General features: G+C 44.3%; 1 protein-coding gene across 1 annotated transcript; it reads left to right on the top strand.

The window, feature by feature from the left end:
• Positions 1-11,033: 11,033 nt before the first annotated feature.
• Positions 11,034-48,483, top strand: ldlrap1b (low density lipoprotein receptor adaptor protein 1b). Its single transcript, XM_056295963.1, has 9 exons — positions 11,034-11,442; positions 30,581-30,723; positions 32,138-32,250; positions 34,854-34,968; positions 35,697-35,769; positions 39,359-39,454; positions 42,675-42,808; positions 43,315-43,349; positions 47,187-48,483. The coding sequence occupies exons 1-9, from the start codon at positions 11,358-11,360 to the stop codon at positions 47,329-47,331; spliced, it is 939 nt and encodes a 312-aa protein (XP_056151938.1). The 5' UTR covers positions 11,034-11,357; the 3' UTR covers positions 47,332-48,483.
• The last annotated feature ends 23,606 nt before the right edge of the window (positions 48,484-72,089 follow it).

Genomic DNA, 72,089 nt, shown 5'->3' on the forward strand with positions numbered 1-72,089 from the left:
AGCTCCCCCCCCTATTTTCTCCCCAGTTGTACTTGTCCAATTACCCCACTCTTTCGAGCCGTCCCGGTCGCTGCTCCACCCCTCTGCCGATCCGGGGAGGGCTACAGACTACCACAGGCCGCCTTCGATATATGTGGAGTCGCCAGCCGCTTCTTTTCACCTGACAGTGAAGAGTTTCGCCGGGGGGACGTAGCGCGTGGGGAGGATCCCGTTATTCCCCCACCCCCCGAACAGGCAGACCAGAGGAGGCGCTAGTGCAGCGACCAGGACACACCCACATCCGGCTTCCTACCCGCAGGCACGGCCAATTATGTCTGTAGGGACGCCCTATCAAGCTGGAGGTAACACTGGGATTCGAACCGGGATCGGGCTATAGAAATAAAATTGACTCGACTGGGGAGGCAACGGAATAGACCGCTTCCCTACACAGACGCACCGTTCAGGGTTTTCCTTTAATTTGTCTCCGGTCTGTGCGTGTAGAAACTTGAAAACAACTGGGGTTTTTAAGTTCAGTATTGCCGTCACCGTCTGGCAACTTGCTGACGTTTCAGTGTATCTGTCGTGAGTCCGGGGATCGCTGATGAAACACCACAGTTTCCCGCCCCACCGTTGACAAGACGTGACATTTCATTGCAGACGTTATTTCTCAATCAGCACTTACTTTAGACACGAGGCCTGACGGTCTCGTAAGAGCTAAACATAGTCACGTGCTGTGCTGGAAAACATTATTATAATGGTACCGTTTAGTTAGAATGGAAAACTTTACAAACTGGAGCTTCGATCGCAACCTCAACACCAGACATGAAACCATTTTCTATTGGGTGCAATGAGGTTTTCCTTGCAGGCATTCGCTGCATTGGATAATTCCACTCATTATCCCACGTTCAACCAAACTAGACAACATAGCGCGGGGGATAATAAAATGCAGCGACTGGCATGAATAGGAAACCTGACGACTCCTGGCACTCCATAGCACATTAGTTGCATATGCCTGCTTTAAACTGTATCAGACACCATTTCTCCCACTGCATTATCATCTTGCTGACACTAGGTGGCAGCGTTTATCTAATTAGGGCTGAAGAACGGTGTCCTTAAAGATTTTCTGTTCAGGTGATTAATTCACCGAAGAACCTTTGGAAATATATATATATAAATTCCATTTAGTAAAAAAACAAAACAAAAAAACAAAACAAAAGTCCTGTGCCAACCGTTCTTATCATAGCTCCCACCCCACTACCCCACCCTCACAGTCCTTATCCCCTGGCCCCATTGCTCCCAGGCAGCCTGGACACTCCAGACCCTCAACCCCTCCCCTTTACATATCTCAGTCCTCCAAGCCCAGCCTATCTGACCCTCATGTCCCCCTCCCCTCCCCTGTGGATTCAACCACCTCCACCCTGGTCATTGGCAGCTCCATGGTTTGCGACGTCCACCTTCACCCCTCATCTGGCCTCTCTTCCCTAGTGTCCGCAACCTGAATATTCAGTGCAGACTCCCCACCATCCTAACCAACTACTCCAACATCAGCACCATAATCATCCACATCAGAACAAATGACATCAGAGCTAGACAATCAGAGGTTTTAAAACAAGACTTTCAGTCACTCCTCAATTCACTGCTGGACACTGGTAACAAGGTGATCATCTCAGGCTGCATTCCCACCCCCACCAGAGGAACCGAGAGGTGATCCAGACTGTTTGCCCTACACACCTGGCTGAAAGACTACTGCGCCACCACTGGAATCCCCTACATCAGCAATTTTGACCTGTTCTGGGTGAGACCCATCCTTCTGAAGCGCAATGGCCTCCACTCAAACAGGAGGGGATCCCAGACGCTGTCTGAGAACATGGACTCTATCTAGTCTGAGAGAATGACACGGTGGCACGGTAGGAAATGCTAATTCACCACCTTCATCCCCTACTTCCGCACCCCACTCAGCTCTGCTAGACCGGACTGGTATGCCTTCTTTTATATCCACCATAGATCCACTGCCATGCGCTCAATATCACATCCGTCTGCTGCTAATCATAACAATATTATTGAAGTCCCATGCCAACCTCTGTTACCCTCTGCTCTTAACTGTAATCCTGTAAAATTTGGTCTATTAAATATCAGCTAAAATCGTTTTTAGACTTTTTTTTACCATCACAGAGACATGGTTATCTAACAGAGACCGCAGTCCTCTTATTGAAGCAAGCCCCCCCAACTTTACACACCTCCATCAACCTTGGCTGTCAGGCAGGGGAGGGGGGGTTTGCTGTTATTTACTCCCATTTTACATAGTAGTTTTACATCATTTGATCATCTTGGTTTTATGATAAATTCCTTAGATCCAGTGATAATCCTGATGATCTAAAGACCGCCCAGGCCAAACAATGGGCCTCATTCATCAATCATCTGTACGTATAAATTTGTTCTTACACACCCATGAAATTTTTAGTCCTGAAGTTTATCTCAGAGAACTGTGTAGAATCTGGGTAACTCCTGAATTTAGACACCAATTGGCTAACACTGATGTATTTTTAAGCCTGGGTGATTGGTTGTTGCAAGAGGTAGACAACAGATGCTAGGGGGAAGGTATTACAAATAACCATCAAGCTTTACTTCTGCCTGTCAGACAATTTTTAGAGCTAAAAGAATTCCATGGGCGTGTATGAACAAATTTGTTTGTGCGAATGACTCATGACTGAGGCCAATTGTTTTTATCCAAGAGTTTGCTGAGTTGTTATCCCATTTTATATCTAAGTATGGCAAAATTCTAATTTTAGGAACTTTTAACATACATGTCTGCTGCCCTTATCAGACTTTTGTCACCAATTTTATGGACACTTTGGAATCTTTTAACCTCACTCAGGCAATATAAGAACCCACACGTTCGAAGGGCCACACCCTTGAATTAGTTTTCTAAAGTGGTCTCAGCCCTGACAACTTTGAGACTAAGGATCTATGTGTCTGATCACAGAATGGTTTTATTCATTGTGATTTTATCCCTACTACCTACTTATTCATCACAGTGCACCTGTCCGCTACCGTGTTTTTAACTCTATGTCTGCTAGTAAGTTTTCTGAGCTTTTTACTGCTGCTTCTTTAACTGCCTTCAACCCACATTTTAACACAGAGGAGCTGGTCTCCCTTTTTAATCACACATGTCAAACTGTCCTGGACTCTCAGAGAGAGAAAAGTACAGAGACAGGGAGTATAGAGACAACATTTCAAAAAGAACACTGCAGCCCTGGTTAAACGAATCCATCCAGGAATTAAAAGGAGACTGTAGGAGAAAGGAATGCAAATGGGGGGTGGACAGGTTTACATGTCTTTCATGACATCCTGAAAGACGCAATGAAGAATTATCAAAAGGCAGCTAAAGAAGCAAGAGCATCCTACTTCTCTAATTTAATTTTAGCAAATTACTTTAACCTCAGCATTTTATACAAGGTAATACACTTAGTCATCACCCCTGCCCACTGTCATTTTACTGACGCCTCATTAGAGATGTGTGAGATGTTAAAAAAAAAAGGGTCAAGGATGCAGGGTAACAAATTACCCCCAGATCATGTTTTACATGCCAGTAGGGACATTCATGGTTATCTTAGCAATTTTGAACGTGTATCATTGTCCTTTTTATCTGAAATCATATCCCATATGAAATCAACCACCTTGATATTATCCCCTCTAAATTTCTTAAAGAGGTTATTGACATAGTTGGGTCCAGTATTTAATAGCGCCTTAGCAACAGGCATTTTTCCATCTATTTTTAAACATGCTGTTGTCCAAGCGCTTTTAAAGAACCCTAATCTTGATCTTTCAGTTCTTGACAATTTTAGGCCAATCTCTCAACGTCCATTTTTATCTTAAGTTTTAGAAAAAGTGGTTTCAACCCAACTTTGTCTTTTATGTGTCATAACAACATCTTTGAGAAGTTTCAGTCAGGTTTTAGAGCTTTACACTGCACAGAAACTGCCCCCTCAAGGTAACCAACAATCTCCTTTTAGCAGCCAACAGGGGGGAGAGCACAGTATAAATTCTTCTAGACTTAAATGTACCTTTTGACAGCTTTTGAGTAGATCATGCCATTATAACTGTGTGTCTCAAAACCTGGGTTGGCATTAAGGACACTGCACTTATCTGGTTTATTCTTATATTTTAGAAAGAACCTAGTCAGTCACCATAGGTAATTACTCATCTTCTACAACTTGCATTATCTGTGGTGTACCACAGGGTTCAGTTTTAGGTCCAATTTTATTTTCTATCTGCATGTTTCCACTTGGCCAACTCATCCGATGTCATAATGTCTCTTTTCATTGCTACACAGACGATACACAGATATACCTTCCCCTGAGACCCGGTGACCCATAAGCCTAGCTGCTGTTCTAGATTGTCTCAGTGATATCAACTGCTGAATGGAATAAAATTATCAACTCGATAACTCAAAATCAGAAATCATATTGTTCAGTCCCCTCAAACCCTATCAGTCTCGTTGAGAGTGGCCTTGGTCCCTTGACTGTTAATGTGAAGCCCATTGCCAGAAATTTGGGAGCACTATTTGATTTAGATTTAAGGTTTGAACCACAGGTTAAAAAATTGTCCCATCCTGCTTCCTTCAAATAAGAACCATCTCCAGAATTAAGCCGATGCTCTCACACTCTGACCTGGAGAAAGCCATTTGTGCTCTTATTTTTTCTAGACTTGACTACTGTAACTCTCTCCTTTCTGACATTAACTAAGTCTCTTGCTTGCCTCCAACTGGTTCAGAATGTAGCAGCTCAGCTTCTTACTGGTTTTAACAGATGACATCACATCACCCAATGCTGATCTCTCTCCATTGGCTCCCTGTTGGTTTTAGAATTGATTTTAAGATTTTACTGATTACTTTTAAAGTAGTCTGGGCCTAGTCCCAAGCTATATATTAAAAATACTGACCCCATATGAGCCAGCTTGCAGCCTTAGTCAAGGCTTAAATCTAAAAGTAACCCTGCTTTTGCTGTCAGGGCCCCTCAGCTTTGGAACGACCTGCCTGAGGAGATAAGACTTGCACAATCAGTAATATTTAAATCACCTCTTAAAACCTATTTATATAGACTTGCTTTTATGTGATGTCTTGTTTTTATTGCTTTTATTCTTTCAATTGTATTTATTTATGTTTTCATTTTTATTGTTTCCCTGCCTTTTTTTAATCTCTTTTACCATCTATATATCTTTCAATGCCTTGCTGTTTTCTCTCTACTGTGTTTTTGCTTCTTTTGTCTTCCTGTTTTAACTTTATCTTTATTTTCCATTAAGTTTGTCTTGCTTTTGTTTTGCCTTGTTTTATATTTATTCAATTTGTTTTATGTATTTACTCGTATTTTCTTATTGCATGTAAAGCACTTTGTAACTGTGTCTTTAAAAGTGCTATATGAATAAAATTTTACTTACTTACTTACTTACTGTTTTGCTTTCTGTTGTTATATTGCTTTCTGAGTATTCTGCTTTGCTGTGTCTGTCAAGCCCTTTGTAAACTCTTTTTTTAAGGTGCTATATATACACTACCGTTCAAAAGTTTGGGATCACCCAAACAATTTTGTGTTTTCCATGAAAAGTCACACTTATTCAGCACCATATGTTGTGAAATGAATAGAAAATAGAGTCAAGACATTGACAAGGTTAGAAATAATGATTTGTATTTGAAATAAGATTTTTTTACATCAAACTTTGCTTTCGTCAAAGAATCCTCCATTTGCAGCAATTACAGCATTGCAGACCTTTGGCATTCTAGCTGTTAATTTGTTGAGGTAATCTGGAGAAATTGCACCCCACGCTTCCAGAAGCAGCTCCCACAAGTTGGATTGGTTGGATGGGCACTTCTTTGAGCAGACTGAGTTTCTGGAGCATCACATTTGTGGGGTCAATTAAACGCTCAAAATGGCCAGAAAAAGAGACCTTTCATCTGAAACTCGACAGTCTATTCTTGTTCTTAGAAATGAAGGCTATTCCATGCGAGAAATTGCTAAGAAATTGAAGATTTCCTACACCGGTGTGTACTACTCCCTTCAGAGGACAGCACAAACAGGCTCTAACCAGAGTAGAAAAAGAAGTGGGAGGCCGTGTTGCACAACTGAGCAAGAAGATAAGTACATTAGAGTCTCTAGTTTGAGAAACAGACGCCTCACAGGTCCCCAACTGGCATCTTCATTAAATAGTACCTGTTAGAGCCTGTTTGTGCTGTCCTCTGAAGGGAGTAGTACACACCGGTGTAGGAAATCTTCAATTTCTTAGCAATTTCTCGCATGGAATAGCCTTCATTTCTAAGAACAAGAATAGACTGTCGAGTTTCAGATGAAAGTTCTCTTTTTCTGGCCATTTTGAGCATTTAATTGACCCCACAAATGTGATGCTCCAGAAACTCAATCTGCTCAAAGAAGTGCCCATCCAACCAATCCAACTTGTGGGAGCTGCTTCTGGAAGCGTGGGGTGCAATTTCTCCAGATTACCTCAACAAATTAACAGCTAGAATGCCAAAGGTCTGCAATGCTGTAATTGCTGCAAATGGAGGATTCTTTAACGAAAGCAAAGTTTGATGTAAAAAAAATCTTATTTCAAATAAAAATCATTATTTCTAACCTTGTCAATGTCTTGACTCTATTTTCTTTAAATTTATTTCTGATTTTTCCCTTTTTTTCTCCCAATTTAGTGGCCAATTGATCCCTATTTTAATTCAAACACCCACCCTCGTATTGCATGCGTTCGCCAACTGCATCTCTCCGGCCGGCAGTCTCGAAGGAAAGCGCCTCCCCACTTTCGTGACAAGGCGAATCCAAGCCGAACCACTGTTTTTCCGACACACACAGAGACGCATTCACATGACGAACACAAGCCGACTCCGCCCCCCTCCCGAAGACAGCGTTGCCAATGATTGCTGCTTCATCGAGTCCGGCCATAGTCGGATCTGACGAGACCGGGGCGCGAACCCCAGTCCCCAGTGGGCAACTGCATCGACACCAAGCCGATGCTTAGACCGCTACGCCACCGCGGACCTGACTCTATTTTCTATTCATTTCACAACATATGGTGGTGAATAAGTGTGACTTTTCATGGAAAACACGAAATTGTTTGGGTGATCCCAAACTTTTGAACGGTAGTGTATAAAGTTTATTATTATTTCTATTATAGCAAGTCATAACACCAACGGTGCTCTCAAATAGCTGTCTGCCTTTGCAGAACAGCAGCTGATGAGGAGACAAATTATGTTGGGGCTGTGGGCCAATTACATGATAACAGTATCCCAACAGAGATCTACAGCACGTCTATGCTTTTTGTTTTCTTGATAAATCTCTGCTCCTAACCCCATCCTGGCCTTGGCCTGCCTTTCAGCCTCAAAGAAGTAATCTGAATAGCTGCGCTTACCTCTGGGCTTGAGATTTCCCCCTGTGATGGATCTATAAAAGGAAACAAATTATGGACTGCCCACGTTTTGATTTGAATGATAATTTATTTAATGTATTTGGGAATTTGGAGGGAAATAAAAAGTCACTGCCAAGGACATTCACTATCAATGCCTGAATGAAGGCCTTTGCACTCACCATTATGCCGCATGACAGATCTCCACCAAATATGCTTTAGTAACCTTTGTAGTAAGACAAATGAAGAGAAAGCTGCTCAGTTTAAACAGCAACGACAGATTCAAATGTTTGGCATAACTCCTGTTACTCTTAGGAGTATTAATTTTTTTCCATTCAATTCACAGTGTGTTACAGCACTTCCAGTTCCAGTTTGGCACCACTGTTTGGCACAGTCTAGAATTTGGATTTGATATAGATTATAATATTTCTTTTCAAGCAATCGGCATTTGGCAGTGTCTGCACTTGCAAAGCCATTAGGCTGGCTATGCAATACCACAATAAATCCAGCTAGTGATGGAGCTATAATTGAGAAATTTCAGGTAAGTCTCTTGAATCTCTTGGCCTGCTCAATCAACACAACATCTATGAGACAATTACCAAATGGAAAACGGCTTTTCTAATTTACCCAATTTACCCTCGGGGATGAATAAAGTATTCTGATTCCGATTCTCTACTCCCTATATCATTGGAATGTGAAGAAGCTATGATTGAAAATGAGTTAGTTCAGTTGTTACATTTGTCCCTCCTTCCACACCCTCCACCTCGAAAGCTGCTTAACCTGAGCCACTCCCCGAGTGTCAGTCTCTCTCTCTCTCTCTCTCTCTCTCTCTCTCTCTCTCTCTCTCTCTCTCTCTCTCTCTCTCTCTCTCTCTCTCTCTCTCTCTCTCTCTCTCTCTGTTTGTGTGTGAGTGGCGATAGGCGAGCAGAGCCTCACCAGCTGCAACCCATTCCATAATCAAGCCAACCTGCTATAAAAGACCAGCACTGCCTCGTAGCCACTGATCCATCAGTGTATTGCATCCAGCCCTTGCTCGCAAGTTTTCCCCTGCTCCAGATCTCTGCTCTCTCCGGCTCTCTCCACCACCCACGGCCTCTGCCCCCAATCCTCATACTGCTTTGCCTCCAGTCCCTGTTCTTTGGACTTTCACCTGCTCCGGATCGCTGCTCTGCCTGTCCCTCTCCACCGCCCACGGTCTCTGCCCCCGGTCCTGTTTCTCCAGCCCAAGGAAGCCCAGCCTAATTCCCTCCACTGTGTGTTGTCGCCTTAGCTGGCCCCCTGTAATAAACTCTGAAGGCAGTTGGAAGCAAGTTTTGTGTCTGTGCCTGAGTCCTTCCTGAGTGTCCTGTAACATCATTACAATGAAAATTAAAGATAAAACAAAATATTCTCAATATGGGAGCACATACATAGTTATGTGGAATTGGAATAAGAAGTCCCCTGCATAGGCCCTGTGATAGCCTGGCAGCCTGTCCAGGGTGTCTCCCCACCTGCTGCCCAACGATTGCTGGATAGGCTCCAGCATCCCCGTGACCCTGAGAGTAGGATAAGCGGTTTAGATGATGGATGGATGTGGGAGCTTAAAGTTGACCAGATCACAAATGGAAAAGCTGATGCTTCTATGAATGGCCATTGCTTTGATGACTTTTGCTGTTTGTATCTGTGCTCACAATGAGTGCAAATAAGTAAAGCACACGAATAAGACTTTTATGTTGACTCTGAAGCTATCCTTCAGCAAAAAGCATCATCTCATTAGGTGTGTTTTGGGCAACCTGCTCCCTTGCACTTCTGTTCTTCCACTCTGCTCCAGAGGACACTCATAGATTTTTCTTCAAAGACACCTATCATAACGTTCATTCATGTGGCTGCTTTAAAAGTTCAGGTGTCTCTTATATACTTTCAAGTAGATATTGGAGTTGACAGGTTTGCTGGCACATCATAAAAGTGAAAAAACAAAAACCCAACATTCTTTTCTCACTAGGCTTTCATCTAGAACTGCCATAACTGTTCTTAAAAGAGAATTTACATAGATGGAGATTAATCGTTTATACAACACAGTCATGGTTATGCAATACAGTTTCAATTTTGTTTGTTGTAGATGAATAAGTCAATGTGTTCTTCACCTTGGAACAGCTCATTTAGCTTCAGATTTCAGGTGATGTTGTTCATCAGGATATTGGGGGTCTGATGCAAATGTCATTGTGGACACATATTGTGCTCTTTTCTTTACCTGTCTTTACCTTTATTGGGAAATCTTGTACCGCGACATTTGTTGGAAGCCGTAGTCCTGAGTGATCCATTTTACAAGGGAAATGGTGAAAGCTTGAAGAAATTTAATGTGAAAAGATGTCATTTGTGGATCATATAGTAACTTGTGTGGACTCACAGCAACGTTTGAAATGGTGCAGTCTTTGAACGTGTGTTTGTGTTCAAAATGTGCAAAAACTGTCTTTGAACATGATTCTGTCTTTATTCATGTGGTGTAGGTTTAACCCACGCAGGATGAGAACCCTGATAAATGACACTTGTCTGCTCTCTACATAGCTCTTCTTTCTGACTTCAGTGTTCCTTTCACGTAGAGCCCACTCTCATCCAGAGGTCCATTAGTCCAGATCTGAAGGGACCTAATGACTCCTCAGTTGCTTACTGTTGGGCCTTCCCTCAGGAACACATGTTTATACTCTGCGTCCCAATGAGCAGTCTACTTTTAGGATCAGATGTCAGAGAACTGAGGCAAATACCAGCCATGAGCTACCAGCCATGCTGGACCTCTACACCCAGAGGTGCAGGAAGAAAGCCCACGGCTAGTTGGGGACTGCAGCCACCCCAGCCACAAACTGTTCACTCTGTTACCGTCGGGTAAACAGTACCAGAGCACCCAGTCCCGAACCAACAGGCTTAAAGACAGCTTTTTCCCACAAGCCATAAGACTCCTGAACACACAGACTCTGGACTCTTGAGCACACACACACACACACACACACACACACACACACACACACCTCTCCACCCCCCATCTTTCAGTCAGTAAGCACATGCTTCATTTTACTATGCACTGTTCACTTTCAGCCATACCACTCCTGCACTATGTACAGATACATTTACCACATTTATTACAACTAATACATACCTCTGGATATACTTTTCCATTTCCATGTCAAGTGTTAAATTTTAGATTTTAATGTGCGATTTTAGTTTAAGTTCGTCCACACTGTGAATTTTTTGTTTATTTTTAGTTATTGCTGGACTGTAAATACTGTTTTTGTTGATCTTTTGTTAAATGTTTAGTTTTAATTTAATCTATTATGTCATATTCTTTAGCTTTTTTGAGGTTGAACTGATACCTAATAATTTCATTGGCAGCAATGCCTGCCACGCTGTATTGTTGTGCATTTGACAAATAAAAGATCTTGAACTTGAAATACAGGGCAAGTGTGGGGTTTCATAGGTGAGGATGAATTTGACAGAAAATACTGTATTTATTATATCAGTATGTTACACACTTGGAAGAGTGTTGTTTTCTACAGTGCAGTACAGTCTTATTCATTGTAAAGATTACTGCCATTACTCAGATTATAGATTAAAAAAAAAAAACGCCATCAGAACAATATCAGTCGAGTCTGGGAGGAAGGCTAGGACGTGCCTGCTAGCTTACATGTGATCGCCACTCACAAAGGGGAGCGGAGCCGAAACGTGCCACGCGTTCATCAAACGCACCTAAACTGAAGCACCGCCCGTCGCTCGCGTGATCGCCACCAACACGCGTCACGCTCGTTAATCTGGTTAATTTACATACGTAGCACCGCCCAGAGAGGCGGGGCACGAAAAATCCATCGATCCGGAGCCGCGGATGAGGCTAAACGGAAAAACAGCTGAGGAAAAAGTTTGGCGGAGAGAGGGGCTGCGGATCGAGCGACGCACTTCCAGTGACCAGGAGCAGACGCTCGTTTGGATCTTTACCCCGGTTTTTGGATGACGATATGGACGCTTTGAAATCAGCCGGGAGGGCGATTATTCGGAGCCCCAGTATCGCCAAACAGTCGTGGGGTGTTGGCAGGCATAAAAGTAAGTGTTTGACCCTGAGCTGTTCGCCACATGGATTAACGAGAAGGTGCTAGCTAGTTCAAGCTAAGCTAAACCTGGCTAGCATCGACAAGTAGCTAACGTTACGACCGTCGATGTGTTACTCAGTGACCCGTCTTCCCTGCGTCCGCCCAGGCAAAGGCATCGAGCCTTTAACCTACCTGTCTGCCTTGTGGATGCCATCACTTCCAGACGAAGTATAACACTGTGTTTGACGCACCTGCTCGTTTTCTCATCATCTCAGAAAAAAAATAGTCATCAGAAGCGAAATATGAGGGGTAGTTAAGTCAGAAAATGTTTCGTCTTTTGCTTTTGAACTTGACACCCAGCCACCAGCTGCGCCCAAACGTGTGGTGGCCAACTCTCGCTCAGTTGAACCGCTGCGTTTTGCTCAAAGCCCAAAACTGTTTTGACTCCAGCAGAGAGGGGGAGAAAACGTTCTATATGAGATGGTCAATTTTCCACTCAGCTGAACTGAGGTGTAACGGTGTGTGTGTGGTGCGTGGTGGGTTTCCGTGCGACTAAAAGTTTGAAGTCGCACGGAAGTCTTCTCTAATCCACTTGTCTGCCACGTCACTCGTACTTGTAGTGAGATGGTTCCGAAAAAGAAGGTTGGGCGAGAGAGAAATTGATCTGAGGCTTGCATCGTGAATTCCAGTGAGAGAGAGAGAGAGAGGGAGGGAGAGAGAGAGAGAGAATGTGATCGTCTTTCACACTCCATACAAAGCTGGCCACGCTCTGTTGCTAGGCGATACAAAAACGTAGTACGAAGACGAGGGTCTGCAGAAGGAATAATGAATTATCATGCGGTCCTTGAGGTTTTTAGGGAATCTTCCGCTCAACATCTTGCTTGCTTTAAATTGGGACTTCGATCAACTTCAAAAGCCCGTTATGTTTTTTGCATGATACATTCACAAATGGACTTGCTCCGACTGATGACAGCTCTGTAATGTTCATTGTGTGTGTGTGTGTGTGCGCGCGCGCGTGCGCGCTCGCTCGCTCGCATTCGTTCAGGCTAGCATGCTTTTTTAAAAATATATAGACAGCCTAAACTGCCTTGTTGCATTTATGTGTTGTTTGTTTCACAAAGGGATTCCACTATTTAGCCAGGGGACAATAAACACAATAATAGACTTTAAAGCAGTTGGCAGATAACGCCACACGTGCTAGATTATCCAATCTATGCTTTGTTTCACTTTCCCTTGGGCCTTGATGCTTTGCGAGATTCTTCTGGTTGGGTCTGGCTTGGCAGTTGCCACATAGGTCAGTTGCCAGTGCTGAAAGCTGAGGCTGATGCTGAGCCTTTCAGTCATTACAGGTCAAAGCTGAGGCAAAATGAATTCTATTTTGCTTTTACTCGTTTACGCCCCCCCACACGCACACACGCACATTCGCACACTGGACTTGCGTTAGTGTAGGTCAGCATTTCCTCTCTCACCGGCATGGCTTTATTTACAGTGGTGCTTGAAAGTTTGTGAACGCTTTAGAATTTTCTATATTTCTGCATAGATATGACCTAAAACATCATCAGATTTTCGCACAAGTCCTAAAAGTATATAAGGAGAACCCAATTAAACAGATGAGACAAAAATATTATACTTGGTAATTTTTTTATTGAGGAAAATGATCCAATATTACATACTATATGTGAGTGGCAAAAGTATGTGTACCTTTGCTTTCAGTATCTGGTGTGCCCCCCCCCCCTTGTGTGGCAATAACTGCAACTAAACGTTTCTTGTAACTGTTGATCAGTCCTGCACATCGGCTTGGAGGAATTTTAGCCTATTCCTCTGTGCAAGACAGTTTCAACTCTGGGATGTTGGTGGTTTTCCTCACATGAACTGCTCGCTTCAGGTCCACAACATTTTGATTGGATTAAGGTCAGGACTTTGACTTGGCCATTCCAAAACATTAACTTTATTCTTCTTTAACCATTTTTTGGTAGAACAACTTGTGTACTTAGGGTCGTTGTCTTGCTGCATGACCCACGTTCTCTTAAGATTCAGTTCATGGACAGATGTCCTCACATTTTCCTTAAGAATTTGCTGGTATAACTCAGAATTCATTGTTCCATCAATGATAGCAAGCCATCCTGGCCCAGATGCAGCAAAACAGGCCCAAACCACGATACTACCACCACCACCACCATGTTTCAAAAATGGGATAAGGTTCTTATGCTGGTTGCAGTGTTTTCCTTTCTCCAAACAGAACGCTTCTCATTTAAACCAAAAAATTCTATTTTGTTCTCATCCGTCCACAAAACATTTTTCCAATAGCCTTCTGGCTTGTCCACGTGATCTTTAGCAAACTGCAGACAGGCAGCAATGTTCTTTTTGGAGAACAGTGGCTTTCTCCTTGCAACCCTGCCATGCACACCATTGTTGTTCAGTGTTCTCCTGATGGTGGACTCATGAACATTAACATTAGCCAATGTGAGAGAGGCCTTTAGTTGCTTAGAAGTTACCCTGGGTTCCTTTGTGACCTGGCTGACTATTACATGCCTTGCTCTTGGAGTGATCTTGGATGGTCGACCACTCCTGGGGAGGGTAACAGTGGTCTTGAATTTCCTCCATTTGTGCACAATCTGTCTGACTGTGGATTGGTAGAGTCCAAACTCTTTACAGATGGTTTTGTAACCTTTTCCAGCCTGATGAGCATCAACAACGCTTTTTCTGAAGTCCTCAGAAATCTCTTTTGTTCTTGCTATGATACACTTCTACAAATATGTGTTGTGAAGATCAGACTTTGATATATCCCTGTTCTTTAAATAAAACAGGGTGCCCACTCACACCCGGTTGTCATCCCATTGATTGAAAACACCTGACTCTATTTTTCCCTTCAAATTAACGGCTAATCCTAGAGGTTCACATACTTTTGCCCCTCACAGATATGTAATATTGGATCATTTTCCACAATAAATAAACGACCAAGTGTAATATAATATTTTTGTCTCATTTGTTTAATTGGGTTCTCTTTATCTGCTTTTAGGACTTATGTGAAAATCTGATGATGTTTTAGATCATATTTATGCAGAAATATGGAAAATTCTAAAGGGTTCACAAACTTTCAAGCACCACTGTATTATCCTATGTCGGTTAAGGTTAACAAAACCACAGCTCCTTATTGTTGTGATTGGTGGATTTAATTAAAGGTGCATCATGAGTTCAGAAGAGAAGTGAACTGCTGTGCCATCAGCTGGCAATAGAAGACAACATGTTTCATCTTGCACCAGGAGACTAGCATATCTCTGCTGCAGGGTGAGCTGTGTCTTTGGAGTTGGGTGACGCATGCAGGTATGCGGGAAAATGTGGTAGCTCTTATTATGTATTACAGTGCAATATTTGACTTATCCTATACATTAGCAGTTGAAGACGTTATGGATAGTTTTACACAGACAAAATGATAAACTTACTATAAGACGTAAGTTTTACTATATATCTCCTGTTAGATTCTCTTGCTCCGCATGTATGACTTGGCCTTGTAAATGTAAAAGAAATCTGTTTTATACCTTTCAGTGCAGTTTTACATTTATTAGTGCTGCGTTCTCTATTTTCCTACGGCCACAGTGTGGGGCCATAAGAGGACATGGTGTTTCTAGGTGTCAAGTCCTTTCTAAAAACCATGGAGTAAAACTTGAAACCTTTCATTTCCTCTGCCGTTTAAATTTGCTCAGTCAGCAGGGAGTCTTTTGGTAGCACTGCACTGCCCTCCCTTTACATCTAAGTGGCCCCCCATTTTCAGAGAAAAAATGTGTAAATTTAACCCTTTTTTAGGTCATCAAGGCCCCTTTTTTCTTTCTCCACTACACTAAAAGAATGCAGGAGGCAGAAAATCCCTGTGTGCGTCAAAGGGCCACATTCCCCTCCCACATTGCTGGTCAAAAGGGCCCTATGCTCATTGGGGTTGTCAGCACAGGGATGGCTGGACTGTTTAGCCAGCTGACCCATGCAGATGGGCAATAGGTAATCAATAAGGCTTTTTACACAGCTCTTTCAGGAACGTTGCGCCATTAAGCCACGCCGTTCTAAAAGGTACGAAGATGTAATAGGGGGGTCATTGTTGTTCTGGCGTTAAGCCGGCAGCGGAGGTAGTCACAAAGCCGAATCGACGTCTGTGCAAAAAGGACAGCTGGCAGGACGGGACAGCCAATGCTGTTGAGTTACACGTCGTGACGCCTCTGCTTCCGGAACACCGGCATGCCATGTAAAATCACACACTGGGGTGCGATTATGCTGCCTTCCTTTGGTTCAGTGTAAAAAAACAAAGCCCGTGTAAAGACAAGTTTTCATTATGCCATCATTGTGGAATCTCTGTGTAAAAACCCCTGGTGTGACTCAAGCCATTTGGGCTGCCTGTTATGTCAAACCTGTAAATGTTTTCGTAAATGCTGTTTATATGTTAACAAGGTGAAGAAGTTGGGCTAGGTGGGCTGATTTGCATTTGGTACATTATTTAGATCACACTTCTCTCTGAAGTGACAAGCCTCAGGACTGGTGTTAGATAAAACATTTGTAACTGTTCACCTGAAATGCCATGAAGGGAAGTGTCTGACTCGTCACACCATCTTTTCTAAGGCAGCCGGTTGGGTTACATGTTTTCGCCCAGTATCCTTACCATGGCTTGCTCTGCACCTCTGGCCACTGGCCCTGTTCCTGGCCAGTGCTGTATCCCCAGTACAAAGTCATCCGGAGGGCCTGCTAGGCTGTAATGGAGATTGTTCCCCGCATGATCCCTTTATGGAGTTGTAAAGTCCCCCATGATTTATAGTGCCGTTGGATCTTCTGTATCTCCAGAGCCGCTTCTGTGTATGGAGCCATGTGCATGTTTGCACTTTTTATTGTTTCTCAGAGATGAAGTTTTCTTAATCCCAAGGCAATAATTGCTGGAGACTATTCTGGGGTTGGTTTTTTTTTTTAATGTAAAATTGTTTTCCAGCCCATGGCATCTTTTGGAAGTAAGAGTAAAATGTGTCAGATATTCTTGCAGTGCATCAGTGAACTTATTTACATGCCGCTTTTTTTAAAAATATTTCTAATTCAGAGAAAAACCTTGCTGTTTTAAAATTCATTTATTATTTTCAGTTCAAACTATGCAACTAGCGCAAAAGAAAAAAACCCCATCTAAGACTATCCCAGTCTGTACAGTAAAAGAGTAATGAGGACAAATAGCTGTGTGGAAACCTGTTCACTTCCATGATAACAAATGATTTATTTAATCTCCTTGAACCATATGGCTGCACATATGGTCAGTATAGTTGTTCACACCTCTGAAATCTTATTGTCAGAAGGAGGCCATGTGGACTGAACGAATCCCACCTGATGTTACTAACAGCAAGTTGATGGCCTCCAAATCAGAACTAAGCAAAGAGTGTTTATCAGGCATCCTGGACCAGCCATCTCAGCAGGGCTACATGGTTATGTTATACATATTTTGTCCCCCATCCTGAGAAGGAATTGTCCCATGGCAGCATGCATCATTAAATATTGACCTGTTACTTATTGTCGGTCCCTACCCTGTCTCTATCGTCTGTCCTGTCAGCTAACCTGTAAAGGTTGAGGAATCTGTCCAGGGTGTTTGACAGGCTGATGTGTAGGGAAGTCAAGCTGCTGATAAAGCAGATAGCACCACTCACCCATTCCATCCACACTCACACCCACACATGGAATGCCCTCACAGCACAGATGAGCATGTAATTCAGGTAAGACTTGCTCTTTCTCCATATACGCAACCCTAACCTGGCTTCCTCTGTAAGAGATTTGAGAAGAACTTGTTTTCTTTGATTTCAGTCTCTTGAGTTTCTGCAGTGGGGCTGTATGCAAAAGGGCTTATCAGCCAACATTGTCCCCAGCATCCAAACATGTTCTTTCCTAAGGCCCTGACGGCCACAGCAGTGTGGCCTGGAGCATTGTTAGAGGGCCTCTATCAGGTGTCGAACAGTAGTGAAATCTGAATGAGAGATGAACTCCTAGGAATCTGAGAATGACATGTTCTCCTTTCCTCCACCCCCATCTAGGCATGTAGGGTGTGAAGACTTGTGGCACAGGGGAACACTTGCAGTTGAGAAGGGAATGTATGGAAGGCACATCACTTTTGATGGTGCATTGCAAATTATAACTTGCTTAGGGGAAGGGAAATTCTTCTACCTGTTTCACCTTTTGTTCTTTACACATCATAGATTTTTTTCCATTGCTGTAGACAACAGCTAGTGGACATTTTGTTTGCAGTGGGGCATGAAATAACCATCCTGTAATACAACGCACACAGTTTTGAACCTAGCAAAAACTGAGTCCTTCACCATCCTGTTAAAACGTCTTTGAGCAAGACACCAATATTCTGGCTTTTTGTAAGCTACTAAGATCATCGGCTACTAAGGTCAATGGCTAAAATGTAATTTGACATCACCACCAAAAAAAAAAAAAAGAAAGAAAAAAAGTATACTCTGGCCTCGGTGGGACGTTGGCCATAATCCCTGACTGGTGTGACCACTCGTTTTTCTTCTCTCTTCCAGTGCTCTCATTTTCCTCATTTGTGTGGATTTGACCAACACTGAACTACATGTACTCTGGTGTTAGGACATAGAAGCCAGCAATAAGACGCTTATCCTCTGCAAATCCTTTTCCTTCACCCAACTGGAATTATTTTGGACAGTCACCAAATGAAACACTGATAGCTACACAGTTATGTAATCCTTTATTTGGAACTTGTTTGGAAAACGATGCTGTGTGGGTATGGACATGTAAGAAAACATGTAAGGACATGTGAGAATATGGACATGTAAGAATACCATAAAACTGCAGCCTTTTGGTTTTGAAGATGCAGGCAGAAGAGCATCCTGGTGGTCCAAGGACAGAGAAGGGGAAACGGGGCATTGACCAGCGCTCATAAGAGAACATCATTAACCATTAATCTTACTGACTTTGTATCGACTGCTCCATTAGTGGACTGGCCTGTAGATACATCTTTGTGCAGTCATTCATATCTAAGCTATATGTGTGAATTTCTCTGAGGTACTATGATTTTAGGCTGTGAATGATACCTAAAAAATCCCCTACGGTTTCTCTACAGCAGTTGAAAACTGGATCGATCATTGTGCCCGGCAGGGAAAGACTCTAAGTCACACCATGTTTAGTGGCACACTCCCCCTTTCACTCAGACTCTCTGTCCTCGCTGTACAATGCTCTCTCTCAGGCTTTCTCAAATGACAGCTACTCTTGTTAGGAAATGTTGATGGTGCTAGTCTCTGCCCTACACTAAATCAACATCCTTGTCAGAATAGTTGGGTCAGATGCATGCAATTGTTATATCAGACTGAAATTCGGGGGACCCACACTGTATGAAAACAGTTGTGGAAATGTAGGCCCCTTCCCACTGTAGAGTAGCCCCAGGTTTTAAGTTGCTTTCTCTCTTAACATACATCATTTTGTCTCCTCAGGAACCCCTCAAGGCGTCTTTCTTCATCTGTGCTGGCGGCTTTCTAAATGTGCCCTAAGTATCTTGATTGAAACCTAATAATGCTGGAATTGATCAATTTTTCTTCAAATGTCTCCTCTCTCGTGAGAGAGAAGATGGATTTAAGTCAGCCAAGCCCCTAAATCAGCCTAGTTCCCCATCCCTCCATCAAAAAGCTGCACAGAAAAACGACTCTTTGGTGATTGGTTGTGTTCAGGCTACATCATGCTGACTGCCTACCATTGATTCTTTAGCACATGCTCTCTTACATTTGAATATTTGTGATTTGTCTTGCCAAACTGTTTGGTCAATAGTTAAGGTCCAAACATCTCAGGCTTGTCCTTGACATGAAGCCATTCTCCCCAGATACTCGTTTGCCTCAATTGTGAGACTGTGATTTACACACACGCTCACACATAGACACACAACTTTCCAGTTTCCCTGCCTGCAATGCAGAAATTGTCTCCAACATCTTGAACATTCAGTCGTGAAAGGGTCAAGGGACAGTAGAAAAGGCAGCCAGAGTACACAGCCATTCCCAATGTCCCATAGTGACGCATGTCTCCATCAAAGCATACATTTCAGACCCTATCATTTACCGGATCATGGGCTCCTATTTACTTGTATGACAGCGCCTGTATTTCAGAGTAATGGTGACAGAGATCTCTTCCTGTCTTGTTGAGGAGAAGGTATGCAGGTGGACAGCGGCATGTGTTGCCAGCTCCAGACAATGCTTCACAGCTTGCTATTCTACGGGTGGGATTGCAGGGCTCAAAGGAATGCAGGATTTTGTTCTCTCGGTTGTTCATTCATGGAGCCCCACGCGACTCCAGGCGGGGAGTGCTCGGAGTGCTGCAAAGCTCTTTTCAGCTTCCACAAAGGGGAAATTGTTGGAACAGCAGGCTTGACTCGCCATGGAGAGGCAGGGCAAAACTAATTGAGCTGAAACTATTTTTTTTGTTTTTTGTATTTGTATATAAACTAAGGTGGAGCACAAGCTCCTCACCTACCATTCCCAGCTTAGTCATTCACAAGGCATTTTGGTGAATAACTGCTGTGACCGAAGATTTTGACATATTGGTGGCTTTGCTGAGTTGGTCTGGGAGTCATAAGATCATTCTGAAATGATGTCCAAGAGGCCATTTCCCTAATACTGCTGAAACTGAAAACTCGGTGTGTGTGTGCATGTGCGTGCATGTGTTTACCCTCCAGTGGAAACTACCGAGTCTCATACGCTCGCTCCAAAGTCGATGTAACCTGATCTCCCTTGTCGCCATTAGATGGGTTTTGGGTTAGGGAGGGCAGTATCTCCTTGACAAAGATGAGAAGTGTATTTCCATTTTATGTGTCTTTTTGTCTGCCCCCAACTGTTCGTTTCTTGTTTTTTAGGGAAGTGACTCATCCCAGGCCAAGCGCTAAATAACTACTAGAGAGTTTCTTAAAACACCCCCACAGCTGGGACCGAACTCGATAGAAGTGATAAAAGGGCCAAGCTGTCGGGAAGGCACCGCGGTGATTTGTGTCTTTATTGTCTCTCTTGCAGCATGCATATCTCGCTCACCCTGCAGCTCGGCATATTAACCACACTCCTCTGCCCGCACTCCTAGCGTAGTGGAGCGCTCATGCTGTTTCCACAGTGATTAAAGACTGTTGTGCGTCCCACATTTCTAATTGTCCATTAGATTGGCTATGCGATCCCTCCCATGACTATTTGCAGTTGGTGTGTGTGCTCGCACCTGTTTGTATCTGCCATGCACGTTTTGCCTTCGACTTCCTGTCCCTTCTGTCTGTACGCCTTTTGTTTTTTTGTCTCACCTCAATCTCAATTTCCACTTCTTACTTTCATCTGCTGATTCTACATCTTTCTCTGTCATTTTCTGTCTCGTCGCCTTTGTTACTTTTTCTTTTTTGAGGCAGTGGGCAGGCTAGGCTAGGGAGAGGGGATTGGTTTGTTTTACATTTTTAGGGTTATTTATTTTGGTTGGATGGGAAAGAAGTTTATTCCGGGTTGGTTTTTAACTCTCACTGGCCTAACTTGTTTAAAACGTCTGCCTCATCTACGCGTTGTGACTGACCAAACTTCAACCACCACAATCTTCTTCTGCTCTAACATTGTACAGGTTAAACTCCCAGATTTGATTGCGCATCTTTTGAGCTACTGTCTTGGCTTCTCCAGGCCTGCTGTTGCATCAGATGGGCCCCGATAGCTTGAGAATTTGGAGCCTGATTAAAGCACTGTGACGTCCCTGCTCAGGAGAACAAGACTTGTTCAGCAACTTTTCCCAAGCTGGAGTATTGTTTAATCACCAAAGGAGTCAGATCAGCCCACCTTGGCCTGACTATTTGCATCTCCCTGGCAGGAGAAAAGATGTGCCGCTGGGCATTTGCATGGACTCTTGGCCACCATAGAGATCTGGAAATAGTGCGCCTGGGTCTGTTGACCTCTGGATAATCATTGTAAACCCTCCAGAAATTGGCTTCTTTCTCTTTTGGATTTCCCCCCTTTTTCTCCCCAATTGTATCTGGCCAATTACCCCACTCTTCCGAGCCGTCCCGGCCGCTGCTCCACCCCCTCTGCCGATCCTGGGAGGGCTGCAGACTACCACATGCCTCCTCTGACACATGTGGAGTCGCCAGCTGCTTTTCACTTGACAGTGTGGAGTTTTGCCAAGGGGGACATAGTATGTGGGAGGATCACGCTATTCCCCCCAGTTCCCCCTCCCCCCAGAACAGGCACCCTGACCTGCCAGAGGAGGTGCTAGTGCAGTGACCAGGACACATACCCACATCCAGCTTCCCACCTGCAGACACGGCCAATTGTGTCTGTAGGGACGCCCGACCAAGCTGAAGGTAACACAGGGATTCGAACTGGCGATCCCCATGTTGGTATGCAACGGTATACACTGCTACGCTATCTGGTTCCCCCTAATTGGCTTCTTTCTATGGTGTTTATTGTTGCATTGTCATATGTCCATATTAAAGCAGTGGCATTGAAAGATGGTGGTGATGAGGAAAGTATAGTATGAGTTAGGCTGTGTGTGCAATTCCTTATAAAAACCTCCAGTCGGTGAATCCAAAGGAAAAAAGAGTTCACCTGCTGAAAGCCATATATACTTAGGGCATTATGATGAGTAAAGAACAACAGGCACGGGGTATGAAATCGACATAACATTTATTTAAATCATTGTTTAAGGAAGTCATTTCAGAGATAGAATTTTTACAGCCACTAAAATAAAGTGACATTACTGAATAAAGGATTTCAACAAGTATGTAAATTGCATGCCCCCATTGGGTCCTGGAATGCTCTGTACAGCCCCACTGATGCCGCTGTATTCTCAGGCTAAGTGCGTCATTGCCCCCCATAATGCAGTCTAATATCATAATTCAGAGGATTTTTTTTGATTCAGAACCCTAAATTTAGCAAAAGCATGGCTCATTATGTTTGCCTGATTAGATTGTTTGAACCAAAACAATGTTGTGGTAATGGGGACAGAGGCCATATAAGGGCATTTTTAAGATTGGACAGAAACTAAGAGTTCAGCTGAGGTTGACTGCTGAAGGAAGGGGTAACGACATGTTTTTTACATTTTTGTTCTTCTCTTTGCCTTCTGGCTTAGCCCTGCTGGCAGTGTGTTGAGACTTGTCTGATCTAACAGCAGCAAGTAAGGACGATGGGAGCAGGCTGCTATCTCAGTCGAAGAGTGGACTTTCACTGGCGTCCTGGTTACAGGCTTTTGTATATGCACACATGGATGCTGGGGGATTAGCTGGGGTGACAGACTAACATGAAAAATCTCAGTGAAGGTCTGCCAAAGGACGTATGCATTAAGACATGCATACATCCATTGGCATAGGTAGGTAACATAGGTACTATGCCCAACATAAGTTGGGCATACGGCTTCACTGCCTGCATCAGATCAGAAACTAAACACTGGTTAAACTTAATTCTCTGTAGTTTAGAAAGCAAAAGTCCTATGGACCTGGACAGTTAAGTTATATTTTCCCTTTCAAAATTGTTAACAGTACTATGAAATTAAAATTATGGCTGAGGATTTCTGACAAAAGAATGGCATTCGGTGCATTAATTCATTTTGAATTCATTATTAGTAGAGCAGTTTCAGAAAGAGTCTTGAGTTTGGCTGCTTTCTTGATTTTTGCCTTACAGGTCTTTGGTTTGTAGTGTCGTGAGACCAGTTCATGAATATTGAATATGGTCTAAGGTCATCTGAATAAATTGAATTGTCATGTGTTTTTTCTGGGGGATTTTCATCCCTCATGGTTCAAGCCTGTTTTGAAATTTTATGATATTCATGGCTAATGAGAGCAAATATGAAAATGTCGCTTTCCTTTCTGTTTCAGTTCTATGGAACAACTTTGTTGTTTATTCATCGTGACACTGTATCAGTGATTCTCTTTATACAGATGAGACATCATCTCAAAGATTCCCAACTGAGGGCTCATCCCCTGTCTCTCCTCCTTTTGACTGTCAGTGAAAGATTTTTTTTGTGCACTGTATTTCTCCATCATGCATATTTTCTTGTGCAGCGTGAGGATCACAGTCGCAGTGTGGTTGAATAGGATGTGGTGTTTGGGTTTGTGTGTGTGCAGAGGTGTGAGCCAGGCTGATCGAAATGGTTTCTCCAGGGGAGTTAGAGGTGGAGGCTCCTGGCCCTCTGAGTATCAGCTAAGCAGCGAGAAGAATAAGGCAGAATGAACACCGCAGGTCCATTATCTACATTATCCCTTTGAAGATCATGGTCCGACCCCACTGAACCCCCACACTCCTTAAACCCACTGATGTTGGTACAGCTGTGGCCCTCTCACCAGCCACATCACACCCACTCCTGTTCCCCTTTCTCTCAGCAAAGACCAATGCTCCAGCATTCCCTCGTTTGCTCATTTATGGGTAGCGGCAGGCAGGCAGCTCTCGCTGACCAACCGGAGCTCCACCAAGCCTTTGAAGTTCCCACTAATCACCACTGCTGCTGCAGAGAGCAGTGATGGGGGGGCGGGGTACTGGGTGAATGTAAATGTGGCCAATATGGAAATGGGTTATTATTATCCATACAAAGCAGTACTCTGGGTATATTGCACTGGTCTTAAAATAGCTTTGCATTATGAGTTGCTCCTTGTGAAAAAAGCCGGGGTTTCCCTTGCTCGGTAAAACTACCACAAAGGAGTGGACGTGTTTCTCAAATTTGTGGATTTGTGAACTTTTCCGTTTGTGGTAGGCCGACCTACAGGTCTCGTCTGCCTCAGCCTGCCCCTCAGTAGTCCCCTCAGAATCTTGAAGGGGAGATTTTTAGGACTCTACCTGCAGGGCAAACAGCTGGTAGGCTAATCCCCTAACGATCTGGCCCCAGTGTACATTTGTATGGACAGATGAAAGTAGGTAAGAAAGAAAGAGGGTCTAGCTGCTGAGCTGATCTGTGCTGGACCACCCCAGGCCTGCCACTACAGCTGTGTCTTGACCTTGTACAGCGTGAGTGACTCTCTTTGAATACTTTGAACTTGTATTCCAAAGCACAGCTGAATTCAGTTTAACTTAAACTGGCTACTCTTTGAGAGGAATTCCACAGTTCAGCCTGTGTGACACATGATAATACTAGTGCAACTGGAAGAGACTGTGAACCAAGATTACTGTTCATTTTTCCCGCCCCCCCCCCATCTAAACTAGCTTGTCAGATAGAAATGGCATTGTAACTCTAGGTTAAGCCTGCATTATCCCTATCATGTTCTTTTTAAGTCATTTCTGTAAATATCCTAAGTGACTATACCTCGTAATGAGCATTTATTGTCCACTTGCTAACTTGATTTAGGCCATGATTCATGTGCAGTGTGGGTTCATGCTGCAGACTATGTTACAGGATGCCATTCAGCCTGGCAGTAATGTAACTACAGGGTCAGGGCAGGAGCACAGCCCAATTTACATAACATATTGAGAAGCTTTAGGCCCTCAACCTCAGTCCTGGGCGTCTCCTGACAGACTCACCCATCAGTTAAGCATGGGTTTAGTTAGGGTTGCATTTAGAGCATTAAACACTATTCCCCCACAGAGATGGTGTGGTCAGGCTGGAGAAGGGAGGAATATGATGGGTTAGCCTCAACTACTCGCTCTGAATAGCTATTTTATCTCATCCTCAAGCCCATGGGTTCTCAAGCTTAATGATGGGGTTTTTCACCAAGTTGGAAAGCACATAAGAAACTGTGGGGACTGTTGTTCGTTGTGAGATGATGGCCAAGGGTAAATGCAAAATGGCAGAATTGCTTTTTCTTGTATATGTCCGTCATCTCTGCTGAGAGACTTCCGTTTATTTATTTTTTTATAGTTAGGAAAGTCACGCTGTTGCACTTTCTAGGTACTTTAACATTGAGTAACCCGAGTGCATTTGTTCAGTCTCAGATGAGAAGCAGCATAACCCCCCAGCTGACATGTTGGTTGCCTTGAAAGCCCCTTCAGTACACTTGCTTGTTTAATTCTCAGACCTTTAAAGCAAAAATCCCTCCTTAACCCATATTCAGCATTAGACGGCACAATCAGTATTTTTAACTTTCACACTTTCTATACCCCAAAGCTACATAACAGTTAACCTGGCAATGTTATTTTATTTCTTTTGTTTTTTTTCTAAATTTATTTCTGATTTTCCCCTTTTTCTCCCAATTTAGTGGCCAATTGCTCCCTATTCTAGTTCAAACACCCACCCTTGTACTGTATTCGTTTGCCAACTGCATCTCTCCGGCCGGCAGTCTCGAAGGAGACGCCTCGCCTCTTCCGTGACAAGGCGAATCCAGGCCGAACCACTGCTTTTTCCGACACACACAGAGACGCATTCATGTGACGAACACAAGCGACTCCGCCCCCTTCCCGAAGATAGCATTGCCAATTATTGCGGCTTCACTGAATCCGGCCATAGTCGGATCGGATGAGACCGAGGCGTGAATCCCGGTTCCCAGTGGGCAACTGCATCCACACAGAGCCGATGCTCAGACCGCTACACCACCGCGGACCCATTTTATTTCTTTTGGATGTTAAGTTCGGAATCAAAATATTTGTCACATAGTCACATGCTGTTTCCCGTTAATTATCTAAGTAGCACCAAGTATGGCCTGTTGATTAAATAAAAATAAAAAAACATATATATTTTTTATCCCCCCCCCCTTTTTTTTTCTTTCTCCCCAATTGTACTTGGCTAATTACCCCACTCTCCCAAGCCGTCCCGGTCACTGCTCCACTCCCTCTGCCAATCTGGGGAGGGCTGCAGACTACCACATGCCTCCTCCGATACATGAGGAGTTGCCAGCCGCTTCTTTTCACCTAACGAGTAAGGAGTTTCACCAGGGGGACGTAGCGCGTGGGAGGATCACACTATTCCCCCCCCATTTCCCCCTCCCCCCGAACAGGTGCCCCGACCGACCAGAGGAGGCGCAAGTGCAGCGACCAGGACACATACCCACATCCGGCTTCCCACCCGCAGACACGGCCAATTGTGTATGTAGGGACGCCCGACCAAGCCGGCGATAACACGGGAATTCGATCCGGCGATCCCCGTGTTGGGAGGCAACGGAGAGAGGAACCATTTTTCAAGGAAGAATCTTGGTCATAGAAAATGAGCCCGGTCTTTATCTACGGTTGAAAATAATAACCACCAAAGCATGCTAAAGCATGAAAGTGAACTTGTGTGGGTTGCACTTTAAATTCTGTTCAAGAAAACACGACTGCGCTTAAGACAGGATCTTCCACTTGCATCACACAGGGGTCGACGGGAAGTGTCACGGTATCATAAAGACCACCCAGGAATTGGCGGATGACTGAAGCCACTGTGTTTTCTGGTGGGCACTCTAATCTGACAAATGGAGTCCCCTGCCCTCTCTCTGCGTCACCACACGGCGATGTCTCTTCATGGAGGGAAGAATTTGTCAACATGTGCTTGAGGCAAATGTCCTCCTTGAGTAGTAGCTCAGCTTGTGTTTAGATGCCTCTCTCATCTAAAGTTGTGGTGTTGTCAGTGTGGTAAAGATGGGTAAAACAGTGATGGATAAAAGTCTGATTTCTACAGTTGTTCTCCATTTGACTGAGGTTTGGCCAATTCGAAGCACTCTGCATCAACACAAATTTTGTGCGACTTTTAAACATGATTTTTTTTTAATGGATTCCCCCCCCCCTTTTCTCCCCGATTGTACTTGGCCAATTACCCCACTCTTCCGAGCCGTCCTGGTTGCTGCTCCACCCCCTCTGCCGATCCGGGGAAGCCTGCAGACTACCACGTCTCCTCCGATACATTTGAGGTTGTCAGCGCCGTCTTTTTACCTGATAGTGAGGAGTTTCACCAGGGGGACGTAACGCGTGGGAGGATCCCGCTATTCCCCCCAGTTCCGAACAGGCGCCCCAACTGACCAGTGGAGGCGCTAGTGCAGTGACCAGGACACAAAGCCATATCTGGCTTCCCACCCGCAGACATGGCCAATTGTGTCTAGGGACGCCTGACCAAGCCAGAGGTAACACGGGGATTCGAGCCGGCGATCAACACGGGGGTCTAAACCACCAATCCTCATGTTGATAGGCAACGGAATAGACCACCACGCCACCTGTACACCTGAACATGATTTTTAACATGGTGCAAATGACATTTTGTTTCCGGAAAGACCGCAAAGTCCTGCTTGATTGAAGAGACTGTGATTTTGTGTGTGTGTGTGTGTTTGTGTGCATGCGTGCGTGTGCATGCGTCTGAGTCTGTTCGCAGCATACTACATGTTTAGTTGCATGTGTGGGATGAAGGGTGTGTGCACGGGTTCCAGTTGTCTACTGCTAGTGCAGCCTCTCGACTTCAGTTGAGTTTCCCTGGTGCAAGTTCTTAGTTTTCTCTGTCTGCTGTGTTGTAGTCCTGTGACCCAGCACCGTGGGCCATCTCTTCACCGATATGTAGGCAGGCAGACATCGCCCTTGAGCAGCTCACTGAGCATTCTCTCAAAAATATTGGAAAGAATTGAAAGGGGATAGGTTCAGTGTTCCAGTTTTGCAAAGACAAAATAAAGATGATATTAAAGTGATGACTGAAATCTATTGTCTCACAGACCAAAGCCATATGATCTTCAATTAATTACTTGACGAGGCATATTCGGCAACTCTAAAGGAGTGCTGGCAGGAAAAATGTGAGACGGATGCGGTTTTGTCTGCTATTTGTAGTTGTGATTAGTTTTAGGTCAGAATCACTTAGGAGCAGGAAGGCAGGGCAAAGCTTTTTATACAGAACGTTTCATACACAAGGGCAATTCAAAGTGTTCAGGAAATGCAAGAATAAAATAAATTTGCAAAATGAAAACAGAAAGTTAAAAGATAAAGTAGCACAAAACATAAATTACAGTGGAAATTTAAAAACGGACAGAAATTTTGATTACAAGCGTTGGCAGACAGATATGTTTTTAGCCCTTTGATTTATTAATGACATGTTGACTCAAGTCTCGCACCTTCCGAATGTTTGTTCCAGATATGTGCAGCATCGTAGCTAAATGCAGCTTAACCATGCTTTGCTTTAATTCAAAAGTTAGCTGAATATTTTTGTGTTTTGTAGATGGTTAATCAGTAGTAGATAGTCGGTCTCCACCGACTGCAGGTATCCCCCAACCTCATCAACAGCACAGCGTAACGACCGGAACCAATGGTGGATTACATAAGCAAGTAGGTGTGAACACCAGCTAGTTTCAGTGGCCATGCGTACTATTCACAGATGAATGGGGAATAGTTGCAATTACGGTGTAATGTTATAGAATTATAATACATAATCATTGCTGACAGCAAAGGGTACATAACTGTACATTTAACAAGCTTACAGGCAAATGATGCAGCAAATCAGGGATAATAAAATCGTGATTTAAACAGAAAGTTAGGTTTATTGAAATAAAGTAGACTACTGGTACATTTCCATTCAGTTCTTGGTGTGTGTGGCTTGGGGATCATTTTACACGCTTCATTAATAACTTAGCTGGGTGTGCATTTTAGTGGTTTCAGCCAGCCTTTACATTGCATTGTTATTAAGCAAATGATAATTGAATAGTTTTAAAAATAATGTTGAAATGTTAGGGTGCACGGTGTCGCAATGGTCAGCACGGTTGCCTCACAGCAGGAGGGTCCTGGGTTCGAGCCCCGGGGTAGTTCAACCTTGGGGGTCATCCTGGGTCATCATCTGTGTGGAGTTTGCATGTTCTCCCCGTGTCTGCGTGGGTTTCCTCCGGGTGCTCCGGTTTCCTCCCACAGTCCAAAGATGTGTAGGTCAGGTGAATCGGCTGTACTAAATTGTCCCTAGGTGTGAATGTGTATGTTGGCCCTGTGATGGACTGGCGGCCTGTCCAGGGTGTCTTCTCGCCTGCTGCCCAGTGACTGCTGGGATAAGCTCCAGCATCCCCGCGACCTTGAGCAGGATAAGTGGTTCGGATAATAATGGATAGATTGTTAATAATACAACTTGAGATGTGCATTTCAGTATTACAGAAAGATATTCAAAAGCAAGCTGTGTATATGACAGCTGCCGGAAATATAAGGATGCCCCAAGTCCGTGTGTTAAAAAATTTAGAAAGAGCGGAGGGGGCAGGCATTTGGATAGAGGGAAAAAGATGGTCTTTATTAATAACTGTTTATATATGTACCGTTCATGGAACACCAGAGGTTTGACTCGAGAGAGACAACCACTGTCAAGGTAAATTGAAGAAGCAAACAAAACACCCTTCTAAAATACCAGTTCCCCCACCTTTTTCATTATTAATGGTATTTATACTTTGTTGACCGGTATAAATTGTAAAGTGACAGGCAAACTAGGAGGAGGAGATGATGATATATGCAATAACGGTCCTGACAAGATTTTTCCTGATGGTTTGTATATATGACAAACTAACAAAACTAGAATCTACCTGAATTTAACATTTGTCTGACACTATTGTATTAGTCCATTGGATGATTTGTCATTTGTTTTATTACAGCTGACAACTCATCAAAAGCGACATAACCAATGCTAGTTAAAATTGTATCTCAGTTTGTAAAATGAGTGGTGTATGTGTCATATTTACAATACTCTGCCGGCTCTAGAAGCAGCTTTGGATCACTTTTTCTCAACCAAAAGATCGATCACTGCCAACACCGTGCCACACAGTGGGCCAGTGGTTAGCGCTGTCACCTCACAGCAAGAAGGTCCTGGGTTTGAACCCCGGGGTTGTCCAACCTTGGGGTCATCCCAGGTCGTCCCCTGTGTGGAGTTTGCATGTTCTCCCCGTGTCTGTGGTGGGTTTTCTCCGGGTGCTCCGGTTTCCCCCACCATCAAAAAGACATGCATGTTAGGGTTAATACTCTTGTCTGTTCCCCTGACCAAGGCATTGCAAGACAAACTGGAGTTGGTCCCCGGGCGCTGCATGGCAGCTGCCCACTGCTTCTAGCTACACAGCTAGGATGGCTTGAATGCAGAGCATAATTTCCCTATGGAGATCATTAAAAGTATATGAGATCAAATAATGCAGACATGATTTTTTTACATTCATATCTGATGAATCCAGATCAATCCAGCAATAACCTTGCTCTAAATGCTTTGTTGTGCTGCTACTCCGCCTACAAGCCTGCTCTGCATGCGATGGGTGTGTTGGTAAGCAGATTTGTCACTAGCTTGTGTGTCTTTTTTTTTTTTTGCAGAGCTTCCAGAGAACTGGACGGACACAAGGGAGACCCTTCTGGAGGGTATGGTGTTCCAGTTGAAATACTTGGGTGTCACGCTTGTCGAGCAGCCAAAAGGAGAGGAGCTGTCTGCAGCCGCCGTGAAGAGGATAGTGGCCACGGTGAGGGACACGTACATATAGACATAGACAAGGAAGGACTCAAGTACAGTATGCGTTTAGGCTCACACACAATTCCTGCATTCAGAAATAAGTCTACTTGTATGAGCAAAACCAAATGTAGGACACCATAAACCTGTGTGAAATGCACAAATATCTCTTTCCATCAAAGAAAGTTGAATCGGTTCATCTGGATACAATGTTTATTGGCAGAAACGTTTCTGTCAATAAACATTGTATCCAGATGAACCGATTCAACATTCTTTGATTTTCTTACCTGGATTATTGAGCATGTATAAAAAAAGAAAATCTCTTTCTATGTTACCATCTCCTCAACTTGATCACCATAAAATCATACAGTTGCCCCCCCCCCCCCATGGTGATCAGACAGACGCCTTGTTGAAAAGCCAAGTGGCTGGTAGTTGACTTGCCCCCTGAGACTGTAGCTGACATTTAGAAGACGAGGCAATTAGTTTGGATGCTGCTGCTCAGTGTTTTGCTAAGAAAGCTTAATCATCGAGGAAATGTCTCATTGTTATCGGATGTGGCAGCTCGGCGGCTAATGAAGTTAGAGGCAGCAGAATGACTGGGCGCAGGACTCTGACACACGGTTTCAAGAGCTAAAAAGAGATGGGCTAAGATTGGGCCTAATCTGTTTGGCTGCCCTTGATGTCCCTGTAAAAGGATAATGGTATGGTACTGAATGAGAATGTTTTGTAACGTATCATGCTGTATAATATCTCGACTTAGAATAAAGTCATGTCTCGTGAGGTCATGGCTTCCTCCTTAATACAGATTCTGCCAATGTAGATCTCTGCCATGTCAACTCGCTGTGAATTTTTTTCCCCCTTTCTCTCACAAACTGACTCACTGCCTGTGTGTACTTGCATTTGTTTCGTGTGTACATGTTTGAGATTTTAACAAGTTGTTTGGTTTGACTTGTGGGGTAGGTCATTAGTCATTAGTCATGTGCGGCGTAAGCGGCAGGGACTTCTGTACTCTGGGTGTGCATGCATATGCTCTTGAGTGTTGAGCAGCAAGCTGACAGCTCTCTGTCTTTGTGGTTAGAATGTTTTTGTTTCCAAGGTCTCTCGGTTGGTAGGGGAAGTGTTGTGGCCTGTGTGCAAGAGAATGTCTAAGTAAGAACTTAGTGTTTGCAAACCTTGTTTTTAAATTTTATTTTTTTCATAATTTCTTCCTGTTCCCCTTTCATGATTTTAATTTGGCAGCCTTATTAAAAATGACCGGTCTGAGTTGCAATATACATAAATGTAATGTCAGCATGTTTATATCTGCATATATGCAGCTTGTTTTGGTTGCGAGTTTGATCTTTCTAATCCCTCTCTCAAGTCTTGCTTCATCTTCTGTTGTCTGTCTGTCTCACATTCCTTTCTGCCGTTCCTTTTGTCTCTTCCAGGCCAAAGCCAGTGGAAAGAAACTCCAGAAAGTCACATTAACAGTCTCCCCACGGGGAATCATCCTTTATGACAGTGCCTCCAACCAGCTGATAGAAAACATCTCCATATACAGGTGAGCCTTCCTCTCTGTTGACCCCCCCCTCCCCCAAGTGATCGTGTGATGTTCCTAACATGTTGTGTGTCCCTGACTTTTTGTGTGGTGGACCCCTGTTATGAAAAGCTACTGCCCTTCGTTTGTCTTTTCTCCCTCCAATAAAACAAAAGATGATATTCCCTACTTGCTTGCAACCATCACCCGAAGGTGTGGCCCTCTTAGGCCAACCAAGAATGACGTTATTAGAGGGAGAAAAAGAGAGATTGCGATCTATGAAATATTGACAGGGTGTCTCATCAATCATGACTCTCCAGAGAGAGAGCAAGGCAAAAGTTAGATGTCTGAGCTTTCTTCTGGGGTGTGTTTGCTGGCAGACACACACACGTACACACACGTGTGCACACACCCATGAGTTCAACTTAGTGACTACAGATCAAACTGTACTACTCACCTGTCTCAACATGTGTGCGTAAACCCCCCCAACCTCAGCTAGCTTAAAGCCCATTAGTGACTCAGGCCTGCTTGTATCGCTTTGCTAAGATTTCATATTTATGAGTCTGCTTATGGGGAAGAAATGGGAATTCACTGCATTTCTTTCAGCATGGATAGACCCAAGTTGAGAAATTTCTTCCAGGAGTTGGCAGATTTAGGACAAGATCTCAATTCTGACAGCTAGGTTAGCTCATCCATGTTAACATACAATAGCTGAGTGACAAGTAAGCCTCACTGACCACGCCTCTGTCTCTCAAGCGTTACCCTTGAATGCTCTGAGGGATATCTGTTTCCAGAGTTCCTTAATCGTGACTGCAATTATTCAAAAGAAGTAAACGGGTTATCCATTTGTTTTCCTTCAACCAATGTTCTTTGGCAAGCAAGCAAAGATTTGCCAGTACACAATTCATCTCTTGAGCCTACATCTTCTGTATACATTTCGTCCCCTTCCCTTAGCATCAGTGGAGTAGCTTTTCAAATAATAACATCAACACGGGGAGAAATGAGGTTGAGGCAGCTGTGAATTGAAAATACATTTTCTCAAACCAGGATTGCAAACAATGTGCTTGTTTCTACACAGGTTTGTTATGTCTGAAAGGTATTAAGAAACTGGATAGACCTGGTTACCAATAGCACCGCTGCAACATTTTCGCTGTAGCTGTTCATTGGTAACATATTTTCACCTTGAAAATGATTGAATGATGCAGCAGTAACAGGTTCTTTCACTTTCCAATAATACATTTCCATTTGAAAGCAGCAATTTAAATACACAAAGTATGATCCTGGCCTTGGACTTTTTTTTGTAAAGCCTAGCAATTAAAGGCTTAACTGCATGAGACCATGAGTCCAGGTGTGACTTCAGGACAGTGTGCAGACATAAAGCAGCCCGTTGCTTCGTGCGCCCTGCAGGAGCCTTTGCCCCTGGATATCTGCTAAAGAAGATGGACGAGCAATAAAAGAAATGGGTTTGCCTAGACACCCAGTTTCCCAATGCTCGCCCTCCCCAACATCTGCTGTAAATTTCGGTCTTGTCGGACAGTCCACAGACATGAATGTTATCCCAAACTTTTTTTTTTATCTTCCCTTCTTCAAATTATTTTTTCATTTTCCACAGTCATTAGTTAAACGTGATCTCTAACCAGGCTAGAGACATATTCACAGTTGGGGGACATTGCAGATGTAGGTAGGAGACAAGGATGGGCAGATGGTAGACATTTTATTATGGCCTTCCTCCATCGATTTGGGTCTCCCTTCCCACCTGGCAAACACACCCACTACTTTATCCACACGGAGATGACATCATTGGTCACGATTTCAGAGTGGGTTCAGAGCTATTTGTGAACCATTATAGCTTTATTAAAAATAGCGAGAAGGAAGACTGATAACTCCATATTACTTCTCTGACTTTAAGAGACGCGCTAAATGGACTAGAATCCCATTGATTGTAGAAGAGCAGGCTAATGGCTCATTCAGCCAGCTAACACCAAAACAAGCCTGTCTCCCACTACAGTATGAGTGTGACAGACGTAAAGTTTACAAGGCGTATAATAACATACCTTGCATATTTTCAGAATACTGAAGTCATTCGCCTGTACTTTAGAGGGGCTGGGCCGGGTAGAATATATATAATTTAAAACTTAACAGGAGTTGAGGGTATTACACTGGTAGACGTGGTGGGAGAAGGTAGTGTTGACTTGTTGAAGAGCAGAAAGAATTGGTTTTTCATGGACACAACACAGATGTCCTGCATGCATATGTGGTTCCAATCCCTTGTTTTTTCAACCCTACCTGCACACAGCTATCCATGTGTGCAGGTAAACACGTGAAGAGGAGCAAGATTAACAGCACAGCTGTGTTTGAGTATGTCTGTTTTTTTTTTTTTTGGTATGTAGTTTGGAGAAATGCGAGATTGTTCTGTTTAAATCAGATTGGTGGTCTGGTTTAAGGGCTTAGTGGAGATGAAGTTGCGTGATTGCCCCGCTTAATCTGCAGCAGCTCTGTTAAGTCTTCGATTTTTAGGTTTTATTGAAAAACGGGTTTGTGTGTGTGTGTGTGTGTGTGTGTGTGTGTGTGTGTGTGTGTGTGTGTGCGTGTCTGTATGCTTGCGTGTTTGTTTGTCTTCCTCTCAGAATATCTTATTGCACAGCAGACAAAATGCATGACAAAGTGTTTGCCTATATCGTCCAGAGCCAGCAAAATGAGACCCTTGAGTGTCACGCCTTCCTCTGCACCAAGAGAAAAGTGGTATGTAAACAGTGATAATGTGGATGTGACTCACATTGTACCCACTTGTAGACACACACATACATCTAGTGTATTGTTTACAGCTCAAAGTTGTCAATACTTCAGTCACCTAATGTAACTGATCACAGACGACTTGCAAGTAACCTTGATCTGCAGAAATACTGGACTAGGAACACTGGAGTCTCCACTTTGTAGACTAGATGGTGCTGATTTTGACCTTCAAACAAGCAGTAATGTAATGAGTTATGCCCTTATCGGTTTATGAGGGTATTGGTATTGTCCATGTAAGCAACCCTTTGGTCAAATAAGTGAGGAGCAAGAAAGGGAAACAAAATCAAGAGAGGGGAGGCTCTGGTCTTTCTCCCACATTCCCTCCCTCTCTCCCTCCCTGGGGGTTTGCTGAATGAATATGCCACTCCCTCCATTTCCTTCCCCTTGCTAATTTTGTTCTGGCCAAAAGGCCACGTATCCTCCCAGCTACATCAACAACTAGTCATGGAGTTGGACAGAAGAGCCCCCAGGTTGCTTTTCCCCCTCCAAGTGTCTGTTAAGAAACTCCTCTTGATGTGATGTTACTGGTTCCTGTTTTTATCATTAGTCATCGAGTACAGAGTTCCTTTCCATCTCACAGTGCACTTAGTTGAATGTGATACTCACGAGGGTTGTTTTTGTCTTCCATTTATCTTCCGTTCTCTCTCTCTCTCTCTCTCTCTCTCTCTCTCTCTCAGGCCCAGGCAGTTACGTTAACGGTGGCCCAGGCTTTCAGAGTGGCATTTGAGTTCTGGCAGGCTGCCAAGGAAGGTACGCATGGTTGCCCCACTGGTGACTGGAGGAGTGTCTGGAGGCTCAAGTTCCACGAGCGGAACCGTTACCCCCCCCCCCCCGGCAAACAATTTCCTCAACCCTCGGTCTCTCTTTCCTCCATTGCTGTCATTCCCCTGCTCTGTCCGTCTCTCCCATTTTCTGTAATTTTTCCATCCTCTCTTTCACATTCCTCCCACATTCGTTCACCCTCTGGCAAACATTCTGTGCGGATACACCTCTTCCCTCAGTGTTGTTCTGCACTGCAACAGGAGGAGCACCCAGACGGTCAGCCTTGCCTCTCTCACAGCGGTAGTCAAGTCAAGTCAAGTCAATTTTATTTGTATAGCCCAATATCACAAATTGCAAATTTGCCTCAAGAGGCTTTACAGCATCACAACATCCTGTCCTTAGACCCTCACATTGGATAAGGAACAACTCCCTAAAAAAAACCCCTTTAACAGGGGGAACAAATAGGAAGAAACCTCAGGGAGAGCCACAAAGGAGGGATCTCTATCCCAAGACGGACAACGTGCAATGGGTGTTGTGTTTACACAGTTTACAGAATACAACATTGAAACAGGATAACAGAATTATAATGGAATTATAAAATTTATGGAGAATATGATGAGCAGGATGCCAACCCCAGACAACATAACACAAATTGTCCTGTCCTTTACTGGACATAGCTTTGACCTCCCTTGCCCCCCCTGTGCCCTTCCCATCGGCTAGGTGTCATGCATGTGAAATACTGGAGCAGTGTCCGGCTGGTAACACCTGTCACTGATTCTTTCTCTCTCTCTCTTTCTCACCCATCCACACTGGAATGCCCTCATCGAGTCCAGCAGTTCCTCAGTGTTCAACCATAGCCTGGAGAACATCGTTTAGTTTAGTGAAGTCGCTCTGTTAAATACGACTCAGTCATGGTAAAATCTAATCTAGGCTTTGACAGGAGAGAGGAGGAGGGGGGGGGGATTAAAGCCAGCCTGGGGCAGAGGTGGGTTTGGCTGCCTGTCTGGAGTCGGTTTCACTTTTCACAATTTCTCTTACTTTTGCTGCCTACGATGGGAGCAGCACTAAGATACTAAGATGCGTGAGAGCTGTGACCCCCCCCCCCCACACACACACTGGATATGTTTTCTTTTCTCCTCTGTACCACTCCGCACAAGTTCTCTTCTCATTCACTGTTGATAACTTTTTTTTTCCTATTTAAAATTGAGCTTCCAAAACAGTGTACCCCTTTAAAGATAGAAACTGGTAGTGTACTTAATAGTACTCTCCATGCGGAGGATAAGCCCACACATGCGTTGCTGGCACAGCTCACATTCTGAGTGCCTTGCAGGGAAGGTCTCGCAGACTGTCACTCATTTTCTTCTGCAGCTCAGCAGAACACGCATGTAATTTACTGCATGTATGATTCCCATGCAGATTAAATGTCTTGCGGGGGCTTTGCCACATGATCAGCGTGGCTACTGGATCTTTGCATGCGTACTACTAGCATGCAGTTAAATCTCAGGAACACATGCTGTTGCTGTCAGTCCAGCTCTGTACCTAGCGGTTTGAGTCCCCCTCATCAGGTGTTGTTTACTTTTCCTTGTCCAACCCCCCTTCAACCTCCACCACCACCGTGCATACACAATCTAGCCAACTGTCTCTGTCTGTCACTGTCAGGGTGATGTGTAAAGTGAAGAGGAGGGAGATGGGGATGAGGAGAGAGGGCAGGAGAGCATGGAAGGGAGGGGAGGTAGAAGAGGGGGATGTGAGAAGGAGAGTGTACTAAGAGGGAAAGGAAAATAATTGTGTGTGCGTCAGCTCAGCTCATCCCCCCAGCTTCAATGGCAGCCCCAGCACCACTGATTCTCAGTGAAAAAGTGTAGGCGTGGTTATTTATTCCACCCCCCCAACCCCCACACTTTAAGCCCCTCTTTCATTTACTCCTTATTTACATTTCTTCTCTGCTCTTGCGTTTATCACAAACGCCTCATTTAATTTGGAACCATTCCCTTTTTATTTGGTTGGTTTTTCAAAGATCAGTGCCTCGCCATTCGGCTTCCCTCAACTGTGTTGAATATTAAAAACTGCAACCCCCTCCTCTCTGTTTTTCTCCTGTTATCTCTCTCTCTCTCTCTCTCTCTCTCTCTCTCTCTCTCTCTCTCTCTGCGCATGCATAGAGGAGGGAGCCTGGTGTAACCCTTCTAATTTACCAAGCTGTTCTCCAACAATGTTGCTGATGAGCGAGATCTGAAGCATAGTTGCCGGTGTGTGTGTGGAGGGCAGAGTAGGAATATTTTTCATAAGGTAGGGGTTCTCTTGTGGCAGAGAAGAAGGAAGGGGGATGGGGAAAGAGTGTGAGGGCCCTTTGAGTCTTCGGCATGTGAGTTTAGAAAAGACAGGTGGATGGGAGGGCTAGGGAAGGCTGGGGGCTGGGCAGGTGTCTGTTTCTTCTACGTGTTGTTGCACCTGTCTTATCCCCCCCCCCCACACACACACACACATACTCAAGCAAACAGTTTGGTTCCTCGTAGCCCTCTGAACGTGTGCCTAACCCACATCTCACTACATGCAGCAGAAGTGCTCACTGCACATCAGAACCTTGCGGTTGCAAAGCATTCGCTGTACAGCGTGCGAGCTTTGAACTGTCAAACCCTTTGGAGTTGTTTCCATGTTTGGCAGTGGCCTCATGCTCAGTTGGGCTGAAAGCTATCTGCTGGTCGACCGCGGGGGGAAAAAAGGTGCCCAGGGAAAGGTTTTACAACTTACCCATCACTAAGCTACCTTGGTTCTCATGAGGAAAGACTCGATTCCAAAGGAGAGGCTGTTTTCTCTTGAATGTTTTGCTCACTCCAAAGATGAAGAAAATCATAAAGCCTCTCCTTATTAATGCCTATGGATGGACAGGCTTACGAGGGCTTTAAGCCTCCTGCCATGTTCATGGAGGTGTTGGTTACAGTGGGTTGGCAACTGGACCTTTTTGAAGATCCGTTTTTGTGTTTTGTCAAATGACTTGCCATGTTTTGTTTGTGACTGTATGTTCGGCTTCACTTTTTCCCCCAGGAGATTGTTCATAGTGTAGTCAAGGCCCGTTTGTATGTTTGTGACCCCCCCCCCCCACACACACACATACACACACCGTGTTGAAGAACAGAGTGATTTTGTCAGGAATCACTGTTGTGCAGGAAGTGTCTGTGGCAGTCAGTATTAAGCAGTAGCACGGTGAATCCTGCTCCCAGCAGATGAGAATATTTGAAGGGAGGAGAGAGATGCGTTCATGTGACCCAGAAGTTACTTGTTAGCAGAGAGCCAGAAATGATCTATCTGGCTCCTGAGGCCGGGCCAGATAGTGTTTAGTTCTGCCTCTTGTTGAAACGTGGTGGTCTTTGCAGTTGTCAGTGTGGAGCTTGTTAGTGTTGTTATGTCTGTGGCCCAGTCTGGACCTAAGCCCTATTGATCTCAGCATGCAGGTTAGCTGGAGTCTCAGTCGTCACCTTATCTGACCAAGCCACACATATTGAGTTTGTGAACTTGTGATCAGTACCTAGCTTTATTTTACTGACCCCCACCCCCCATTCCCCCTCTTCCTGATACTCAGAAAAAGAGAAGCGTGTGAAGTCGGGTTCGGATGGGGAAGGAGCCAGCAGCTCTCAATCAGAAAGCTCAGCCAGCCTGGGAAGCCTGAAGGGAGGAGGTGAGTGTTCTCTCCGTTTTCCTCCCCTTCTCTCTCTCTCTCTCTCTCTCTCTCTCTCTCTCTCTCTCTCTCTCTCTCTCTCTCTCTCTCTCTCTCTCTGTCTCTGTCTCTGTCTCTGTCTCTCTCTGTCTCTGCCATAGCATTAATAGTCTCAGGGGAAGGAATGCTATTCAATCACTGCTCTAATGTTTGTCTTCATTGTTGTTGCCACAGGGCAGATTACAGCAATCTGCGTTTTCTTGGTTAACCCTTATTATAAAGAATTTGTCATCATTAAAATGAACAGCAACTGTCACACACATATGTATTCATACAAGTCAAGTCAATTTTATTTGTGAAGCCCAATATTACAAATTTGCCTCAGTTGGCTTAAGAGCAACACAACAAATATACAATGTAATATTTGACATTTTTAGGATAATGGTGGGACAATAACAGTGATGCTTGCCATTTTGCAAATATATATAAGAAAAATAGGGAAACTAGTCATACACCAGATCCCCGGGCTCTTCCGATACAAGAAGAATGTCCACGGAACGCTCATTTGTGTCAGATTATCTGGCATTCTGGGAGCACAGGAAGCGCTCTTTGTTTGAAATGCGGATAGAAGTTTACATCGTCCCTGGCCCTGCTGCTCTCGTTTCACGGGGTCTCATAAACAGACAGATTCCAGGCTTAGAGGACATGAGATTTGACCTGTTTTGTCCAAACACCAAACATGTGTCCAGAAACCTTATCTCAATTTATTCACCACATGCAAATATAAAATAATAAGCATGCTTGCATTAACACTTGGGGCAGTGGTAGAGTGGCTCTTCACTGTCTCTAGATGTTGCTTTCTCCTTATGTGATCATGTCTGTGCTGGGCGGCACATGGAAGAGACATGTTTTCAAGCCGATGGCCAATAATGATGTTTTCATCGATGTTTTGAGGTATGGCGGTAACAGTCTGAGGTGGGTCGGCTCCAAAACCGTCTAAAAACATAAGCTTAGCCGTGCGCTACTCCTTCACTCAGCCAGGTGGCCCTGAGCCAGAGTGAGATCTCTAAATCGCCTTTGACACTGCTTATGTGGTGCTATGGCCCTGGATATGTCACATTTTTAGGACTGACAGGGGTTTGGGGATGATCTCTTGTGAGGAGATTCAACACACTGTGCCTTAGGAACAGATTGTGGTAACAGAGAAGCTTGATGTAATACATTTTGACTACCCATTATCCCACTGAGGATTCATCGGGACATTTGGCTACCCTCAGAAGGGTCTCTGTCAGGTCATAGGACATAAATGTACACCAGGGTAATGCAAGTTGCAGGCTATTGAGAGCTTTTTAAAATTGACTGACAGTTCTCGTTTTGCCAAAGGTTTTCATCACCAACTCTAAAGAGGTAATTCATGGCAGCAAGGATTTAGTGTAACATAAGGCTATATTTGTGTACTCTTCAGGTTAGCTGATAGAGCTCACTGTCCTGAATGAGAGGCTGTCAGTATCAGAGTAGTGCAAGAGACAGCTGGGCTTTATTAATGAGACATGACGCTTTCCTTTCTCCTCCAGCTTCTTGCCTGTCACATTAGACTCTGTGTGAGTGTGTGTGTGTGTGTGTGTGTGTGTGTGTGTGTGTGTGTGTGTGTGTGTGTGTGTGTGTGCGTGCACGCGTGCGTCTTCTCCTGGATCGCCATCTTGTCATGGTGGAGAAGCTTGCGTGTACTAATGATCCCAAGAGCTATGACATCCAGAGCTTGGCTCCTGGTAGGGTCACCCAAGGCGGATAGAAGAGGGAGGTTCCAGACAAAGCACAATCCAAGAAAGACCTCAACAGCAGAACTAGTGGAAGACAATGCCAGTGAAGGCAGATGAAGGCTGCAACAAAGGGTGGTCCCCAATCATTTTGGTTCTCCATGACATTGGACTCTGGCCACCCCCTGCCAAGGACCGTGTGTTGGCTGAAGGCGCATCAGCCTCTCCACCTACAAAACCTCATGTAGGCGTCCTCCACGCAGGTGTCCTCCCGCAAGGATACCCACAAGGACCTAGAAGGAGGACATTCATACTTGACCCCGAGTGACTGCCTGTGTGTGTGTGTGTGCATGCGCGTGTGCATGCGCGCTTGTGTCTGTGTCTGCTTGTCAGTCAATTAGGTTGTATCCACAGAATGCAGATGCCATTGTGCCCTATGCTGCAGTTGTCACAAAGAGACTTGGCTTCCTTGAGGAATCTGGTTTTCATTGCCTCCAGTCTGCTCACTTTTCCTAGGACGTGTATGCTAGACGGCTGCTCCTGAATCCCCCCAGACCAGACCCACCCCGACTTCCCAGTTCCCCAACCCATCAAGCCCAATGTTGTTAACTTGAAAGCATGACGGTGAGATGGCCCTTGATCTCAGCTCTCCATGAGATGGGAGTATCAGATGACTTGTCCCTCTCATAATTGCCTTCGAGTGAAACAGAAAAATGCTGTAAATGCCACTGAGCAAGCACTGATCGAAAGCAAGCCGAGGGGAACTGCTTCTGTAGGGTCTACTCAGGTCATTTACGAGCCTTCCTGTATTTAGGGAACCTTGCATAATGAAGAAGGTCATCTTAGGATAATGACTGGTTGAGATAGAAAAGAGTGCTTAACGTACCTGAATTGTGGAAGTAATCCAGATAGAGAGAACTCATTGAGCTTTGACCTTTTTTCTTCGCACTGGACACCACCAACTTAAGTGAAGAATTGCCAGAAATTATGGTTTGCGTATATCATTAGCGCACATTAGTCAGACGCGCTCACATGCTATTAAACAGCTGCGGACAGCAGGCCATTAGTAGGTGATCCCATTACACACCACTTGTGCCGTTGTGGTTAGATGTGTGAGTCAGGAGGTTGCTGGCCCCTACCCACTTATCACAAAGTGACAATCCACAGATGGCCATGTTGATGAGACTCATTAGATTTCCTAATAATGAAAACTGGATGCTTGTGAATGTCATCATAGCATTTGTGCATTTTCTGTTTACTCTTGCATCTATGTATCATCTCAAGAGCAAGGGAAAAGATTATATTGAACTTATTCAGCCGATAAATGATGCTGTTGCCTCCTATCGCATGTAGTAATATACCTTTGTGAGGATTTAATATCATGGACAATTGCATATATAGTAAATTGTTATGCAATTGTTCATGAATTAACTCTAATCTATTGTTTTTCCAGTATTTTTTTTGTATTTGCCATTTAATTGCAGAGGTGGCCACAGGGAATCTCCTGGATTTGGCAGAGGGGGCCAATGTGGCACTGATCCATTCAAGGACAACGGAGAGCGAACCAGATCCCTTTATGGTGCATAACCAAGCAACCGAGAACAACAACACTGTATGGGTAAGAAGAAGAGTTCAGCTGCCGAGTAACGTTCAGTCACTAGCAGCTGTTGGGCCTGATAAGATGCAGAAGTAATGCCACATTAGGGGTAAAAGGGGAGCAATACTTCAGAAAAGTGGATTTTATATTGATAGAGCTGACAGGCTGATCTGGACAATGTTGCATTGTAAAGAACCTGCCATATCACATAGTCCATGTAGCAGGGAAGGGTGTGGGCTGTTTTGAACCTATATTGATATTATCTAGATATATAGGCTGCAAGAAAAGTTAGAAAATGGTGTGGTGGTGTTTGTGCGTGCGCATGAGTGCTACTGTTGCAACTACTCATAGCTCAGACCCAACACTCCCAAGTTTTCCTAAACCAAAAGTGTGATCACACAGCTGCAGCTTCATACACAGGTCATATGTTCATATTGCTGGGAATTTTCCTAAGTAAATACTGTTCACCCCTGCCCTGATGTCCATCTTACCTCTCTCACCTAATATGCATGTGTTTTGTCTGGCAGGAGTTGGAGGATGGTCTGGACGAGGCTTTCTCAAGGTGAGAGGGAGAGGAGGTTGTCAGATTTGGGTTCCTCCAGTGCTCAGGCTCTGTTACAGCCACACAATCTGTACTCTTGAAATAGCCGCCCACTGGTTTGGGCTGCTCTCATAATAAACACTGTGCCACTCCCTCCCCTTGGCTCACTGCGGCGGTGAACTCCCAGAGGCCAGAAGACCGACTTAGTTTACAAGCCTCACCTCAGCTGACACCCACCCTGTGCCATGCTGCTGACGTAGGACCTGTTTGCTGCCTTCCCAGGCCCACACACTGACTTCACAGAAGCCCCCTCAAAGGACAGGTTTAGGGGTCCTGTGGTTACAACAGGGTGCTGTTGAGAGATGAGTAGCTCATTGGCATTATGGATTTTTTTTTATGCAAGACAAAAAAAAAGGTTAAAGGAGAATATTTTTTCACTGTTCTAATTTTTTCTACTAGGTTAAAGGTTAAAGGTTAGTATAATAAAGAGGGGGGGCAGTGTGTATCCTCTGTGCTGAGTGGGATTCCTCAAATTCAGGAGCTAATCCAAATCTAGTTGCAGTCACCGAGTCCACTGTGAATAAGGCTTCTAGTCGAGTCTGTATCGGCAGCAAACCCAGTTAAGCTCTATTGGCCTCCTGTTGATATGCGTGATGCAGATGAGTTTACTGCCATTTGTTTCAGATTCTGCCATTAAGTCTCATTCAGTCTTTTATTATTGCTTTCAACTCCTCCAGCTCTGCTTTTCATTCCCTTCGTACTAATTTGATTGTGGTTCTTTCGGTCTCTATCTATCTGTCTGTCTGTCTATCTCTTTCTGTCTGTCTGTCTGTCTTCTGTCTCTGTCTGCCTGTATCTCTCTGTCTGTATCCAATATCTATCTGTTTTTATCTCTCTCTGTGTTCTTGCATATATATTCTTCATTAACTGGAATGTTCTCAGCAGTCTCGGTAATCAAGCTCTAATTGGCCATTTTATCCATTATCAGCTTATTATTTGTCTGCACACACTTAATTACACCCTGGTGCCGTTCATCTCCCGCCATCTGATTAATGAGGAGGCTCCCAAGCACAACCAGTGACATATCCAGATGTGCATTTCTGTAACTGAAGCACATTTTGGGAGGCAGAGGCCCTTGGTCAAGTCTTTGTCTATCAGGATAAGCTGACGATAGAACAGCATTGCTTGCTGCTGGAGTCTGGCCCAGCTGCAGCCAAGTAAGAAATGAAAATTGGACAATTCATGCTTCCATGATTGAAGAGAATGATTAATGCATGGGTTTGTATTGTCTCAGCTATCCTTGGTTGTTTATGTACACCGCACCCAATTGAGTATTGGGATGTAAAAAAAATCTTCTATATTAAAGTGGAACATTCCAGACGAGCTCGCCCAAGCAAGTAGACAGTGGAGTTCAGATAAAAAAAACTGTCAACGGCAGTGATGAAGAAAAACAACATAAATTCTCAAGGGTGTTAAATCAGTTTTGTTTTTTGGGCCGATGCTTCTGTTATCCTCTCCTCCTCAGGGAGGGACATGTAGTAGTAGGGGGCAGAGGGTAGCTCTACATTTTTGCCTAATTTTAGTTCCTATTGTTAAAAAGGCTGTGTATCATCACCATGGCGGTTTAATGCTTCACACATGCTATATACTCTGTAATGGACAGCACAGAATGGCACAAATCAGAAAACACCACAAGGGAACGGACGAAAGACGAGGCCAGGATTACTGACTTCACCATGGGATAGATTCAAAAAATACTCGAATGGCTTATTCACACATGCTGCTTATTTTCAGTTAGTTGTGTGATTTGTTTATTCAATTATGAGTTTTAAGAGAATAATCATCTGACTTGACGACAAATTCATTTGTTGAATCTCGGGTTAATTGTTGCAACGTTAGAAACCAGACTGCCATCTGCTGGCCATGGACTATTAATGCACATTCCAGACGCAATTGACTCCGCACATCCATCCATTTTCCGATCCGCTTATCCTGCTCTCAGGGTCGTGGGGATGCTGGAGCCTATCTCATCAGTCATTGGGTGGCAGGCGGGGAGACACCCTGGACAGGCCGCCAGACTATCACACAGGGCTGACACACACACACACACACACACACACACACACACACACACACACACACACACACACACACACACACACACACACACACACACACACACACACCTAGGAACAATTTAGTATGGCCGATTCACCTGACCTACATGTCTTTGGACTGTGGGAGGAAACCGGCGCCCCCGGAGGAAACCCACGCAGACACGGGGGAGAACATGCAAACTGCACACAGGATGACCTGGGACGACCCCCAAGGTTGGACTACCCCGGGGCTTGAACCCAGGACCTTTTTGCTCTGAGGCGACCGCGCTAACCACTGCGCCACCATGCTGCCCGGCTCCGAACATATTTATCACAAACCGTGATTGTGATGTCTTGTGATGTTAGCTTTGTTATAGAGGGGATTAAAGTCAATTGGCATTCTAGTTAATAAGCTTCACTCACTTTAACTGAATCCTTGTGTGGCTCAGTTTGACGAATACAATGCTAACAGGACAAGGTGTTCACTTCCTACTTGCTGTCCCTCATAATATGAAAGTATATTTACTCATTCTAGTGTAAGGCTGTTTTGAATGCACCATCCACTAAACTGAATTACTACCAACCCCTGCCTGACCTGTGATGTTTCTTTTGCACCCCCAGCCGCAGTCTGGATAGCTTTGAATCCTACTCAGGTAACAATGTCGGTCACTCAGTTCAGAGACCTCCGCCCCATCCCCCTGTTCAGTCACCTCACCAATCACTCCCACTGTAAAAATCACATGCCAACCCACCCAACCATACAAGCCCACTCGTCTGTCTTAGTATTGATGTTTGACCAGAGTAATGAGAGGATACATGTATTTCCACATGTCCTTGTCCAGTCATATACCATTAACATGGCCCAGAACCCTGTTCAACTCTGTTCAGTGATTTGACTCCAAAATGAGCCAGGACATTGGCTTTTCACAGTTTGATCCATAACTATGCTTCATGAGGCAAGGTTCTCCGGCACAGAACTAGCTTAGTGTACAGTAGTTTTCCATTATGTCCACATCCTCATCACAGATGTTTTGTTTTCCCACCTCACGCCCATTAGCTTTGCGCACTCCGTTGCTGCCACGTCACTGAGCAAGTGAGTCATGGTCATCCGAAATGGTGTGAGTTCATTTATAGAAAGGAAGCCACTGTGTTTGTTAAGGTCTCATCTGTTGATGTTTGTCCCGGCGGTCTCATGTTGGCTCATGTTGTCACCTTAGGAACCGTTGTTAGTGTTTGGCCCTCGTGGCTCTGCTTTTTCCGTCATCGTGACTTTTCCACTCACCTGAAGTGCTAGTGAAATAGTGTTGTCGACGTGTCCGCCGTACATGCTTACCTAGTGCTACGTGCATACCATTGTTTGTGAGGCACAACAATGTTTAAACTGTGACCAGCTGTAGGAGGTTAAACTGTATGAATATGTAGCTCAGACATGGGTAGCAATGTGCCATAAAGTGCCAAGAGTATGCAAGGTTTCCTCTCAACTATACGCTACACCAGGTGATTTTACTGATTAGTGCGCTTGGTGGTCATACTAAAGTGTAAAATCACCTGGTGCAGTAATGAATTGAAGGGAAGACTTATACTTTTGGCACACTATGGCACATGACTGCTATAATGTGTCTGATGTAGCTCGTATCATGTCTAATACATCTGACATCTAATCAACTTATAGATTGTCCTGATTTTGGATTGTTATAGTTTTTTTTTGTAGTCTGATGAAGACACTAACTGAAGTGTTTCGCTCTCTCCTCTGCCCCTCCAGACTCGCTGAGTCTCGCACTAACCCCCAGGTCCTGGACATTGGGGTAAACCCTCAGGACTTAAACACTGACGAGTGCCTATCCCCAGGAAAATGGGACCAAGCGGACACGGAGACCGCCGAACAAAAGGATGCTTTCGGTTTCTAAGGCGAAGCTGCTGATGCGGAGGAGGAGGGGGGGGTGAGAGTGGACATGGATGAGGGGAAACGGTGGAAGAGACATGGCTAGAGACTGGAGAACCGGCAAAAGGGACGCAGCTTTCACAAGCAGGTTTTCTTCCCAGCATCTCATTGTTGCCTAGTCAGTCAGTGGTGCCATCTAGTGGATGTGGATGGTAGAGGAGGGCAACGTGAGCAGGCTGCTCAGAGACCAAAGCAATACAAACCAATTTCTCCCTTTTTCTATGAAAAACAAAAAACAACAAAAAAACAAACCATGCAGTTATTTGATGTATGTTACAGTCAGTGTATACGTTACTTTATTTCAGTTTACCCACTCACTGTGCGTAATGCTACGTTGTTTGTATTGTGTGTGTTTGTGTACAAGGCGTTCGAGTATGCTTGTATGTATATGTATGTGTAATGGACATATGAGGTTTGAGTTGAATTCGGCACAGTTGACTAAATGACGTAAGAGCTAAAACGGAGGTGCCGATACAGTCGTATTTACGTAGAGATGGAGAATTGTAACTGGATCATAGGGACAAATTTACCTGTAAGCTACGACACCACCCGTTGTAGTAACCAGGGTTAAAAACAAATGAGGTCATGTTCTGTGCTTTAAGACTACAGACTGGTTGGGTGAACAGGCTTTAAAAATGTGTGTGTGTGTGTGTGTGTGCGTGCGTGCGTGTGTGTGTGTTAAATGATAAGACAATCTTTTTTCATATGCAAATCTATTTTTGCACTCTACATTCATCCCTCTCTAAAGCACATATTTCATGTAAAAGAATTTACCAACAATAACCTTCATGGTCAATACTTAGGCTTATATACCACTGTATGTTAAATTAAATTAAAAATTTTTTTAATTTACTTATTTCCTCTGGCAAAAGGTCCCAGTGTTATGACATTTTAGTTAACGTTTGAAATTAATTTAATTGAGTAATTTGCATAAACTTGAATAACATTTCAAAGTGTGTCTGTGGTATTTTGTTTAAACTCCTGTGGCACCTCCTCTATCAGGTTCTGGTTTCCTTTGACATTTGGCTAAATTGAAATTACATTTTAAAGACTGTTTCAGATTATCATTATTCAAACCAATCATCGGCTGTTTAGTAGTGGAAAACCGCTCCATTTGAAAAGTTAAATTGCTGTTATTAGTTTCTATTTCCTTGGCCCTTAAATTTTGATTGAACGAGGAAACGCTTGCAAGTACAGACTGAAAAATGGCCTTCAAAACCCACTGGGCTGTAACCTGGAGTGAGCCCAGAAATGAATCTGGTTGTCAGAAATTCACATTTATTTACACACACACACACACACACACACACACACACACACACACACACACACACACACATGACACAAAAAATAGCTGGAAATCAATCAGTTTTATTTATGCAGAACATGCATAAAAATGCAATAGCCTTTACATGAGAATAAGTAAATGCTAACAAAACAGGAAATAATGCAAATTGTATGCTTTTACAAAGTATATGAATCTATTACTCCTACTCTCAGCTGCTCCCGTTAGGGGTCACCACAGCGGATCATCTGTTTCCATCTCTTCCTGTCTCCTGCATCTTCCTCTGTCACACCAGCCACCTGCATGTCCTCCCTCACCACATCCATGAACCTCCTCTTTGACCTTCCTCTTCCCTGACAGATCCATATTTAGCATCCTTCTCACAGTATACCAAGCATTTCTCCTCCACACATGTCCAAACCATCTCAATCTTGCCTCTCTTGCTTTGTCTCCAAACCGTCCAACCTGAGCTGTCCCTCTAATATACTCGTTCCTAATCCTGGCCTTCATCGCTCCCAGTGAAAATCTTAGCATCTTCGACTCTGCCACCTCTATCTCCGCCTCCTGTCTTTTCGTCAGTGCCACCGTCTCCAAACCATATAACATAGCTGGTCTCACAACCATCTTGTAAACCTTCCCTTCCTTCCTTCCTTCCTTTACAAAGTATATGAACATCCCTCGAATAAGAAATACATAGAATATACATACAACATATACATAGTGTAGGCAAAGAGTTAAAGAATGAAGAGGATCAGGGGCGTCCGGGTAGTGTAGCAGTCTATTCCGTTGCCTAACAACACAGGGATTCCAGTTCGAATCCCGCTGTTGCCTCCGGCTTAGTCGGGCGTCCCTACAGACACAATTGGCCGTGTCTGCAGGTGGGAAGCCAGATGTTGGTGTGTGTCCTGGTCGCTGCACTAGCTCCTTCTCTGGTCGGTCAGGGCAATGGTTTATTTGTATGTTATATCCTGCTTATCTACATGTTCGCCATAAATCATCATCATCTTCTCATCCTCAAGAGCTGACTTAACCATCATCCGACTATCAAGAGCAAATCATCTGAGCAATGACTGCTTGCACCGCTTCATTCAGGTTTTCTTACGACATTTTTTATGTTGTTGATACACGCAGGCAGATTACGTTATTTGTTGTAAATGTGCATGCGGGTGTTTCAGGGCTGCAGTCTGTTCTCACTAATGTCAGACACTGGTCACTTTACAAACATGAATGTGAACAACCAAGTGAAAAAATTGGATTAGGGCAAAAAAAGAAAAAAGGAAAGTAGTATTGAGGCCTGTAATGTGAATGTAGTCTAAGGTTACCTACCCAATCAGCTTTGCTATCAATCATCCATCCATCCACCCCTTATCTGAACCGCTTATCCTGCTCTCAGAGTCACGGGGATGCTGGAGCCTATTCCAGCAGTCATTGGGCGGCAGGCGGGGAAACACTGGACAGGCTGCCAGGCCATCACAGGGCCCATACACACACACCCACACACACACCCACACACATAAACACACACACACACATTCATACCTAGGGACAATTTAGTACGGCCAATTCACCTGACTTACGTGTCTTTGGATTGTGGGAGGAAACCGGAGCACCCAGAGGAAACCCACACAGACACGGGGAGAACATGCCAACTCAACACAGAGGACGACCTGGGATGACCCACCAAGGCTGGACTATCCCAGGGCTCGAACCCAGGACCTTCTTGCTGTGAGGCAACCATGCTAACCACTGCGCCACTGTGCCGCCTGCTAGCAATCAACCCGAGGGAAATGTGGGCCACATTCTCCCCTTAGTATAACCAGCACCGGAAGTGAAGTTCACGCAGTCAGAACTGAAAGTTTCCAAATTAATGCATGAATCCAGAAGGAGTCCAGAAGTGTCAACTGGGAAAATCCTGACGACACAAAATTTAGGGCAGCCACACCCCACTGTAAACAGTGCAATGCCTTTCAAACAGGAAGAGGGTACCTTTGTGCAGATGGAACTCTGTGATCAGGTTTACATCACCAGGACCTGTTAAAACAAACAGCTCCACAGAACCATAGCAATGCATTTTTCTGTCTATTGAATATAGGGTATAGGGTACGAATCATTACCAAGAGGTAATGATTCGTATACATCGACCTTTCAGTAAGTTAAGCTTGTCAGAGAGCTTAAAAAAAACAAACAAACAAACTGGAGATGATCGAATGTTTTGGTAATAAACCCATCCTCAAGTAATCACCATTTCTCTTGTATTCAATTGCCAACTCTCTTCAGTGCAGGATGATGACAGTAGGACTCTACCTGCCTGCTGGGATGGGAGTCTCCTTCAGAGATGGGGGATCGCGTGTTTTATGGTGGCGGTCTTTGAAAGAGAGGAGAGCTTTGCTATCAAGGCGACATGGAAATTATTGATGAACAAACAAATGAGTAATTTAATGCGGGACAAATTTTGCTGAATAGTTTGCAGAATAATTGATGAGCGTGTCAGTACCGAGTCCATCGCCCTTCCGTCCTCATGCTGGCAAGCCGCCGATACCCTTTCATACTTAGCGGAAGATGTTATCACAATCGCATGCCAGGTGGAGGCAGCGGTTAAAAATGCGACACTGCTTGCTTCAGCCAGAACGGTCCCGACTGGATCAGTACAGGCCGTTGGCGCGACACATGCACATTTTCGAGGTAAAAGAAGAACGCGCACAGCCAAGTCCCCGGCACCAAACCGTCTCAAGCAGACAAACACTAACCAGCAACAACTAAATGCTTCAGATGTGGACCCAGCAAGCACTTGGTTAATGATAAAAACCAGGCGCGTCCCGTTCATATGGCAGGTGGGGCAGTGCCCCTCAAAAAAAAAAATCATCCACCCAAAAGCATAGTTTCTCCCTATAAATCATTTTACTGCGTTAATACATTATAATTTACATTGCAATAAATATTACATAGTTTTTGTGCACTAAGTGAATCAAACTAGTCAACAACTTTTGATCTTTGAAAGTTACTTGGGGCAGGAGATCTCAGCGCCTCGCTTTCGCTGGTAGATTTATTATAGCATCTTGTGGTCAAAAATGGGAACTGCAATAAGCGTCAATAGAGGCTCATTAGGGCAGAAATGAGTCTGCCCTACTCCCCTACTCTGCAGCTCTCTACCATTTTCTTGAGCTAGTCCGCACGTTTAGACTACTGCAGAAATGGCAACCAGCATTGTTGCACCTGCTGTGTATAACAATGTAGAGTTTATTTTAAAAAAACGGTTTGAATGACTACAATTATAAGACAAGCTAGTAATTAAGCAGCTTGGCCCTTATAGACCAGATATTAACATTACTCAGTGAACAAAGGACAAAGGAAAAACCTACAAGAGGACATTTTCGCGAACATGGTATGAAAGGAAAACATGGCTATGTGGTTGCTCAGCATGGAATACAGTATTATGTTTCCCGTGCTATTGTTCTGGTCATCTATAGCAGGGTTAGGACAAGGGGATATATGGATTAACACAGGGCTAAGGGATTTGAAGCCCTTTTCAGAACGGGCTAAGAAACACAAGTCAAGCAAAGCACATTTACATTGTGCTATGAAACTAGCCATGCTTGGTCAAGCTAACACAGCAGCACAGCTTGGTGAGAGTTACCATGTGTGCGCGGAATCACAGTAAGGAGGTGGACAAAAACTGGCACATTCTGTCAAAGCTTATAGACTGTACACAATTCTGTGGAGCATTTGAGCTAGCCCTTAGAGGACATGACGAGACTGAATCATTCGATAACCCTGGTGTCTTCCATGGCCTTGTGGGTTTAGTTTCATCATTGGATACGGCAATGCAGGAGCACCTAGAAAAGGCAACGGTTTTCAAAGGTATGTCCAAAAGTATCCAGCACGAGCTCGACTGCATGCTAGACGTAATGCAGGGATACGTTATACAGGACCCAAAAAACGCAGCAGTCATGTCAGTGCAGGCTGATGAAACGACCGATGTTTCCACACACTGCCAGCTCGTTTTAGTATTCCGTTACATAAACTCAGTTAACACTATGCAGGAGAGATTTTTTTGTTTCAAAGCGACTGATGGAGGCACGACTGCAGAGTCAATCTTCAAAGTGCTTCTGGAGCAGTTGAATGTGGTTTGAGAAAAAGGGGCATCAAGCACATCAGACCGAGTGTCTACCACCCTCAAGCTAACGGGTGTGCTGAATGGTTTAACAGAGGACTGAAAGACTGGATTCAAGCAGCACAGACAGCTCAACCACCACGGAAGGCTACAGTCACTGAGATACTTCATAGCTACTGCGCCACAGCTCATGCTACGACTGGTGAATCCCTGTTTCAGCTCCTGAGGGAGAGACCAATGCGGACAAAGCTAAATGTCCTACCACCTCCCAAGGATAGAGGGAAATATGATCAAGTCAGGGCCAGAGGTGTCCTACATCAGGCCAAGAGTAAACACTACACAGACACCAAGAGAGGTGCGAAACCTCCCAAGGTCACAGTTGGTGATAATGTTTGGGTATGCAAGACTTTCCGTGACGGGAAAAGGAGAGAGACAGTACACTGACCCCTTATCTGTGCAGCAACAGACTGGGCGGAGCACCTTTATCCTGAGCGATGGGAAAAGGTGGAATGCAGCACGCCTTTTGCTCTGCCCAGAGAAACCTGAAGAGTTACTGCAGGCTGGTATAGTTACGGAAAATATCAGCCCAACAGAGACTTCAACAAGACAAACTGCTGATCATAGAGAGAGACAGCTACCAGCTTGGACAAAAGACTATGGTGATGACATAGGTCTAAGCCTAAAACAAGAAGACATGTAAAGGGTGTAGGTGGATCGCTGTCCTATTGGGGAAAAAATGTGATAAAGTGAAATGTAGAAAATGTGAAACTAAAGGGAAAAGAAATGGAATACAATACAATTGTGAATTAGGGTTAAGGTGGCAGTAATATGAATGTTAGTTGCTACGTTAGTGTTTTGAGTATTATATATGACGCACTTTCAGCTGCACTTATATAGTCAGGCTTACTTGAAATACCACGGAGAATTTAAGTTGGTTACCTGATAATGCTACATTACAGAAGGAAAATGTTTAACACCAGAACAACCAGGATTTCACTCCTACCTAAAACGACAATGGGTGGTCAAATTGAACTCTATATTCTGTCAAGATAAATACCCAGTTGAGATAATCCACTACCGCTGGTGGGGAAAGTCAAAGAAGAGCTCCAGTGCATGGAAAGCCTGGGTATAATCAGCTGTGTGGAGGAGCCAACTGACTCGTGCGCCAGCATGGTGGTCATGCCCAAGAAAGAAGGTAAAAGGTTGCATTTGTGTGTTGACCTGACTGGCTTGAACAAGTATGTGTGCCGTGAAAAGTACATTCTGCCATCAATAGAACAGTCTCGGAATGCTTGCTGGAGCGAAAGTGGTCAGCAAACTGGATGCCAACATGGGGTTCTGGCAGTTTCCACTTACAGAGGAATCAGCCAAGTACACCACATTCATTACACCCTTCGGTCAGTTCCACTTTAACCGTCTTCCATTTGGTATTGCCTCAACACCCGAACATTTCCAGTGCAGGTTGGCGGAGGTCACAGAGGGGCTAGAAGGAGTGGTCTGCCACATCGATGACCTACGGGTGTGGGGGCGGGACCAGGGAGAGCATGATGCTCGACTCCTTGCTGTGCTACAAAGACTGGAAAAAGCAGGCATCACCCTGAATGGCAGTGGGTTTTCAAGAAAATGGCACAGCCTCCGGTTTAAGCTTGATGGCGTATGGTTGTTGTACCTCACCTAGCCCGCTGTGGAAATTGGGGTAACTTGTCTTGAGGGTCTCCATGTCCATGTCGACATGGTTGAGTAAGCCAAGGGCTACAATGGCTGGCAACCCGAGCAGGGGTGTTCTCAGGTTTTTGACCACATAGACCTTCTCCATGGCCTGCTTGGCTCCTCTCCTCAGCTGCAGTCTGGCAAATCCCGACACATCCAGTGGAATGCATCCAGAACCAAGCAAAGGTTTCTCTGCTTTCTGGAGAACAGACTGCTGTGCATTAGAAAAAATGTCAGATGTCAGAGAGCTGAGAAAGAAGCTTTCCTCCTCTTCCTCAATACCACACACAGCTTTGGCTGCATGGCACATGCGCTGGCAGTGACCTTTTTCCCACAGGAATGACACTTGGCATCATTAGTAGGGCACTCATGCTTAGGATGAGGTGTACCATCACATTTGTTGTACAGGGAGCTTTTTGGATTTTGTCTCTTGACTGCTGTGTGGCTTTGGTCCATTGTTTTTGGATTTGCTGAATTTAGGCTTTTCCTTTTGCCGTCTGTGTTTAAACACTGTTCACAGAGCTAACATTCATGCTTTTAAATTCCTCGGCAGTTTCTGTGGAGAGTTGGTTTGCAATTCTTGGAAGATTTGTTAGAAGAAGCGTTTATCGCGTTAAGTTCCCTTTGACCACATTGCCCCTCAGCATGTGCTCTCTCAATCACGAGAATCACTTTCTTTAACACAGCGAGCTCAAATTAGGCTACATTAAAATAATTGCAAGTTTGCAGCTAGTTGGCATTTGATTTTCACTAGTGAGAACTAGTTGGGGTGTGTGTTGAATATTCATGAGGCCACTTAATGATATCTGAAAACAGACTTTTCACTAGTGGAAAGTAATAATAATAATAATAATAATACATGTTATTTGTGGGCGCCTTTCAGAGCACTCAAGGACACCTTACAGAACACAAGTTAGAAAAAAGCAGCACTGTATCAGACAGCATAAAATCAAAACAAAGTGAGAAAGACAATAAAAAGTTAATACAACAGATAAGTATAACATCATCATCTGCACAAAACTCAGTGAAGCGTGGATCAGACTGAACATGCCAGTACATTTCAACTCGTAATTTCATTACTACCTACAAAACAGTAACGGCGATGTGTTAATACTTATTGTACTAATGGCAAATACATTCTACAGATATGAACTGATGAATTAATGAGAGCAATAATTATGTGCCAACTCGTAAAGTTGAAGCTATTTTATAGATACCTCAATTTTACTTTTTAATAGTAATATTTTTTAACTAGTGAAAAAGCTATTTAAGCAAGTAATATATATATAGTACTAGTAAACTTGATGGATTAAATGATAAAAAGGCTCGCCATAGGCCTCAGTGTGATGTTTGGGGAATATTCTCTTACCATCAAAGGATTTCAAGATGGTAATTTATTTTGCCCATCTTCGATGTCTGTCGCTGAAAGTTTCTTTCAGGGATCAGACAGGTTTTCATTTCATCCATCCACGAGCTGGTGCTGGGTTGGCTGGCAGTGATGTAACAACATGGCAGCGGTTGCTGTGTTGGGCCTCAGGTGCTGGGCAGGGGCAGGGGCAGGGGGTTCTCTCTCCACACTGTGGTCTCGTTAAGTCCGTACGATAAGATGTATGCATTGATGCACTCGGCGGTTGTGAGGGATTGCTCTGTGTGTTGTGAGGAGGCGCTCATAGTCAACTGCTCATGATGAATCCTAGTCTGTGAAACTCGAGCAGCCGCCTGATGCCTTGCACAAAGGGGACTGACACCCATTGCGATGCACCGTGTACGTAATGCTGAGGTTTCACCACATGGTGTAACCAAATGCAGAGAAAGGGGCATTATTCTTTCTCCACGGTGAACCTGGTCTATACAATTGTACTTAATACACGGACCGTGAGGGAGTTTTCCTCAGAAGAAATACTGGGTAGAGGTGATTAATGTGAGTTTAGTAAGGTTGCTTTGTTTCCTGAAGAGAACAGGATTATGGAATGGGATCTGGATTCTAGACAAAGGTACATGTTGGGTGAATGAGTGCAGCAGGGGACGCTAATGCACACTATTTGAATTAGATGCCTACCGCCTTAAGAAAAAGATTTGGCATATGCAAGGTTTTATGAGTGATTTCTTCTGTGCATATGCAACATTTTATACGAGAGCCCCCATGTATATTTAATTGACACCTGCATATTCAAGCAGATGTGGCACGGTGGCAGTGGTTAGCGCGGTCGCCTCACATTAAGAGGTTCTGGGTTCGAGCCGCGGGGTAGTCCAACCTTGGGGGTTGTCCCAGGTCATCCTCCGTGTGGAGTTTGCATGTTTTTCCCATCTCTGTGTGGGTTACCTCCGGGTGCTCCGGTTTCCTCCCACAGTCCAAAGACATGTAGGTCAGGTGAATTGGCCGTACTAAATTGCCCCTAGGTATGAATGTGTGTGTGTGTGTGTGTGTGTGTGTGTGTGTGTGTGTGTGTGTGTGTGTCTGTATGTCAGCCCTGTGTGATGGTCTGGCGGCCTGTGCAGGGTGTCTCGCCGCCTGCCACCCAATGACTGCTAGAATAGGCTCTAGCATCCCCACGACCCTGAGAGCAGGATAAGCGGGTCGGATAATGGATGGATGGATGGATGGATGGATGGATGTTCAAGCAGTGTGTACATTCAGCAGGAATGCTGTTGGCAGTGAGCTGCTTGCTGTTGCCAGGGAGCCCATGTAGGTTTTATCAGTGTGGGCTCTGTCTGTTGAATAATGCAGGCTGTTAAAGTTAGCTTGTCTTCTTGGATACACGGGAAGTCTGTCTCCGGCCAGTCTTCAGAAAATGAATGTGTAACTTAATGCAGGACAAATTTATCTGAATATTTTGCTATTTTCACTACCCACACTGACACCCAGAACACACTTTTCATTCATAGAGTGAGAGGATTGTTGCAGCCAACTCCGTGTGTGTGTGTGTGTGTGTGTGTGTGTGTGTGTGTGCGCGCGCGCGCGTGCGTGCGTGCGTGCATAAGTGCATGCATGTATTTAAAGAGATCACGATCAATGCATTCCCTCGTAACACAAATCAGCACACAATATCTGACTAGGAAATATTTTCAACTAGATTTCACAGTTTGTCAGCAATTGCTGGGATGTCAAAATCTCGGCCATCATTGTTTGTTCTTGTTGCTATGTGAATAGTTAATGCCACCCCTATTCTATTCCATTGCCTACCAACACGAGGATCACCGGATCGAATCCCAGTGTTACCTCCGGCTTGGTCAGGCGTCTCTACAGACACAATTGGCTGTGTCTGCGGGTGGAAAGTCAGATGTGGGTGTGTGTCCTGGTCGCTGCACTAGGGCCTCCTCAGGTCGGTCAGGCGCCGGTTCGGGGGGGGGCAACTGGGGGGAATAGCGTGGTCCTTCCACGTGCTACGTCACCCTGGCGAAACTCCTCACTGTCAGGTTAAAAGAAGCGGCTGGTGACTCCACATGTATCGGAGGAGGCACGTGGTAATCTGCAGCCCTCCCTGGATCGGCAGAGGGGGTGGCTCAGAAGAGGACGGTAATTGGCCGGATCCAATTGGGGAGAATAAGGGGAAAAATGCCACCCTTATTTAAAAATCTTGTTCTATTAATCAAAGAAAATTGAATCAGTTCATCTGGACGCAACGTTTATCTACAGATACAGTGCCTTGCAAAAGTATTCAACCCCCTTGACACTCATCACTAATTTCTGGATGATAAAAGATACTCACACATCTGTTCCTGAAAAATATTATTTTTTGTGAACCCCTAAGCTGTAACAGCATGTTCCCAAAGCAAAAATAAGATACGTTTCACCGACTTTAAAAACAAATAAATAAATAAATTGAAAACTAAAATATAGTGCTTGCATAAGTATTCAACCACCACAAATCAATACTTTGTAGAGTGCCCTTCTGCTGCAATCACAGCCAGGATTCTCTTGGGGTAAGTTTTGCACATTCTTCTGGAGTAATTTTTTGCCAATTCTTCTTGGCAGAATTTGTACAGGCCTTGCAGGTTGGGATGGTGCCTCTGGACTGTGATTTTCTGTCTGTGCCACAGATTTTCAGCGGAGTTGAGGTTCCGGAGTTTGACTTGGCCACTCCAAAACGTTCACCTTTTTGTTGCTTCAGCCTTGTGCTTAGCATCATTGTCCTGCTGGAAGGTGAACCTTCTGCCAAGCTTCAGTTTTATGGCAGACTGTCACAGGTTTTCTTCCAATATTTCCCTGTATTTAGCGCCATACATTCTTCCCTCAATTTCAACAAGGTTCCCAGTGCCTGCAGATGAAAAGCAGCAGTATTAGGTTTGCACCACACACAACGCTTTGAATTTTGGCCAAAAAGCTCAATGTTCGTCTCATCTGACCGTAAAACCTTTACCCACATCCTAGCTGGGTCTCTCTCATGCTTCGTAGCAAACTCCAAGCGTGTTTTTATATGCATAGTTTTGAGCAACGGCTTCTTTCTTGCCACCCTCCCGTACGGGGCCAGATTTATGGAGAGCGCATGATATGGCTGACTCATGCACATTTACTCCAATTTCAGCCACTGACCTCAGGAGCTCTGTGGTGACTCCAGCTTAGAGAAAAGGACCCCACGACAACTTCTTGTCTTTTGAATTAACTTTATCTAGGACTGGCAGCAGCGTGCACTGTGAACATCCGACAAGTTAGAGGGCGTAACACACACACACACACACACACACACACACACTGGAAACAGCTGGTCTTTTCAAAATAAAAGCTCATGTTACAACACCTCTCCTCCTTTAAATTCCAACATTCCCCAAATGTAAACGAACCTGCAAAAACAATAACAGTAATGTTTTCTTTTCTTTTTAGTTTTGTTTGTTTTTAGCTGATGTACACCTCAAACATATACTGGTGTCTCAGCAACAATTTACCCATATAACAACTGGGGAAAAAACCCATGGGTGATTTAGCATTCATTCCCCAAAACTGTCCATTTAAATATCCAGTCTGTTTGGAGGTTTGTGGGTGTGCTGTGAACATAGCAGGTGCCACTGGTGAGGGAGTTTTAGGTGGATCTGATGCTGGGGGACTGGGAGGGGTCTGTGTGTTAGTGTGAGAATGGCCATCCTCTCTGGGGGATACCGACACCTCTACCTGAATCTCTCTCTTTGGCAAAGTCTCTGGCAGACACGTTCCATCAGTAGCCTGTCCCACCACAGGACGTTCCGTGGAACTGACTGTCTCTGAGCCTGTATCATGACGCAGGCGCACATGGTCCTGATGTCTGTGGAACACAACTGTTAGTCAGCTTAACCACATGGGACACTGGACCACTCTGCCTGAGAATAACCCCAGCTAGCCATTGCTGAGTGTTGTTACTGTTGAAGTTCCTCACATAGACATGGTCCCCTGGTTTTAACTGTCTCTCTCGTGCATGTTGATTATGTCCCTCCTTCTGTTTTTCCTGCTTCCTTTCCACTTTTACTTTCATGCCCGGGCACAGCAGGTCCAATCTTGTCTTGGGCCTATGACCCGTCAGCATCTCTGCTGGAGTGCGTGCAGTTGTAGTCTTGGGTGTGAGGTGGTATTTAAACAGGAAACGTGAAAGACGATTGCTAAGCGAGTCCCCTGTCATCTGCTTCAGCCCCTCCTTCACTGAACAGCCCGCTCTGCCAAACCATTTGAGACTTGGTGGAAAAGTTATTCTACTTCTTTGAAAGCTTCCATCTGCTCTTCCTTCCACTGCCACTTAGTGTCACTGTGAAGCAGCTTGTACAGTGGAGCCAAGACCTTTGAGAGGCCAGGAAGAAACTTTCCATAATAATTCACCATGTCCAAAAAATGATCTGACGCTCTTGGGGCTTGAAGCCTCCTTGATAGCTCGCACTTTGTCTTCCACTGGGCAGAGCCCTTCAGCTGTGATTTTGTGTCCCAGGTAGGTTACACTCGGTGCCAAGAAGACACATTTACTGTGTTCAATTGCAGCCCTGCATCCGAGAGCTTCTTCAGCACCTGTTCCACGTTAGCCAGTGTTAGAAGTGATAGAGGTTATAGTTGCCTTTTTCCCTCTTCCTTTTCTTACATACTTGGTTTTCATTGAAAAATGATTGGAGGCGTGGTTAAGCAGCGCTTATAAGTGGACGTCACTGTGAGGTGCCGGTGCATCCCCTGGAGTTAGTTAATGGCAGCAGTTTGCATAAACGCCTCAGGATACGCCACTTTGAATACGCTGTTCAGGACACTGCAGGTTCACACCATTCTTGCTCAAGGACTTTGAAGAAAACCAACTTTCTTTTAATTTTGAGGAGCCATCCACCATCAACCTAAACTGAACTAAAATACCAAGATGGGTCCGCCGCTTATGGGAGCTGAGATCCACAGTGGAGGCCTTGTTGGAGGGACCTACTAACTGCTAGCCTGCTACCTTGGTAAGCTAGCCCACCTCCCAGCTATTTATCTAATCTTGGAAATCAGTCCTTCTTTCCGTTTCTTCCTTCGTTTTCATCTTTTCTACACACTCCAGGTTAGGGATAGTATTACGTGTTTAACCCTTAACCCCTAGACTAGACTAGGCCATACCAGCCAGATGCTCCGCCTCCGTGGCCCCTGTGACCAGAATATCGTCTAGGTACACTGCTACATGTGGAATCCCCTGCAGTAGCGAGTCCATTGTCCTTTGGAAAATGGTGGGGTTGGAGGCCACTCCAAAAACCAGTCGATTGCATTTGAACAATTCTTTGTGTGAGTGTTGATTGTGATGTAGTCTTTTGAATCCTTGTCAAGCAGCAGCTGTTGGTAAGCGTGGCTCATGTCCAATTTTGTGAATAGCTTACCCCCTGCCAGGGTTGCAAACAGGTCCTCTGCCCGTGGAAATGAGTACTCTTCCAGCTTAGAGACCTAATTCACCTTAAGCTTGTAGTCCCCACAAATCCTTGCAGGTTTGTCCTCCTTCAAAACTGGAACAATGGGAGCTGCCCACCTTGAAAACTGGACAGGCTCGATGACACCCAGTTTCTGTAAACGCTCCAGCACCTCATCAACTTTGCCTTTCATGGCATAGGACACTGACCTGGGCTTGAAAACCCGTGGTGTGGCCTCAGGGTCGACATGGAGTTTCACTGTCACGCCCCTCAGTGTGCCCAGCTCGTCCCTGAAAACATCACTGTACCACTGCAGAATGTCCTCTGTTGTGTGTGCAAACTTAATTTCATGCCAGTTGAGTCTGATTTTGAGAAGCCAGTTGCAGCCCAAAAGATTGGGCCCCCTGGCCTTAGCTATCACCATTCTGGCTTGTGCTTTCTGGCCCTCAACTGCAATGTCCACATATAGCACCCCTAAATGAGGTATGAGCTGCCCCATACAAGTCCTGAGTTTGAGCTTTGATGGCCTGACGGGAGGCAGATTAGACCCCCATGTCCTTCTGTAGGTCTCCTCACTGATGACTGATGCCGTAGCCCCTGAATCGACCTCAAACTTAATGTCCTGCCCCCTTATATTGACTGTGGCATAATAGGGCTCAGGTAGTTCCTCATCCGTTTCCACCCCAAACATGTTGTAGGAACACTGTGCCTCCTCCTCTGCTGCTTCTAGGTGATGTGCGGCTGCATGAGCATGTTTAGCTTTCCCCTGCCCAGGCTTATCCTTCCTTTTTGCACTCCTGCACTTTTTAGCTAGTGTCCCTTTTTGCTACAAGCATGACAGACAGAGTCTTTGAGTTTGCAGTCATTTGCATAGTGTGCCCCTCCACACCAAAAACATTCCACTTGCTTTGCACGCTTACCAGTCTCTCTCCTAACTTGGTACACTGCTGCAGTCTGCGACCCCCCCCCCCATTTCCTTTCAGGATATCCTTAGTATTATTAGCAGCCGTCTCCATCACTTGGGAAATCTCCAGGGCTTTCTTGAAAGTCAATGGTGCGGTTTCCCCCAACAGGTGGCGTTGTATGGCGTCGTTATTGATGCCGCACACTAATCTGTCCCGGAGCATATCATGTGTCTGACATTCTTGTGTAAGAATTTGGGTTGTCGTGAAGCGTTTAGTGTGTTGGTGTAGTGTTCTGTGCCTGTCACGTCTCACTCTCAACCTTTACCGCTGGCTAGCAGAACTGCGAACAGGAGAGCTGAGCACGTAAGTCTCTCCCTGCCAGTACATAGCCTCTCCAACAGCAAGCCCTATGTGGTGCCACCTTGTGGCGACACACGGTAACTGGGTATACCTTGGATCCTGGCCGAATTACAAGGGACTCGAAGGACGTCTGGCCTCTAGAAGTGCGGTACGCAGGCCCTCCGGTGTGTGGATATTCCCCGATGCCCACGAACCAGCCCCCATCTATCGGTTAAATATTGCCACTGCCTAGTGGATACCTCGGGAGAGGAACAGGCTACGGGAGTAAACCCCTACAGAAAATCAATGTCTACGGTGCTGTTGTTTTTCTTGCCGTTTTGTATCTGTTTAAGTCGGAGAGTAGTGCTGGCGCCGTGTGTGGCTGATGCTTCTCCCTCTCGTAGCCCCCCCCCTTCCCATACACCCCTGTATGTCTGTGTTATGTTTATCTGTTGTCTTGTTTCACCGCCGTTTATTGCAAAGCGACTTTGAGTGTTAGAAAAGCACTATATAAATTGGATTTATTATTATCATCATTCAAAACTGCCCCAAAGTCACAATGCTCTGACAGCCGCCTCAGTTCTGCTACAAAGTTGGCTACAGACTGACCTGGCTTCCTAAAATGGCTGTGAAATTTGAAACGTTGGACATCCAAAGGAGTTGAATCAAGTGCAACTGGACTTGGTATATATCCGTGAAGACGTTTCGCCTCTCATCCAAGAGGCTTCGTCAGTTCGACGGGCGTTGGTAAACATCGGATCACAAAGAGCCACGTATATCAACAGCTCTGACAACGACTCCTTGAGGATAAATTATGAGTCTCATCACCAGGCAGCCAGACTAGCTTGGTGTAGTCAGGAAGGCACGAACTGAGGAAGCCTCTTGGATGAGAGGCGAAACGTCTTCACGGATATATACCAAGTCCAGTTGCACTTGATTCAACTCCTTTGGATAACCATGCCCTGGATAAATGAGAACATTCACAGACTTGAAACGTTGGACTATCACAGAAGGTCTGGGATTGTGGTGGTTCCCCACGAGTCTGGCCAATTTATCACATGGGATACCCCCCGGTTTCCGCGGTGTGGCCAAGTTCCTTATCAGTTTATAAGCCTTTGCCCCACGCACTCAGGAGAACAGAGCGCTTTTAGCCTCCTCGGTAATCCCATTTGCAGAGAAAACAATGTGGTTACAAGACCTTTTTCTTGTAACCACTGCCTGGATCTCGTTTCAGGGGCTTGTCATGGTTGTGTGGTCATCTAGGCTCACCTGTTTCCCATTCCCTGATTTGGCTTGCCACTTCTGCCCCTGCGTTGCTCTCGTGACCCCCATTCCCTTATTTGGCTTCCCATTTCTGTTTCTGTTCCTGTCCTGCCTTGCTCACCTGTTCCCCACTCCCTGATTGGTGAGCCTGTTCCTGCCCTGCTCAGCTGTTCCCCATTCGCGTCTTAAGCTATGACGTAGGCACGTCCCTGTTGCGTAGGCGCGCGCGCGCGAATTTGCTTCCGGCTCCATCGACTTGTTGACAATATGCCTCACTGCTGTGTCCCCCTTTGTTTAAATCGATCAGAGAGTAAAACCGAGACCAAACTGTCTTTCTATCGCTTTCCTCCGAAAGACAAAGATAAGAAGAGGTGGCTGCAGTTAATACGGTAAGTTGCTATTGAAGAAATGCATTGAAAATCGAAGTTTGGCGCCGACTTTTGTGCTAAGTGCAGACTAGCTACCCTGCACTGCAGACTAGCTACTACCGGTAGCTACCCTCTTGTTACCGAAATCCACGTTACATACTAGACAGGTATTTAGATTTTTAGCTAATTCAACAAACGAGGATCAATATATGTGCTTTTCCATATGTTTTTCTGCTCAATAAGGCTTTAATCAGAGTGTAGTGGAGCGTAAACAAGCATCGGTTAGCCACTTATGTTGTTACTACTACAACCCTGTCTGTGAAGACATACAGTTACTGTAAGCAAGCATTATGTCAGCTACACACTCGGAAAACTGCATTATTCTATGCATTGTTAGCCCATGATTATCTAAAACGAGATGATGCATCTCAAGGGGATTATCATTAAAGAGACTTGGAGTAAATGCATGAATAAGCAGGGGTACATAACGTTAGATAGTCCAGGTGAATGTGCTGTTTCTGCCTGTTTTGTTACAGTAGTTTCACTTCTGACTTTTCCCATATAAATCAAACAATGAAACTTCATATCTACAAAAAATAATGTTTCTGTAGGGAGACTGACATCTAATTCTAAAGCCTTACTATGTAACCTTTCCTTTATGAAAAGGCTATGAAAAGGCTATAATATTTGCCCCCCCCCAAAAAAAATCTGTATTGTATAGTATGTGAATACAATATAACTTGCCCAATCTGTATGGTAGACTGTTTGTATAATATCATTATACAATCTTTACAGTAGAGTATGTTAACACAATAGAAATTGTGTTTTAAATAATTGATGGTTAAAGTGGCATTCTTTAACTTTTTTTGATAAAAAATAAAGTTGATTTTGGTCACAATTTACCACTATCTTTCACTGAAGGAGGTAACAGAGGACTGATTTAGCCTATTTCCCATTCACAAATCCTTCACCATCTGTTACAATGCCCATTTTTGTGACTGTGTCTAACCAGACACAGACACAAAAATGGGCATTGTAGCAGATGCTGAAGATTTCATGAATGGGAAATAGGCTGAATTAGTACAGCGTTACCTCCTTCAGTGAAAGATAGTGGTTAATCTTGACCAAAATCAACTTTATTTTTTATCGAAAAAAGTTAAAGAATGCTACTTTAATTGTTCAAATCCAGGGCAGACGATAAGTTACAATGCAGCTTCAAGTTTTCATTGCCAATCATTTCTAAATCTCTCATTCTTTTTTTTTTTACAGGCGTGATGGCTTTACACCAAGCCCCTGCTCAAGGGTGTGCAGTTGGCATTTTCCAAATGGCAAAGCTGCTGGCCCATCACGTTTTGCTTGGAACGAGGGGAAGACTTTCCCAGGCCACCCCAGCCTTCCACACAAGAAGAGAAAAACAGTACCACTCCCTCCCAGTGGTGAAGAAGGGACAAATGAACTTGAATTACAAAATTCTGACATTGCAACCGCAGAGCCCCCTAGTACTTCAGACAACCCAACCGCAGAGACCCCTAGTACTTCAGACAACCCAACCGCAGACACCCCTAGTACTTCAGACAACCCAACCGCAGACACCCCTAGTACTTCAGACAACCCAACCGCAGACACCCCTAATACTTCAGACAACCCAACCGCAGACACCCCTGGTACTTCAGACAACCCAATCGCAGACACCCCTAGTACTTCAGACAACCCAACCGCAGACACCCCTCGTACTTCAGACAACCCTTTTAACAGTGTTGCGCTGCTAGAGATAGAGGTTGACATGTTGAGAAGAGAGAATGAAAAATTGAAAAGAGAATTGGAGAAACAAAAACAGACCTTTTCCTTCAGCCAAATATCTTCCAATCGTGTCAAAGTAAAATATTTCACTGGCTTACCAGATGTTGCTACCGTCCTGGTTTTGGAAGCACTCTTATCTAAGTTTGAGCTACAATATCATTCGAATTGGAAAGTCCAGTCTATGCCACTAGTCGATCAGTTGCTACTGACTTTGATGAAGCTCAAACTTAATTCTGGTCATGAAGACCTTGCAACCAGGTTTAATTGCAGTACAGCCACAGTTACCAACATTTTTATCACCATTGTCAGTGCCCTGTATGACATTTTATATGTTGGTATGCTTGAGAACAACATCCCCTCCATAGAGAAGAACCGGGCATCGTTGCCAGAGTGTTTCCGTCCATTTCCTAACTGTAGGATTGTGCTCGATTGCACAGAGTTAGCAGTCTCCAGGACAGAGAGGCTTGACAAACAGAATCATTTATGGAGCCAGTACAAAAAACGGACCACACAACACACAAAGCCTTAATAGGTGTGGCTCCTAATGGAGTGATAACATTTGTCAGTGACTATTATGGTGGAAGTGCCTCAGACAAGGCTATTACATTAGATTCTGGAGTTCTCAATCATCTATGCCCAGGAGACATGGTGATGGCAGATAAAGGCTTCACAATCCGGGACATCTTGCCAGAAGGGGTTTCACTCAACATCCCGTCTTTCCTTGTTAATGGACAGTTCACACAAGAAGAAGTTAAGAAAAACAAACTCATATCCAGTGCTAGGATCCATGTGGAGCGCTGCATTCAGAGGTTGAAATTGTTCAACATTTTGGACAATATCCCATATCAGTTCACTAAAAACATAAACAAAATACTGAAAGTGTGCGTGTGTCTTACCAACCTACAAACACCAATTCTTCGGGAAATAGCATGAAATGACTTGAATAAATGTAAGCAGAATCAGATTCATGTATTTATACTTTTAATAAAGTAATACTGAATTAAGAACACTGCTTGATTTTTTTAATCAAAACACATTTGTAACAAAATGCATAGTGCAAAAACTAATGTCACTGTAAAAAGTATAAAGTGCAAAACATCAACATTGGTAACAAAATGCATAGTGCAAAAACTACTGTCAACGTAAAGAAGAGGATCACCATATGATGAATACAACATTTAAATATGCAAATTTGCATATTTAAATGATAATGATGTACCGTGCATGTTCACATCATGTATACTTTACATTACTTAACCACTTATCCAACCCATATGGTTGGACAGAGTCCTTCAGGGCTCTAACTAAGTGTCTTGTGTTTTATGTTATTATGTTATGCTCTCCTCGAACCATCACCTTAACGTGGTGGAGAGGTTTGAGTGACCCCATGAATCCCGAGAGCTATGTTGTCTGTAGCCTTGCGCTACTGTAGGGTCACACATGGCAAACTGGTCTAGGAGGGAACAGACTAAGAATGGTTCAAGAGCTGTGAGGAGTTGTGCCCCACAGTCCTTAAATACGCACAAAGGTTTAAATTTGATTAATTTGATTAATTAAATTTAATTAAAACCCTTGGCAAACTCGTCTGAGGATGACTAAATGAATGCTGGGGTTCATGTGGTTAAGACCATTCTTCTAATATTACATGTTTCCAAACATTTTGGACAAAATAGAACATTTTACATCAAGGTGCCCAGAGATTTCCTGGTGCCCAGCTGACCTGTATCCAACGTGGCCTATAACGTTAATAAGAAACAGATCGTAGCACACATGGTAGCCCTAATATGGCTGTGATCTTACATGTAAGTCTATATTTCATTAATTCCTAATATGTATTTTAAATTCATTAAACCTTTACAGCGTTACAGTATGTACGATCATAGCCATTCTGGAGCTAGACACATGAAAAGCTAGCCTTGGATCCAAGAACGTCAGAGTTATTTTAACAAGTCAAACGTCGGAAAACAATTATCTACCGACAAAATAAAGCACTGGCAGTCTTTATCCAAGGCTTATGAATCGCCAGTAAACGTGGGATTTAACATCAGAAGCCAGAATACCCAACATTACCAAGCTAACGCTAGCTAACCCTGTTAGCTCACTCACCTCAACCTGATAAACTTTCTGTTTCATGGAAGCCTGTACCTTGCCTTTTATAATGCCCCCTGAAACATTTACGTTCACAACTCTATCTGAATTGAAAGCATTGAGACCCTTTTTCACCCTGAGAGGTTCGTCTTTAAAAAAAGACGTTAATGTAAATATATTTACGGGTTCAGACATATTGTTTTGAGTGGAAAATAATGCAGTGAGATTCCCCAAGGCACCGGAAGTATAACCCCGCCCACACGTGACGTCGCGTCGTGACGTCGTGCTTAAGAGCCGAATCCCTGATTGGCTCTCCAGCAGTTATATATTCCCCCTGGTTGCCCTGCCCTGTTGTTTTATCGTTATGTTGACTTGTGGTAGCCGGATGCTTCACGCCTTGTCTCGAGCCTTCCTTGTTGTCTATCTACGTTCCTGTTTTTTGTAAGTCTGTTTGCTTTAACAAATCATTGTTCGAGTTCAGCTTGACTCCGCTGTCTGCATGTTGGTCCCCTCTTCCTGCTTCCGGCGTGACAGGGCTCATAGTATCGTTAGGTAACGTCATAACTTTCTGACGGTAGTCTGGCTGATTTAATACAACAGTGCATTTGCCTTTGTTTGCCAGAGGGATGTTATTGTTATTTTAACAAATTGTAATACTATTTTTTAAACAATATAAAATGGCCACTGTCCAACGCTTGTGAGTACTACAACGTCTCGGTGGTAGTCGTGGTGCGTCTGAAACGGCGTCTGGACATGTTGGCAAAAATCAAGTTTAGATCATTTATCTGCAGTGGAGACCGCTAGTTTTTTCTAAGACAGAGCAATGAACGCCGCGAAGGAAATGAAGCGACCAAAAACACGTCATACATAATGACATGACGCGCACAATCAAGCACAAATTACGAGCGGCCATTTTGACCGGTCATGGTCGTTGGGTAGATCTTAAGTTTTTTGTGCAATTGATCTAAAACTAACTTTATATGCAATTTTAGGATAATTCAGGGAGCGGCAGGTCTGTTATCCCCCCCCCAAAAGTTATTACTTTAAAATCCAAAACGGTCATAATGGCCGTCTTCGTCGTTCTAGTGTTAAGTGCCAGGAGGATTGCAGTGACTTGTACATTGGGGAAACTAAAAACACCATGGCCAAGAGTGGCACAACACAGGAAATCGAACGCATCAGGCCAGGATTTCTGCGATCTACACCCATACAAGCTAGTTGCCACTCTCAGGGACGAGGGTGTGCACATCCTTGATAGGGAGGAACGCTGGTTTGAACAGGGAGTCAAAGAGGCCACCTATGTATGTGAAGAGGGAACGACCATCCGTGAACCTGTGTGTGTGTGTGTGTGTGTGTGTGTGTGTGTGTGTGTGTGTGTGTGTGTGTGTGTGTGTGTGTCACCATCTTACAATGCTGTGATTGCAAACATTCCCAAATCCAGTGAATAATACAAATGGCCATTGAACCTGCAGTTAGTGGTCACGCCTATATTTGCATATGAAACTGGCCGTTGGTTTCGGCCCTTATGCAACTGTATAAGGGTGGGGACACCTGCAGTCAGATTAGAGTGAAGAGGTCACTTTGATGAGTGATGAAACGTATCTGTAAATAAATGTTGTATCCAGATGCACTGATTCAACCTTATTTGATTTTCTTACCTGAATTATTGCGCATGCATAAATGTTTCATATGCAAATATGGGCGTGACCATTAACTACAGTTTCCATGGCTATGTGTCCTATTCGGAGGATTTGGGAATATTTGCAATCACACCATTTTGTGCTTATTTACATTTATGATTTTGTGTGTTATGTATGTTATCTGGTTGAGAGCATAGTTAAATGTTGATTCAACTGTCATTTTCTCTCAACAGCAATGGAGACTGCTGACAAGAACGTTATGAGGCTATATAATGGATTCAGTCAGATGAAATCGGAAACCTATACAGGCAAAGTTCATATTGAGCACTTGCAACCACTCCCTCATTCAAGGAAATGTTCTAATCATTTTGGGAGGTTGAAGATTGAGGTTGTGAATAACATTTGCTCCACAAAAAGGAAATTCGATGATTCATGTCTTGATGAAACTTATGAGACACCTGCTAAAAGGTTCTACAGTCCAAAGACTGTTTCCCCGGACCTAGGATGTGTCATAGACTCATGCAGTCCCCTTCCAAAACAAAACCTAGTCTCCTCTTCATTTGTCTGTCAATCCCTGACATTAGAAGGACAAAGAAGTAATGGTAGCCAAAATAAAGATATGGCATCACCTGTATACTCTCAGGTAGGCCTTGAGTATGTGGAAAGTGGGTCCTCCAAGGAGTCTGATAGTAGTGCGAGGGAGGAGGAGGGGATGGCAAAAATGTCCAGGAGGATCACATTGAACCTTGCCTCTGCTTTTGACACCACCATTGAGGACATCTTTTGTCTGGGCTCACCTGGCAATGTCACTGATGGCTTTGAGTGTTTGAGCAGGACCCAGAATACACCAGTTCCAAATTCAAAATCAGGGCAGTGCATTGGAAAGGGCGCTGAGAATAGAGATGGAGAATGTAAAGATAATGCTGTTACAGCTGAGGGAGAGGGTGATGGGGGTTACTTTACTCAGGCCTACCAGCAGGTCCTTGAAACGGGTAAGAATCTCTGCCAGTGTGAGTCTGTTTTGCTTCCTTTGACCTCCAGTCCCCTGGTCAGTGGAGGCAAGAGAAAGTTGTTGGAAGGTGAAGATGCTGCCTTGTCTCCCTCTGAGTTTTTCAACAATAACCAAGCTGCAGTGTGTCAGCCTATTTCTTTGTCAGTGAATGACTGTTCTTTGGAGGGCGCACCAGCAATTCTAGTAGAGAATGCCATAGAAGCTCTGGAGGGTGACGTTGGGGAGGTTTGCAGTTTTGGCGACCCCATATTTGAGTCCACAAATTGTCAGAATGGCACATTGGAACCCACATTGGGTAGTGAGCAAGTTGAATTAGAGGCAGGAGGGACGGAGGGAGGTGTGCTTCTGTCCATCCAGGAGTGCCGGGCCACACTTGAGCATGAAATCACTTTGGACACCATTTCTGAAACCACTCTACCTCTCCAAGTACAGGTATGTGTTTTCAGATGTAGGTCCTAATAATACAGCTGTACTGCCTTTGTTCACGGTTGATGTAAAACATTTTTTTCTCTCTTCTGGCCTTTTTAAAATGTCTAGGTGAAGTCTATGATGTTTCCAAAGCATCAGGCTTCTAGCAGTAAATTAATAGTGCCTCCTCAACCTGACCCCCAACCATCAAACCAACTTAAGAACAGAAATCCCCAGGACAGAACTGCAAAAAGGTATTGAACAAGCCTCTGTCCCCGACGAACCTTTTACACAGCAGTATGACCACATCAGGCTTGATATGGAAGTTCTCCACACAAGCTGATGAGATGCATACACATCCATAATGTTTTGAATACATCACTTTTATTGGTGAAAATTGTTGGTAGGACTTGATTTGTGGGAGTAGTCTTTCATATACCCGTAACTCTTTTCAGCTTATGTTGTAGGCCGAGTCCTGTGAGGCAAACGCATATGCTGGCTGGTAGTGGTGTTGTGTTTATAATTAAATTGTCTGTTCCAGACCAGTGATTTTTGACAGGGAGGAGGACTGGAAGCGAGAGAAACGGCTTTATGTGCACTTAGTCACCAGACATATGACTGAGTATTTTGGTACAGGCCAAGGTATGAGGCTGAATTTTACTGAAACCCTAAAACATTCCACAAACCTCCATTTATCTCATTTTAAAGTGACCACGGAAATAAAACTTTATGTTCCAAGAGTTGAAATGTTATGGTACACACAACTTCCACCTCTTCAATGGCAATGGATAGACTCTTAAAGGGCTTCTTTCATATGTGTAAGCACATAAGCATATCAAAGAAGGTTGAATCGGTTCATCTGGATATGTTTATTGACAGATGTTTCATCACTCATCTTGGTGATCTCTTCAGTCTAAACTGACTGCAGGTATCCCCACCTTTTATAAACAATACAGTTGTATACCGACTGAAACCAGTGAC

The sequence above is a fragment of the Lampris incognitus genome, chromosome 16 (assembly GCF_029633865.1).
Source record: "Lampris incognitus isolate fLamInc1 chromosome 16, fLamInc1.hap2, whole genome shotgun sequence".
Classification (NCBI taxonomy): domain Eukaryota; kingdom Metazoa; phylum Chordata; class Actinopteri; order Lampriformes; family Lampridae; genus Lampris; species Lampris incognitus.

What these genes read in the sequence shown, in the direction of transcription:
- ldlrap1b (XM_056295963.1), top strand. Translation starts at nt 11,358, where the DNA reads ATGGACGCTTTGAAATCAGCCGGGAGGGCGATTATTCGGAGCCCCAGT. An exon ending in TCTGCACCAAGAGAAAAGTG is followed by an intron (nt 34,969 to 35,696) that starts GTATGTAAACAG and finishes TCTCTCTCTCAG; the next exon opens with GCCCAGGCAGTTACGTTAAC. An exon ending in AGAACAACAACACTGTATGG is followed by an intron (nt 42,809 to 43,314) that starts GTAAGAAGAAGA and finishes TTTGTCTGGCAG; the next exon opens with GAGTTGGAGGATGGTCTGGA.